This window comes from Sorex araneus, chromosome 5 (assembly GCF_027595985.1).
Source record: "Sorex araneus isolate mSorAra2 chromosome 5, mSorAra2.pri, whole genome shotgun sequence".
Taxonomy (NCBI): Eukaryota; Metazoa; Chordata; class Mammalia; order Eulipotyphla; family Soricidae; genus Sorex; species Sorex araneus.
In genome coordinates this window covers 88,403,383-88,473,450 of record NC_073306.1, presented here as the reverse complement: position 1 = coordinate 88,473,450, position 70,068 = coordinate 88,403,383, and the positions used below count along the sequence as shown (strand labels likewise).

At 44.8% G+C, this 70,068-nt stretch overlaps 5 protein-coding genes across 5 annotated transcripts in view; 4 read left to right on the top strand and 1 right to left on the bottom strand.

The window, feature by feature from the left end:
* Positions 1–7,498: 7,498 nt before the first annotated feature.
* On the top strand, positions 7,499–11,356 carry LOC129404972 (protein S100-A15A). The gene is made up of 3 exons (XM_055139920.1): positions 7,499–7,607; positions 9,096–9,316; positions 11,180–11,356. The coding sequence occupies exons 2-3, from the start codon at positions 9,170–9,172 to the stop codon at positions 11,354–11,356; spliced, it is 324 nt and encodes a 107-aa protein (XP_054995895.1). The 5' UTR covers positions 7,499–7,607; positions 9,096–9,169.
* Positions 11,357–20,354: 8,998 nt separating this feature from the next.
* On the top strand, positions 20,355–21,280 carry S100A8 (S100 calcium binding protein A8). The gene is made up of 3 exons (XM_004620035.2): positions 20,355–20,371; positions 20,816–20,977; positions 21,104–21,280. Exons 2-3 carry the CDS (start codon positions 20,837–20,839, stop codon positions 21,227–21,229), a joined length of 267 nt encoding a protein of 88 aa, XP_004620092.1. The 5' UTR covers positions 20,355–20,371; positions 20,816–20,836; the 3' UTR covers positions 21,230–21,280.
* A 21,028-nt stretch (positions 21,281–42,308) lies between these two features.
* LOC101538848 (protein S100-A12) lies at positions 42,309–43,060 on the top strand. Its single transcript, XM_004620036.1, has 2 exons — positions 42,309–42,446; positions 42,920–43,060. Exons 1-2 carry the CDS (start codon positions 42,309–42,311, stop codon positions 43,058–43,060), a joined length of 279 nt encoding a protein of 92 aa, XP_004620093.1.
* Positions 43,061–50,209: 7,149 nt separating this feature from the next.
* On the bottom strand, positions 50,210–51,531 carry S100A9 (S100 calcium binding protein A9). The gene is made up of 2 exons (XM_004620037.2): positions 51,370–51,531; positions 50,210–50,528 (listed from the first exon to the last, which is right to left on the bottom strand). Exons 1-2 carry the CDS (start codon positions 51,508–51,510, stop codon positions 50,307–50,309), a joined length of 363 nt encoding a protein of 120 aa, XP_004620094.1. The 5' UTR covers positions 51,511–51,531; the 3' UTR covers positions 50,210–50,306.
* Positions 51,532–63,908: 12,377 nt separating this feature from the next.
* Positions 63,909–70,068, top strand: part of LOC101539384 (peptidoglycan recognition protein 4) — an 8,751-nt gene continuing 2,591 nt past the window's right edge. The window contains exons 1-7 of the mRNA XM_055139919.1: positions 63,909–64,010; positions 64,541–64,655; positions 64,768–64,875; positions 65,608–65,809; positions 67,273–67,391; positions 68,648–68,800; positions 68,972–69,170. Of these exons, the coding sequence (XP_054995894.1) occupies positions 63,909–64,010; positions 64,541–64,655; positions 64,768–64,875; positions 65,608–65,809; positions 67,273–67,391; positions 68,648–68,800; positions 68,972–69,170 (998 nt within the window). The remainder of the gene's footprint in view (positions 64,011–64,540; positions 64,656–64,767; positions 64,876–65,607; positions 65,810–67,272; positions 67,392–68,647; positions 68,801–68,971; positions 69,171–70,068) is intronic.

Sequence of the window (70,068 nt, the reverse complement as noted above, 5' to 3'; positions counted from 1 at the left end):
CTAAGTGATTAAGGTTTCATTTGCTCTCTTAGTAAGACATCTTTTGGACCTCACCTAAGGATTGGGGCTGGCTGCCAGAGAAGCAACCACCTGCTTATAGGATTGGGAGTTTTATTCCATCTTCCTGTTCTCAAAGCAGAGAAGAGGTGGAATGAGTCACCAATGACCAAAGAGCTTATTGATCATGCCTATATGTAATGAAGTCTCCAAAACATCCATCAGGGTATGGCTCAGAAAGTTTCTAGGTTGATAAAATAAATATAAGACATTTGGGGTCAATGTTGTGCTTTCCCCATGCATTTTTTTCTGACTGTTCCTGAATTTTGTCCTTTTATAATAAACCAGTGATCTCGTAAATAAAATATTCTCTGCATACTGTGAACTGCTCTGGAAAATTAATTGAACCCAAGAAGAACTCAGTGAAGCCCTTCACTGAAAGTTCGGGTGAAGCTCTCCCCCCAGACTTGAGATTGGCAAGGGAAGATAGAGGGTTAGTCTTGAAAGAGTGAACCCTTCATCTGTGGGGGATGGAAAGAGAAGGGAAGGGAGGGGAGGGGAGGGAAGGGGAGGGAAGGGAAGGGGAAGCCAGAGGACCCATTGGGTGCCTCCCTCCCAACCCCCACCCCTCCTCACAAACAAAGCTTCCAGACCAAGAGGAATAAGCAGGAACTTCAGCCAGTCAAACTTAATGGTCCAAACCAAAGGCACAAGTCACAGGTGTCTGCGGGTGAAAGTTAGGTTTTCCCCATAATTTGGGGTATGGGGAGTGACAGGCATGGCTGTAGGATACCATAAACCCTAGCCTGAAACCTCCCCCAGCAGTCCCACAAGCAAACAGGTCCAACATAAAGGCACAAGCCAAGGAGCTGGAGATGAAATTTGGGTTTTATCCTAACAAAATGGAGGTGGGGGGAGACCAGATAGATAGGGGAGGAAAGGGGAAAGGAGGGGAGATTTGAGAAAGGAAAGGGAGGGGTGGGGACTACTTTGATCAGAACTTCTTTAAAGGACAGGACAAACTTCCCAGCAAGTGGTATTGAGTACAGCACACATTCATGGTGCTTATGGTTGCCCTGTACTAGATTAAGAAAGACATGTTTACTCCTTTCTTAATTATGCCAAGACAATCTTTACTAGTGAATCAGCATCTCCATTATATTGAATGTTCTATGTGTTATCAGTTTTTTTACATCCATAGAGATTTTTTATTGCAATATTTTAATTATTAATGTAGAAAATGTTTTTAAATTTTATTAATGACAGATAAGACATGATAATTACCACAATGAGAATCAAGTACAAAATAAAATTTAATCTAATAATATTTTAGGTGCTGGGGTTGAAAACTTATTTATGTAAATGAAAATAGGCATTATATTAAACTATGTAAATTTCTTTATTTATATAAGTTTTATTTATATACATTTCTTTATTTATATAAGTTAAAATGTTATTTATATAAGTTAAGCTGGAGCGATAGCACAGCGTGTAGGGCACTTGCCTTGCATGCGGCCGACCAGGGTTTGATTCCTCCGCCCCTCTCAGAGAGCCCGGCAAGCTACCGAGAGTTTCTCACCTGCACAGCAGAGCCTGGAAAGCTACACGTGACGTACCCGATATGCCAAAAACAGTAACAACAAGTCTCACAATGGAGGCATTTCCGGTGCTCACTCGAGCAAATTGATGAGCAATGGGATGACAGTGAATATAAGTTAAATCATATAACAATCAATCATCACAAATTGACTTTTATTAATTTATTTTCTGATAATTCCATTTGTCATTCCTTTAAATTTTGTTGGAGTGAGCAACATATAGTAAATTTGTTACACACATGCTTCAGGGGAAACACTTGTGGGGGAGCTGGTGGGAGGGAAACTGGAAACATTGGTGGAGGGAAGGTCACACAAGTAGTGGGATTGGTGTTGGAACACTGTGTGTCTGAAATAACTGTATTATGATCAACTTTGTCAATCACAATGTTTTAATTTAAAAAAATTGTAAAGGATTTCTCTTTTTCTTTTAAAAATGTTTTGTAGAATCTATCTATAAATCCATTAGGGCCTTTTCTTTTTGTTTTCCCAGCAAGTAAAACTAAGAGAGTTTATCAGCACTAGACCTGCCTTACATAAATTGCTTACGAGAGTTCTTCAAACTGAAATTAAAGTTTAGCAAATAATGTGAACGGACAGGAAAGTATAAACCTCACTGGCAAAACTTTTATATAGTGTACATAGCATTGGAAGTTGTTTATTACCTTTCATAGATAGCTAGGGAACTCTTTCTGTCTCTACCATCTGAAGGAAGCTGTGGCTGCAGGAATCCCACTTGTATCTGGTGTCTGGTGTCTCACTGTGGCCATGATGCCTGTGTCCAGGCCCTGGCATGTGTGTGGCTGCTGTGAACCTGGTGTTTCTGGGCATCTCATATGGGTATAGGAAGTGGGTGACATCTCTAGTCTAGCCAGAGAACACAATGGCTATTGGAAGGGTCTGGATATATCAATTCATTTCTGTCCCTCTTCTCCCCAGCACTCTTAGCAAAAATCTAAATATCATTCACTATTAAGAGTATATTAGAATGGATCGACTTAAAGAAATTTACATGTCTACCAAGAATGAGTAGCACTGTAGCACTGCCCTCCCATTGTTCACTGAGTTGCTCGAGCAGGCACCAGTAACATCTCCATTGTGAAACTTGTTGTTACTGTTTTTGGCATACAAAATTTGATATATACAAATGATCACTGTTGTACTTATCAATAAACCAATAAGCAGGCTAGTGTTGACTATTTGTGAGATGTCCACACCACAGCATTAAGTGGAAAAATGCTGGTGAATGGGAGGAAACTGGTGAGTACCAGTATATGTTCAGTACCAGAATGAAAAAAAGGCAGGTGAAGAGGAAAACAGCATGAATCTCTTATTTGTTCCCCAACAATGTGTGGGTCAGGAATGGAATTCTTTAGAAGTGAGAAATCTGGGGGCTAGAGTGATAGAACATCAGGTAGGGCGTTTGCCTTGCACGTGGCCAACCCGGGTTCAATTCCCAGCATCCCATAGGGTCCTCCGAGCACCACCAGGAGTAACCCCTGTGCATTACCGGGTGTGACCCAAAAAGCAAAAAAAAAAAAAAAAGTGAGAAATCTGGTAATTAAAAAAATTTTTTTATTTTTTTTATTTTATTGAATCACCATGTGGAAAGTTACAAAGTTCTCAGGCTTATGTCTCAGCCATACAATATTCAAGCACCCATCCCTTCACCAGTGCCCATATTCCACCACCAAAAACCCCAGTATACCTCCCGCCCCCGCCCCCCCACCCCCAACTGCGTAACTGATGAATTTCACTTCATTTTCTCTTTGCCTTGATTACATTCCATATTTCAACACAAAACTCACTATTGTTGTTGGAGTTTCCCCCCAAGAAAGACAGCCCTACTACCAAGGAAGCATTTGATAATTAGTTTTCCATTGCTTAGAATGAAGAGATATGTAGTCCCACTGCTCCAAGTACATAAATCTTTTTTTTCTTTTCCCTTTTTCTTTTTCTCATCCCCCTTCCCGTATACCTCATAATATGGTGGACGCCACGGTGAGTTTCTCCCCGAAAATGGGAAACAACCAGGAAAGAGGGATATTTCCTCTTCTTGGCTGGCGTGGGGCTATGGCTTACTTCACAGTCTAGAGAAATAGCTGCTACTTTGATTGCCTTCAATATTTCAACAAAAAACTCACTGTTATTGTTTGGAGTTTCCCCCCAAAGTCAGACCTGCTAAAAAAGAACCATTTCACATTGCTGACAATTAAGAGATGTTAAGTTGGATTTCTGTATAAAGTCCAGGGAAAATTCTGCCAGAAATTGCATAGCCTAGCTCACGGTTCCAGTGCATTGCTGTAGGAAGCTGCTCTGAATGCCAAAAATGGGTTAGAAGACCTCTGGAATCAAAGTCTTTAGGCGCAGAGGGTCTGTTTTGCACTCAGCAGCTCCGGATTTATCTGGGCCAAGGGCGTGCCGGTAACATCCACTTCCCATGGTTGCCAGTGAGCCACAAGCTGTAAAAACCGTATACCTCTGGGTTAGGAGTCTTAGAAGGTGGCTCTCACCACGTGGATATTGCTGCCACCGCCATTTTCTGTGCAGAAAAACAGGGTGGAGAGGGAAAAATCCATCCCCAGGCAGCGCGGAGTTGTAGCCCAGCTCACAGTCCCAGTGCATTGCTGTAGGAAGCTGCTCTGGATGCCAAAATGGGTTAGAAGACCTCTGGAATCAAAGTCTTTAGGAGCAGAGGGTCCCAAAATCTGGTAATTTTTTAAGGATATATTGATATACCAGATTTGCTAACTAGGTGATCTGAAGCTTTTACTTTATTTTTTCTTTCTTGGCCATAGATACCGCAGCAGTGAACACTTCTCCATGTATTGCTTTATTCCCCCCCACACACACACACCAAAAACAATGGCACTTAGCCACCTTCAGTACTGCTCAAGAAACCTGAAAGCACTCTCAGAGATGCTCAGTCCAATAGTGCCGACATGAAAAACTCAGTGTTCACCTGGTTGCATGGTGCTCAGGGACTAGCATGGTTACACTCAGCAGTGCCAGAAATTGAACTGAGGGTCTTACATGTGCTAGTCATATGCTCTTCCACTTGAGCTTCTTCCCTGGCTCTCAATGAACTGCTTTGAATCAGTTGCTTTTTTTGTTTGTTCATTTTGGGGCCTCACCTGGTGTGGGGAGCTGCCTGCCTACGCAGGGTCTTAAAGTGGACATAGTCCTGGAGCTGCCTCGAACGAGGGCCAAGAATACTTGGCAGAGCTCTCTGTCCCGCCACCCCAATTAAGTGGAGTGGCCATTGTGTTGAAAAACTAAGCCCATAGAGAAGTTAATAGTTCACTACTCAAAGTCTGCATGGATGTTAACAAGAAATAGATGTACTTTGATTCTACAGAAATTACACCTACTGCAGTTATGGTAAATCACAGAAATAATAATATTGTTTTTCTGTGTGTTATTAATTTAGGAACAAGTTGTTTTTCACTACACTATGTTCCTCACCTTTGTTATGATCATAAGCATGTGCTCTTTGTAACAATCCTGAATAACTATGAATGATGATTTTACCTGCCAAGTTCCTGATAGAGATGTATAAAAGGCTGTCTGAAATAAAGATCAGTGCTGCGGTTCCATCAGAACTCAGCCCTCTCAAGAGTTGTATTGTCTTTTTAATCCTCACCTTCCCTCTCGGTTCGACTGTTTGACTATTGACTATCAACTATTGGCTGGCCCAGCAACCTGGCAATGCTTAGGGCCTAGTCCTGGCTCTGAACTCAGGAATCACTTCTGGCAGTACTCAGGGACCAAATGGGAATAAAACCAGGTCAGCTCTGTGCAGAGCAAGTGCCTTTCCCACTGTATTGCCTGTCAGCCCCAGTGACTTTTTTAAATGATAATTTCCCAAGGGAATCATGGTTGAAAAAAAGGTATTTATTGTGTAGATGTACCAAAGTTTCTTTAACCAGTCTTCTGTTCTCAGGGACTTGAGTTATTTCCAGAATCTGGCCATTATGAACAGTGCTGCAATGAACATATAGGTACAGGTGTTATTTCTAATGTGCTTTTTTTGCACCCTTGGGATATATTCCTAGAAGTGGTATTGCAGCGTCATACTGAAGCTCAATTTCTAGTTTTTGAAGGAATGTCCATACTGTTTTCCAGAAAGGCTGGACCAGTCGGCATTCCCACTAACAGTGAAAGATAGTGCCCAAAAGTAGAGAGAGGGTATGGGGGAAATTGTCTGCCATGGAGGCAGAGAGAGGGTGGGAAAGCGGGGCATGTTGGGGAGATTGGTGGTGGGGAATGTGCACTGGTGGAGGGATGGGTGTTTGATCATTGTATGGATATAACTCAAACATGAAAGCTTGTAACTGTATCTCACTGTGATTCAATCAAATTTTTTTTAAAAAGGTATTTATTAAAATTCATTGCAGCTCCAACTTGGCACTGCCAAGTTGATTTACCTTTAAGAAATTTGAACTCCATTTTTATTTTAGAAACATACAAGGTGTATTTATGAAGCCCTTATTTGCCAAGAAAAACATGTGGGGTAGATGACGGGCCCCCTAGTCAACTAAAGGTTTTAATTGAAGTAGCTCCATAATTTTTTTCTTAATGGTTTCGAGATGATTCTCTGATTCAAAGAACTGACCTTTGTCGCCACCTTCTGGTATATTTACCCAACAGCCTGTGCACTCCTTTCCAGGGAAATGAAGGGGGACAAAGCTGTGAGGTTCAGAGCCTGTTTAAATGGGGTCTTGAGATGAAGGATGATTGGACACCTGTCTTGAGAGGCAGGAGGGCACCTTTGTGGAAGCCAGGCTAGATCTCTGGTCCACCTTAGAGTGGTAGGGTCAGTTTCATTGTAGTTGATTATAACAAAACTTTTGGGGCTGGAGCCATAACATAGCAAGTAGGACACTTGCTTTGCACGCGGCAAAACTGGGTTTAATCCCTGGCATCACATGCAGTCCTTGGAACCCCACCAGGAGTAATTCCTGAGCACAGAACAAGGAGTAACCCTTGAGCACACCAGGTGTGGCCCCAAAACAAACAAAGAAGCTGTTCTACTGCTTTGCTCTCACTTCCTGTTTATCACCCAAACATTTTTAAAGCCTGTACTTGCCTTTTTTTTTTTTTCCTGTGCATTGGACAAAGTCTCTGCTCTGTGCTGGCATACAAGGCCTTCACAGTTGGTCTCCAATCTGCCTCTCCACTATGCTCAAGTCCTGCTTGAACCTGTGAACTTTCATAGCCAGTTCCCAGCCCCACCCTAGCGGACTGCACACTTGTCAGTGCTGGTTTCTCTGTCTGGTCTCTGGGCTTCCCTTTATAATGGACTCTTCGTTCAACTTAAAGGTCATCTTCCTACAGAACACTTCCTCCATCTCCAGGCAAACAGGACTTCTTTCTGGGTGCCCAGGAGATCCTGCCCCATGTCACAGAATTAATAGTATTCACAACACATGGTACTCTTGTGTGAATCTGTCCCCACCACGCATCCCCACTCTTTGAGTTGGCCCCAAGTCTCACTATTGTGCTCAGAGAGGGCCTGGCACACTATCGGTACTCCAGAAGTATTTGTTGGATGAATTTGCAGCAGGGTTATGGAGTTCAGGGGGTTCATTAATTGATGGAGTACACCCTGGAGAGAATGTGTTCAAGTTGTGTGACACCACCCAAACTCGGAGCTGGGGGGAGGGGCTCCATGGCCAGAGATGGAAACCGTGACCATCTGCAGCTCCACATCCTCAGACCAGCTCCTCGGGCCCTGAGGGAAGGTGAGTCCTTCTCTTGAATTAATCATAGGAAGTCAGTGTCCTGTGACATCAGCTCAGGAATGCAATTAAGGCTCCTTTGTGCTGCTGATGAACCCATGAGAAGTCACAACATTGGCTGTGTAGTGGACAGAAACAAAGGACAGCAGCATGTGATGTGTGGTGGCGGGGCCTCTGCTCAATCCACTGCCTCCTGCTTGAGTGTCCAGAGATCTCTAGGACGAGTCACAAGCCAGGGCCGTGGACCCGGAGCAGCCTCATCCAACAGCCGCAGGTCAGCAGAACTCTCAAGAAAACTGTGGTGCTGGGCTGGACTGTGGGACTGGGCTCTGGTGAGGGAGCAGAGACGTCTGCTGGCCAGGCTTTGCACAAGGTAGGTCCAAGTACTAACCGTGTCTCCAAGGAGTCTGAAACCCTCTGCCCTGCCACAGTGGCAGGGTGGGGTGGGGGGAGATGGGATTGGGGAGGGTGGGAGGGATGCTGGGTTTACTGGTGGTGGAGAATGGGCACTGGTGAAGGGATGGGTTCCCGAACTTTGTATGAGGGAAGCATAAGCACAAAAGTGTATAAATCTGTAACTGTGCCCTCATGGTGATTCACTAATTAAAAATAAATAAATAAATTAAAAAAAAAAACCTGTCTTCAGGGTCAGTTGCCCAAGACATTGGTTTGGATCAACTCTAGGTGTGTCTCTGGGATTCTTACTGTACCTCTCTGGATTCCTTTTTCTCCTCAGGAAATGGGGGTGATGATGCCTATGTCTCTGAGGTATCATGTATCAAAGGTTTCACCTAGTGCCTGGGAAAATCCATATTTGTGGGAACCCCCTGTCACTATGACTGGTTCTTATCTGCAGAGAATCTGCAGGTGACCCGAAAGGGTAGTCCTGTCTCCCCAAAATAAGAAGTGAGATTTCCTATCTCCTCTAGAAGGAGTGGGGAGCAGGGGGTGGGGGGTATCAGTCCTTCACCTGTGTGCCCCATACCAGGATAGGTGCCCAGCTTTCCTGCAAAAGTCCACCCAGCACAGAGGCTCTGAGAGCTACAGGGGCTCAGGGCTAAAGGGGACACAGGATGGTGTGCAGACCCCTTCCAAGGCAGTGGTGGGAGCCATTGAAGAGAAGAAGACAAGAACAGCATGTCAAGCAGAGCTGAACGGTCTGGGAAACATCTTTATGTTAATGCTGAAACACATGGTGTTGGTGGGATATAGTGGTTTGTGAGAACCGGGATCTTATCTTCTGCTGGGCTTACCTTCTGATGGGGTTAACAAATGTTTCCATTGTTAATGCTTCTTGCCTTAGATTAAGTTTCTTCTCATTCTTGACTTCAGGCCCTTTTATTTGTATTTTTGGGGGCCACACTGAGTGATTCTCAGGGTTTACTCCTGGCTCTATGCTTAGGGATCACTTTTGGCAGTGCTCCAGGGACTATGGGATGCTGAGGATCAAACCCCATGCAAGGAAAGTACCCTACCTGCTATCCTATTGCTCCAGCCCCTTGACTTAGGGTCTAATCTAAATTGAAGTGGTGTGTGTGTGTGTGTGTGTGTGTGTGCGCGCGCACACACACACACACACACACACACACACAGCAGGGGAAGTAGGGAACAGGTCACAGCTGTGATCCTCGGAAAGAGCCTTGTCTTGAATCCCCAGAGCACAGCTCCGTGCAGGCAGGCACTCAGAGCCGTGCTGGCAGGAGTCACGAGAGGATCATCAAGGGAAGTGCCTGGCTGGCCTGGTGTTTCTCTCTCCTCCTAGACTTTCTGCTGACGCCAACTACCTGCCCACAGTGCCAGTGTCGCCCCCTGTCCTGGGCGGAGCCACCTGCTCTGATGGACACGCCCGTGGAGGAATCCCTCTTCCAAATCATCCATTGCTACCACCATTATGCTGCCCGGGAGGGGGACGTGGAGACGCTGTCCCTGGATGAGCTCAAGGCCCTGCTCCTGGACAACGTGCCCCGCTTCATGGACAGCTTGGTGCGTGGGTCAGGCCAGTGGGGAAAAGGAGGGCCCATGGGACTGGTTTGGGGTACGGTCAATGAGGGGGCGGGTAAGAACTCACCCCTTGTGCATGAGAGGATCTGAAAGTGCACCAGCACCAGGCTCTAGAGCAGAGCGAAGGTGCAGTGGGACTTCCTGCTTTGATGAGAGAACTGTAGCACAGTTCCCTCCGCAGAGCTTCCTCCGGGGAGCGTGAGGGAGAGGAGAGGGTAGGAGTGAGGCCATTGGCAGGGCCTGTTCTTTCCTCTTCAAAGTTCTCTGCCTGGCCTCACTCCAGACCAACCATCGTTAATCCCTGGTGCTTGGCGCTAAACCCCAGAGCGTGGTGTCTCTTGCTTCCTGAGACACCACGACGCCAACCTTTCCTCACCCCTCAGTCCCTCCAGCCATTCACAGAGCCCCACATCTACTCTTTCAACCTGGGGTCCAGCCTACCCTCCCCTCGGGCCCAGCCCCTGGGGAGAATCCCCCCTGCTGGGTGGGAGTGGGATGTGGGTGGGGTAGAAATGCACGTCCTGGGGCTGCTGGAGCCTCTGCATCAGCCTGGAGGCCCAGCCTGCACTTTTTCTCCCCACTCAGGCCTAATCCTGAGTGGGCTTTTTGGGGATCGCAAACGTCACAGCTGGGTCTGTGTGTCACTGTCCTCTGCCCAAATAGGGCCTCTGATATAATCTCTAGTGGACAAGAGCATTGAATTCCAGAATAAAACCCCCTGTGGTCAGTTTGCCCCCTCCCCTGCTCCGCCCCTGCATTGGAAGTCACTATGCCCTCATTTACTGGAATGTTGCTGTGAGGTTACAGGGGGAACTGGGGGGACTGGGAGTCTGTCCTATCTTTAGGGGCTGTGTGGGGCTGCTGCTCAGGGGGCGACCCAGCCCCTGGCAGAAGCTGGCAGCTGTTGTCCAGTCAATGAGCTTTGCAGACTTGCTGGGAACATCTGCAGTAGAAAGGGGGACGTGGAGGGGAGGGTACACAGTCGCCGGGAGGGCTGAGCGGCTCCCAGATGCAGCGACTTCCTGCTCTGATACCTCCACAGGGATTCCCACAGGGGTCGTCGTGTCCCCCAGCCAAACCTCACTGACACCTGCCGCTGCCCCATGCTCCCCATGTCTTACTGATCTCTGATCCCAACTCTTCATGCTGCTCCTACACTTCAGCTGCTGCTTTCCTCCCTGATGCCCTCCCCCACGCTGCATGCCATGGGTCTTGGGGACACCTGCTCCAGGACCCCTGGTGGCTCCAGGGTCCTGGACTTTTCCTTTCCCCAAATCTTGCACTTTCCTTAATGGACACACATGAAGTGTCACAGGCATTCCCAGGTATGTGCCCCAGCTAGCAGACATTTCACCCACTTGCTGCTGGCCCTGCCCTAGGACTAGGGTGTACGCAACAGGCCTTGTGAGGTCTGTCCTGGAGATGCTCTGGTGTGAGGGCAGAAAGTCCAGCCTGCCCTCGGCACGTCCCTGCAGAGAGCCTGGAGACAGGTCTGAGCAGCGAGCTCCTGCAGCGGGGCGTGAAGTGTGTCTGGAAGCACCAGGCTACTTGATTTTTTTTTTCTCTCAGCTGCTGTTGACAGACAAGCAGCAAAGAGTGCCCACTTATATCCCCTGCTGTCCGTACAGCCCCTGGTCTGACGGCTGTGGTGCCCACTGCACTTTTGCTCTTAAGCCTGATGCTATTGCACTCCAGAATCCTTTCATGGCATGAATGATGAGTTTTCACCCACCAGTCCTCTGTCCACAGCATTATGTAGCTTCCTGGTCCTTCTCCCACCAATTCAGTCCTGGCCCAGGGCCGGGGAGAGTGGGTCACTGACCTCTCAGCCTGTCTGCCTTTCAGGGCCGAAAGGAGCCTTACTACATCACGGAGCTGTTCCGGGCAGCAGATAAGAATCAAGATGACCAGATCTGCTTTGAGGAGTTCCTCTACATCCTGGGCAAGCTGGTGAAGGACTACCACCTGCAGTACCATCGCCAACTGTGTGCCCACTACTGTGCCCAGCACAACCTCTACTAGAGGGAGCACAGGCGATATTCTTCCCATGGGAGTCCGATCCCCACAGAAAAGGTGGCCTGACTGCAGACCTGAGAATGGACAGCTCTACCGTGTGCCTGAATGCCCACACACATATGTGTGCAGGTGCCATTTTGCCTGCTGAAAGGGCAGTGCAGAGGGACAAGAATAAAGCTTCTTAGTAAATGTTTCTGGCTTTGGCAATTTATGGTTCTGGACATCTGTTCTGGGTCCAGAGAGGGAGTGGGCACCCCTGGGAGGACAGCTATTTCGGGTGAGAGACAGCTCTTGCCCCCAGAAATCCTCAGACTGAGAGGATAGAAGCATTCCTGCCTGTGTGAATGTGGGGGGTTTCCTCTCTGGGACGATGGCTCCTGACAAGAACACAGGGATCCCCAGTGACATCTGTGTCACTCATTCACTACACAGGAGGGATGTGGCAAGAGCCAGGAGGACCAAACACAGATCATGCTTCTCAAGATTCCCTGCACTGGCAGAGAACCCCACAGAATGAGTGGGTGAAGGCAGAGGTCTACACCTGGGAAGGCACAGGGTGGGGAGGAGCATGGCACTGTCATTGATGAAGGGAAGAGGGCTGGTGGGGCTCATCTGTGAGAGAATTATGAGGTGAGGTGGTGCATGCTCAGTCAGAGACAGAGACAAGGGCAAGCACAACCTGACTTGTCATAGCGAAGAGCGACAAGAGGAATGTGGGTGACAGTCAGTCAGGGAAGGCTTCCTGGAGGAGAGAGGGCTGGGTCCAGTTTTACTAATAAAAAGTGATGATGGGTGTGAGGGTGAGTCTGACTTAGGGCCACTGTGACTCATGATTCAAGTCCTCCCAGCAAAGTCTGCCCTTGCCTTTATCCTGTCTCTATGGTGTTTGCTTTTTTCTCTCTCTCTTCCCCTTTCTTTATCTCTGGCAGCCCAAAATCTTTTGCAAAACCTCTCAGGAGAGTGTCCTCTGCCTTCAGGCCTTGGCATGACCTAGATTATTGGATTTCTTCTCAGAAGCTTGGCCTGAAATTCTTTTTTGTTTGTTGGTTGGTTTGCTTTGTTTTGCTTTGGGGGCCACACTTGGGAGTGCTCAGGGGTTATTCTTGGCTCTACACTCAGGAATCACTCCTGGAAGGCTCAGAGAACCATATGGGGTTCTGGAGATCGAAACTGTGATTCCAAGAACTCTACCCACTGTACAATCACTCCAGCCCCTGGGTCTGAAATTCTTGTTTTGAGCTCATTGTGACAGAAACCATGGATTTGAAAATGATGGGTGCCCTTTTGCATGCTTCCCTGGATAAATGATTTAGGATGAGGTGGGGGCTGGGGGAGAGCCCAATCATTTAAGAGAACCAGTTTGATTTCTTTCTCCAGCTGTATCTGAACACCAGACAAGGCCAGCAGTGCCCTAGGCCCGGGCACTGAGAAATGTTTCTAATTTCTTTTGTTTTTTATTTTTTAATTATTCAATAAAAATAATATTTTAACCATGAGATACACAGTTGCAAAGTGTTCATGATTAGCTTTCACTCATACGATGTTCCAACACTTGATCCTTTACCAGTGTACATTTCCCACCACCAAAGTCCCTATCGCCCATCCCCCACTCCCCCACCCCTGCCTGTCCCTCTGGCAGGTACTTTTCCTGTTTCTCTGTCTCTGTCTCTGTCTCTGTCCCTCTCTCTCTCTCTCTCTCTCTCTCTCTCTCTCTCTCTCTCTCTCTCTGTCCCTGTCTCTCTCTGTGTCTCTATCTCTGTCTGTCTCTCTTTCTTTCCTTCCGGGCTTTATGGTTTTCAATACAGTACTAATAGGTTATCATGTATAACCCTTCACCTACTCCCAGCACTCAATACTTGTCCAGAGTGGTCATTTACAATTTCTTTTTTTTTTTTTTTTTTTTTTTTTGCTTTTTGGGTCACACCTGGCGATGCACAGGGGTTACTCCTGGCTCTGCACTCAGGAATTAGCCCTGGCCGTGCTCAGGGGACCATATGGGATGCTGGGATTTGAACCCGGGTCGGCCGCGTGTAAGGCAAACGCCCTACCCGCTGTGCTATCTCTCCAGCCCCCTTACAATTTCTTAAGTAGAATTTTGTGTCCACACTCTATGCACCTTGCCTGCTATCAAATCCCGCCCCCCTTCACCCCACACATGGTTAGAAGACCCTGCTATCACCTTCCCGTTCCCTCTGGATCTTCTACGTGATGTGAGGTTGGACTGTACTCGGAGAGGTGCATTCCTGCCACTCCAAGCTTGTTCTTTGCTGCGTGTGTCCCCACCAATCCACAGGCCATACCTGGTCATCTCTGTGTCCCCACACAGGGCTTACTGTCAGCACACAGCACCTACACAGAGAGAAGTCAGGATGCAGGACTGGGCACCTGTGAGTCAGAATCCAGTGAGCCAGGTTTGTACTGCTTCCTGTGGGCTGTCGGTCCCATCCAGACACAGAGGCAGCTGACAGATAACACAGGTCATGCTTCACCTGGAACATGGTCAATAGGTCAACAGGTCTTTGAGAACTGAGGGGGGAAGGTCAGCCAAATCCTCCTGGTGCCACCTGTCCCTTTCAGGAGAATGTCTTCTCAGTTCTTCCTAGCCAGGACATTGGGACATGCCTTGGGCAGAGCTCCTTACATAGTAAGCTGGACCACTGTTCAGGTTCCCGGATGTTGCACCATGTCTGTTTTTCTGATGACAGACTCTGCCTTCCCCAACACGCTTACTTAATTCCTGAACGCTATTCTGCAAGGACAACTCAGCCTGCTTCCCTGAAACCCGAGAGGCCGTGTACATTTGGGGGGAGCATTTCCGAGGGGGGATTGCTGCCTGGCCTCCCTGTACTATGCTTCTGTACTTAGCCCCATGCAATGTGGAAGGAGATCCTAACCCATGTTTAACTTAAGTTTCCCTTGTGGGAACTGGGGTGTACTTTTCTTAACTTTCTGAATAAAGAAAGCTGTTCCTCCCCCACCCACCCAGAACTGTTCTTGAAGGAGTGGATTGGATTCGAGGTGAAATCTCCTGACAGACCAAGGGTCAGAGAGAACATAGTCTCCATCACTCTTTTTGTCCTGCCACCTTGACAGGTCACTATGTGATTCATCCAGGGCTACTGAATGAATCCTAAAAAAGAGTCACGGAAAAGGCACCTTCTTGTTTTGTGTGGGGTTTTTTTTTTTTTGGTTTGTTTTTAAGCACTGAGGCATAAAAACAAAGCAGAATACAAACCTTCAGGAAAAATTCTGAGTGGGTCTTCTTGTCTCAGTTATCTCATCTGCCACATGGGGGAATTGTACCTGTGGTATCCACTTAACAGCGTTATTAAGTGAGTTAATGGATATAAAAACACCTTTAAAATATGATGTGTTGTTTGGAGTAAGGTATTATTATGATATGTCATGTGAATGAGGGTGTGGCAAATAATAGTTACACAGTAAGCACTTGATCACTGGTTGAAAACTTGTCTCATCATTTGTCAGAAACAGAGAAATAGTCTGATTTCCCTATCAAGAGGTTTAGTAACCTCTTTTTAAGGAAGTTCAATTCTGTTTGGTCTATGGATTTATCCCTGCTTTATTTAAACATGAATTAGGTGTGTGAAGGGGAATTTGCACATTGGCTAAGGGATAGATGAAAAATTCATATTCATATTCATTTCACTCCATTCTCCCAGCAAGTATTAATTGAGCACCTACTGTGTTCCAGGCCATAAGAATATGATGTGGTTTCTGCTTTTTAAAAGGATCTGGACCCAATACCAACCTGAATGTGCTCAGAAACCTCCCCATACCATAAGCAGTTTGGCAACAGCAGGATATTGGGAAGAGCATATCAATTTTGATGACTTGGAGACAATTTTCTTTTTTTTTAATTTATTTTATTGAATCACCATGTGGAAAGTTACAAAGTTCTCAGGCTTATGTCTCAGTTATACAATGCTCAAACACCTGTCCCTTCACCAGTGCCCATATTCCACCACCAATAAAAAAAAAAAAAACAGTATATATCCCACCCCTCACCTCCCAAACCCGCCCTGTGTAACTGATAAATTTCACTTCCTTTTCTCTTTACCTTGATTACATTTGGAGACAATTTTCATTTTCATAGATTAAGGGCTCTGTCTCTCAAAACAGAACTCCATTTCAAATTCAAATTGGTGCCATTTACAAACCAAGAGTGTTCCCTGTGCTTCTGAGGAACCAGCATAAACTGTTGGTCAGACATAAACTGAAGGTTCTGAGGGTCTAAGGACCCTCTCTCCTGGTTTGATTAAGTTGCTACAGCAGGTCACAGAACCTAGGAAACCCACTTACTCACTAGATTACTGATTTATTACAGAAGGATATAAGGCAGGAAGAAAAAATAGAAGAGGTGCATGGGGCAAGGTGCAGGGTTTTGCTCTCCAGGCCTACCCGCCTCTCTCCCAGGACCTCCATAGGTTCACCAGCCTCAGACTCTGCACTCTTGGGATTTTGAGAGGGATTTATTACATGAGCAAAACTGAGGAAGTCATTGGTCAGTGATGATGAGTGAATCTTCTACCTCTCTCCTACCGAAAGGTCTAGAGGTGTAGGGCTGACCACCAATTCCCATCCTTAGTTTCTTCCAAAAGTTGCTTTATGAATGTAGCAAGAGACACCTTAGTCTTCTACTGTGGATGGAAGTCAAGTATTTATGAAAAGTATATTTGGGTCACTTGAATTGTCAAATAAAATTTCTTATGCATCACAACTTTATACTTCAGGTCCTAATGGAAAGGACTGATAAATATATAGATATTAGGGTAAGTACTGTGAGGCATAGGGGAATTAATACAATACCTGAGTAAATACAGTAACTTAGTATTGATCAGTGTGGGGGAAGGAGGATTGAGATGGACATGAAGTAGAAGGTGCCTAGGCAGGATCAAGAGGGATGAAGAAGACATTAGCCATAAAGAGGCTTTTCAGGAAGGGCAGGAAATGGATGATGTCACATCAACTAACTCATTTCATGCATAAAATATGCTTGTGGGCCTCAGTTTCCTCATCTGTAGAGCAGGAAATAGACAACACATATCTCATAAGACTATTGTGAGAATTAAATAAATAAAAGTAAGTAAGTAAAGCATTTGTAACTGTTCCTGTTAAAGCCAACCAAACCGAACTGCTATTTTTTTTTCATTTTGGCTTTGGTTGTTACTCCTATTACTGTGCATGCCAGGCATTCCACTGGATCCTGTGAGGCAAAGATGGGTGATCTAGTCTAGATCCTGGGGGTTCCAAAGTCACATTTACAGGATGGAGGTCGTGACCTACACTCACACAATATGTGCTTAGTGGGCACTATTCTCAACACATTACACTTTTTTGGTGCAGACTTTTCCAAGGGTTGTAGAGCTTTCTTTATTTGCAGAAGCCCCACATTAAATCCCCAGCACCCACGTGGTTCTTTAAGTGGCACCAATACTACCAGATGTGGCAGAAAGAAAAAACACATTAATAGAAATATGCCAATCATAATATTTTGAAACTTTTATTAATCAGACAAAACTATAAGGTAATTACTATTTTTAGGTAAAAAATTTTAAAATAACTGTGGCAAAATTCATAGAATGAAAAATTGATCTCTTAAACTTTTTATTAATGTATATAGTTCATTTGTGTTAAGTGCTTTGCAAAGTTATATAACCAATCTTTATAAATTTTTCAGCCTGAAATTTGAAATTATACCCACTGAGCAGAATTCCCCATTCCCTATTCACTTCGTTCCTAGAAATCATTATTCTAAATTCCGTGCCTATGTCTATCAAGACCTATCACGCACCTGCTGTAAATAACTCATGCAAATGGAGTTGTGCTGTATTTGTCTTGTGGTGACAGTGACATAATGTACTCAAGTTTCATCCACACTGAAGCATGTGTCAGAATTTCCTTCTGTTAAAAGGGCTGAATCATATTCTCCATCGTATGTTTATATCTCATTTATTTATTTAGTCATTAGTGGATAGATTCTTGGGCTATATTCATATTTTGGCAATTGTGAATAATAATGCTGTGGATATTGGTGTACTAGAATCTTTCTGATTCCCTGCTTTCTGTTATATTGGATATATTGGATATTACATTGGATATATGTTGGATAATATGGTAATTCCATTTTAATATTTTAAGGAAATACCATTTTGTTTTCAATAGTTGGGGCATTGTTTCTATTCCCATTAGCAGTGTATAATGATTTCATTCTTTTCCACTTTCTTCTCAACATTTTTTATATTCTTTTTTTTATATTAGTCATCCTAGTGGTTGTGAGGTGATATATCCCTAACGATTAGTGATGTGAAACTTCCATGCATTTACTTAGTTGACTATTTGTATATCTTAAGAGATAAGTATGCAAGACCTTTGCTCACTTTTCCAATTAATTTTTTGGTTGAGTTGTGGCTCTTTGATACTCTGGATTATTAAACCGTTATCAAATAAAATATGACTTATCAAATAAAATAGTATGTATAGTTTATATATCCATTATGTTGCTTTGGGGTAAGGCTGGAGCAATAGCACAGCGGGTAGGTCCGGGTTCGATTCTTCTGCCCTCTAGGAGAGCCTGGCAAGCTACTGAGAACATCTCACCCCCACGGCAGAGCCTGGCAAGCCACCCCTGGTTTATTCAATATGCCAAAAATTGTGACAACAAGTCTCACAATGGAGACATTACCAGTGCCTGCTCGAGCAAATAGATGAGCAACTGGATGATAGTGACAGTGACAGTGACAGTTGCTTTGGGGTAGACTCTAATTTCAATCATAACCAAGGAACAGAGAGAGCTTGAGCCCAAGGTTACCTAAGTGGGCTGTGGAGAGATGGCGACAAGCTACTTCCTTCTCATCTACATCCTCTAGGTGGCGATAATGACATATGAATACCTGGCATATGACTTATGAGTGACATATGAATGATGGCAGAAAGCAAAGCATCTTCCTGGGAGAGTCATATTCCTGCCAGAACTTGTCTACATTATGCCGTGGAACCTGATGCTCTGACACTGGGGCTGGACTCTTAAACACCCCTCCTGGGAAACTCTAGGTGAACTATTTCATCTCCGTGTCTCTCTTCAAGCTCTGTAGACTGGGGAGTTTCATACTCGCCTTCCTGATAGTTATGTTCTGAGCTTCTAATAGAGTGTAAGGATGAGAACTGCTCTTTAGCTGGGGTACACAACAAAAATCATTAGCGTTAGAAACTAGTTCATCTGAGTGACATGGTGGTGCTCAGGACAGGATGGAATTTCTCCTAATCCAAATCAAGACAACAATGAGATACCATCTCATACTGCTGAGAATGGCACATAGTAGGAACAATCTGTGTTGGCAGGTGTATGGTGAAAAAGGACTGTTATCCATACCATTATTTGTCACTGCACTCAGTACAATAGCTAAGCTATGGAATCAACTTAAGTGTCTGACAACAGATGAATGGATTATGAAGATGTGATATATATATATAACCATATTAGAGAAAATTGCATGATTTCATTGCTATGCAGCTTCAAGGAACGATTAAATCATGTAATTTGCTGTAATATGGTTGAAACTGGAAAGTACCATGTTGAGTGAAGTAAGCCATAAGCCGGAGGAAGAAAGACAAACTCAGGATGATCTCACTTATCTGTGGAATACAGATTATTGGATGAGGAAATGTAAAGGGGATGTTTAGATCATCCTTGACCCCAGTGCTTGGAGAAGAGACAGAGAAAGAAAGAAATCAAGTGGGAAGAAGAGAACAAACATTAATGGGTTAACAGGCAGCAGAGCTGCAGTTATACCAGTGATATAAGTGAGGGGTATAGCCATATACCCAAAACACAGATTCAGCAGAACTGAAAAATATGAGATCTAAGCAGCAACCACTGAAATTTTTTAATGTTCCTGTCAAATTGACAGGAGGGGATGGAGTGGGGTTTGGGATGGGGAGGGAACCTAGGAATACTGGAGGAGGGAAGTTGACACAGATGGAGGAACTGGTGTTGAATCATTGTATGCCTAAAACCCAATTACCAGTAACTGTAAATCATGGCTCTTTAATTAAAAAAAATTTTTTAAAAGAAGGAAGAAATTTCTTTTTCTGAAAACTCAGGGGAATTGGACAGCTCCCCTTATCTTCTGGGTTCTGACTTCTGGATTCTTCAGAAAACAGCTTCCTCCACATCCTCCCTACACCTCCAGAGATCTGGGACTTCCTCTTGAACCCAGACTTTGGGAGTCAGACAACATAATCATTTTTGAGAGAGTTGAGGAGCTCCTCTTGTGTTTATACAAGCTCAGGCCTTATGCATGTACAGTGAACCCCAGTCAACCCCCTCATCTCCTGGGGTATATATGAGCCTCACCTCCACAGAGCAGAAGAGTTGTACAGGGGTTTGAACCTTGGGATGGATTCATGATTAGCCCTGCAATTCCTGCAGAGGTGTCCAACCACCACACAAAGTATTAACAGTAATAGGACCCTACACTTTCATTAAAATCCTATAACCCGGACAAATATCTTAAACTTTTAAGAGCCTTTGAGAGTCTGAGAATAATTCAGGAAGAGTATTAATAATTCCATGTCCATTTTATATCAGAGATGCACTGACAGATCATAGCACATAGAAGTAGCAATAGCAATGGTGAGGAGGACTCAGGAATGAGTTTCCTGGTCAGGTAAACCTAAACGAGTGGGTGCCAGAAGTCCCCCCAGAGGAACCCTCACCACACCTCTCTTCTTGGTTTTTCCCTCTGGTCTCTACTGCCTGGAAAATATCTTCCTCATTTTGCATTTCCTTCCTCACTGCCACCCTGTCAGAAATTTTCATTCTGTGCAGTGATTGCTCCATTCACATGGTTGGGAAACTAGAGGCTGTAGCAACCCTAGAAGAGAGTGGCTGTCTCTGGATGGCCAGAGGCACCAAGTAACTGGCCAAGCCCAGTTCCTATAAAAGAGAGCTGCCTCTCAGCCTGGCATCCTTTGTCAACTCCTCTGCTTCAGGGAGAACTGGTAAGTGGAATTTGCCTGGGTCTGATGGTCCCCTTGGGTTTCCCCTGAGGAGGGTGGTGAGTAGAGTATCCTTGTCCAGGCAAGAAAATATTGAGGGAAATCTAGACAAAGGTTCAGAATACCCACAAAAGGAAAGCAATAATGGGATAAGAAAGGAGCTAGATCTCCAGTAAGAGTGGGAGTGATGGAAGATTTATTTCCCAATCTAGACCCTTCCCGGGCAGAAGGTGGGGGGCGACAAGCAATGACTGCAAATGCTATGAGCCACCTATTTAGCCATTACTGATTCTTTCCAGTCACAGACAGTTAGCTACTGGGTTTAGTTATTTGCACAGTAGAAGCTAGAATTTAGAGTGCGAGCCTTATAATGCCCCACCAATCTTTATTATGTTGTGGGCTGAGGTACGCTCTCTAACTCCAAGTTCCACTTGCTTTTTCTTTCAGGTGGAGAAACCACTGAGAACCATGTTGACAGATCTGGAGAACTCCTTGAACACCTTGATTGATGTCTTCCACAAGTATTCCCTGCTGAAAGGGAATAATCATGCTGTTGACAAGAATGACTTCAAGAAATTGATAGATACTGAGTGTCCTAAGTACACCAAGGTGAGGAGGGCTGGATGTGGCTGAGTTTCTCTGCCTGCGTATTATGGTGTCTTGAATCACTGATGAGTGCTGTCCTGTGTAAACAGTCATGTCTTAGTCTGATTTATTTCTCCTTCATCTTGACAGGGCAAGGACTCCAACACCTGGTTTAAAGAGTTGGATATCAATAGTGATGGCGCAGTTAACTTTGAGGAGTACCTCATACTGCTGGTAAAGATCGGCGTGATTGCCCACAAACAATCCCACGAGTAGCAGAGGGACTATGCCTTAGGGATGGACTCCCATATAAACCTCTGTAAAATAAAAAAGTAATTGATACCTCAGATCTCTCTTGGTCTCCTTTTTTCTTGTGAAATGAGATTCCTGGTAGATAGAGGGTGAGGAAACTAATGGGAAGAAAGAGAAATCTCTCTTGTTCTCCATTCCCCTTTTTCAGGAACCAGCAATGCTTACTGCTTGTTTGTTTTCTTCCCAAGTTTTCCAACTATTCCTGAATCTTTTTCAGTTCCAAAATTATTCCTGACTTTTGGATTTAAGAATTCTAAAATGTCCTCGACACTATAGCTGATCAATTTCCTACTTCTTGAATGGATGATATGGAGAATGGTGATGTAGGGAATAATATATTCTAAGCTAAATTTTAATTTTCAGCTAAATGGCTTTAGGTGTGATTTTGGGGATTAGGGAGTATGTGGGAGAGAAAGAGAAAAGAAAGTATGAGGGGTCACAGAGCTGACAGACACCTTTGCTGGTTCCACACTTACTTTTTTCTAGAGATTTTAGGAGTTTTTCCTTTCCCCACTCCTACCCTTTCAAATCAATTAAAATAGAGGCATGGGTGGATATACCAATATGCAAATAAAACTCAGTTCAAAGTAAGGGACACTGAATATGCCCTGTCAGGAATGCTCAGCAAATAGTGAACAGCAAATTTTCCAAAAATCACCTCATCGCCAGGTGTGACCCCAAAAGGCAATAAATAAATAAATAAATAAATAAATAAGTTTTTAAATAAAAAATAAATAAATTTTTAAAAGCACAGTATAGATGAGCTGGAGCACAGCAGTTAGGGTTTGATTCCTCTGCCCTCTAGGAGATCCTGGTAAACTACTGAGAGTATCCCGCCTGCACAACAGAGCCTGGCAGGCTACCCATGGCATATTCAATATGCCAAAAACAGTAACAACAAGTCTCACAATGGAGACGTTATTGGTGCCTGCTCAAGCAAATCGATGAGCAATGGGATGACAGTGATGAGAGTGATACAGTGATACAGTGATACACCTCCATATCATTATCCTGTAGTTTTGCCAAGTGTCTCATAAAATGTGAATTCTGAAAGACAAAGGAGAACTTCTCACCAGAACCTGCCCCCAAGCAGAGATTCTTTGCTGTACCCGGGAGATCTTCCTTTTCCCCCATCTGAGTAACAGGGTAAGAAGTAGGCAAGATGCTGAAAATGAAATCTCTCAGCCATAGTCCTAACTTGGTTGATTATGTGTCTTTAAAGTGAATTAATATCAAATACATTGCTTTAAGTGTAGAGAAAAGCATACTCCTCCTGAATTTTCACTAGACCAACAAAAGTCAAAAAGATTTGAATACCCCTATTAGCTTAAGAATACTTGTTCTTAGTTGTAGGATTTTAGTAATGAAAGGTGAAAGGGTTCTGTTATTGTCACCACTCTCTGTAGTGGTTGGACTCTGTGGAGACTGTATTTTAAAGGATAAGTATCTTTCTGTTCTGTGTTCATAGCCCTACATTACACTTCCACATTTTGAGTCTTGGGGTGCCCTGTCTCCTAGGAGACGGAGGATGTATTGGGTTCTTTCTACATGCACGAAGCCCTGAGACTCTGCATAGTGCAGCAGGAATTCTTCAGCCCTTTCTAGGATGGTTACACACCCTCGCCCCAAGGCTTGGACTCAGAGGAACTCAGCCCTACTAGGGAGGTGTTGCGAAGGAGGATGTTCTCTGAAGAAGAAAGACATGTTTTGTACCTAAGAAGAGAAGGCGCACTGCCCTCGGGTTTAAGAAAGAAAAACTCCTCCTGTCCCCACCAAAACATCACTCAAATTAATAAACTTCCTGTGCTAATAATTGTCCACTTATATCACGGGAATTTGATCTATTATATTTTGTTTTGTTTTGTTTTTTGGGTCACACCTGGTGATGCACAGGGGTTACTTTTGGCTCTGCACTCAGGAATTACTTCTGGCAGTGCTTGGGGGATCATATGGGATGCTGGGAATCGAACCCGGGTCAGCCGTATGCAAGGCAAGGTCAGCCGTGTGCAAGGCTGTGCTATCACTCCAGCCCCTATATTTGATTTTTTATCATATTACAAAAACAAACAGGAAAGGGTAAAGAGAAGTCAGTGGGATGTGTGCCCTGGAAGATCAAGACTGGAAAGTCTGTGATGAGCAAATTCATGAACTCCTACAGGGCATATACATTAAAGTCCAGAAGCCTGACTAATGTAGGTGCCAAGGAGCACGGAAGTCCCTCTTCATCTTCATCACACTTTGACTGGTTCTTACCACCTGAGTTTTTAGGGAGCCGTGTTTTTCAGCTTAAGGTTAGTTATGCTCTTTGCAGGAAAAAAAGGTCAGCCTCAGTCTCTATCTGGGGTCCAGATTTTTTGTGTTTTATCATTTATAGAGTCTCTTGCCCTCACAACTGGATGTCTTAACCGGGGCCCCTCGGAGGGGATGGTTTCAGTTTCCCTCCCCACTCCGAGCAGAGCCCCAGCAGCTGAAGACCTCCGGAACCCAGCCATAGCCATGCTCCAGGCCCCTCTCCACACGTTCAGACAAGCCTCACACATGAAGGAAACAGCAGAGGAATTCAGGTGTGTGGGACCCGGGGGCTGAGACCCCCAAGACTGCTCGGATAGGGACTAGGCCTCTTCTGCCCAGATCCCCCATTTTCCAGTAGCTAGGCTGTCACACCTACAAACTGCCCCTGGCACTGTGTAATCCCATTAATGGCCAACATCCAGAGACTATAAAACCAAGCTCCTGGAAGTGTGAGGTCACTTCACAGCCGTGAGACATCTTATAGTCTTAGTTCTCCCTCTTGGAGAACCTGGCAAGCTACTGAGAGTTTTCTGCCCGCATGGGAGAGGCTCGAAAACTCCCTGTGACGTATTCATATGCCAAAACCAGTAACAATGACGGGTCTCATTCCCCTGACCCTGAAAGAGCCTCCAATGTGGCACCATTGGGAAGGATGTGTAAAGAGAGGCTTCTAAAATCTCAGGGCTAGGACGAATGGACCTACTGAGACTGTTGATTGATGATCAACGGGATGATGATGATGATGATGATGATGATGATGATGATGATGATGATGATAATTTATAGAGAAAACAGTGAAGTTAAATGGTTTTATTTAGAAAGCGTGAGAGAGAACATCATAGAGGAAAGAAAATAACCACTCCCACCAAGAAGTTAGGGTTTGTGGGTGACTCCAGATAGAGAGTTCGAGGGAGTGCTTTTACAAAGGTGAGTGTGTAGGATTTATTTTTTTAAGCTTAGGTTGAAGGTAGGTTTCTAGAGAGTTGCCATGAAGTAAGACTTTTAATCTTGAGATTTCTTTGTAGAAACTTTGTAGATTTCTTCTACCCAAGGGTCTGTTTTTGCATCCTGAGCTGACTAGTAGCAGGAAGCTACTTGCTCCAGTATCTGTCTTGTCTCTTTATTTGCTTCTTGATTTGTTTTGGGCTTTTTATCACTCCAAACATTCCATTTTTATTTGCTTTTTGTTCCTAATGACTCTCTGACCTTCATTAGCAAGGGGTCCCTTAACTGACTGTCTAGCACAGTTTTAATCCTTATTCATCAATTGATAGTTTAGTAACCAGCCAATATAATTATCATGTTAGTCAAAATGACTAATAGCCAATAATTAAGACTGGAAGTAGAGAAAAGCTGAAGGAGACTTGTCATCAAACATGTAGATAGGTTTCTGCAGAGCAAGTGTGAAAACTTGGAAACAAAGTTACTGCCTTCTCAGTCCTCCTGAAGGATAACTTTAAGCAATCTTTCAAAACAAGTGCTTTGATATAATTCAGGAATGTGGGGTGCACTCTGCATTGAAGAAATAGGGCTTGTGCAATTCTGAGAGACACAGGTGGTCTATACTATATTTTAAATGTTAACTTCTGTCCAAATATGGCCCAGGTCATAAATGAAAGACTTAGGGGTTCACTGAGTAGCCTCTAAGCCTCACTCACCATTTAGGAATATAATAAGAGAAACAAAAGTAGAGAACAGCCAGAATCTACTTCCAATTAGCTGCATTGATGGCAGTACTGTGTCCATTTATGTATGTGTGTGTGTGACTGAAGTGGATATCCATATGCTTTGATGCCTTCAGTTCTTGGAAATGTTCTCTTGAACTTACTGTTAAAGAATTCTTACTGTTTTATTTAGTCGACCATCCAGTAAGTCTACTTTCTCTGAGCTTGCAAGAAGGGAAGGACCACAGGGAAGGTGGCAAGATGGCCCAGTGGAATTAATCCTAAGAGAGTGAGGTTTACAACACTATTGGTTGTGAAGTTACATTGACTGACCCTAAAAATTAGCTCATGGCTGGGCTGATGAGGTGGTCCAGCTGCCACTGGTAAAAGTAGAGAGACTCAGTTCTTTGAAACTTCATGCATAAAGCAAGCCATAAGTTATAATTTACCAAGATTGTAAACAGAATCTTTCCTTTACAGAAACCACAAGACTGAGTCAGAGGGGTTATAGCCCAGAGCAAGGTGATTTGTTTTTTGCTTCCTCAGTTGAGCGGGAAATTGAGAAATAAGTAGTTTAGCAGGAAAACTCATGCAACATTTGAACCCACAAAAGAAACCTGGTTTACCAACTGAGGCAGATCTGCCACTGAGATTTCCAGGACCAAAAGCATGAGCTGTCTGAAATTCTGTTTCTATACCCAGGCCCTCCACCAAGATTCCCAACATTAGTGGAATTCATCTCAGTGAGACAAAAATTCTAATATTCAGGGAGATGATATTGGCTTGGGAAGTTACTGTCTAACAAGTGGACAAAAGGCTTACTCCAACGGAAGAATTTTCCTCAGATCTCTCCTTGGGATCCTGAATCATTGCAGTTAGGTTCAGACGACCAGTTTGTCTCCTGGCCTCCTGACTGGGAGGATTCTGTCAAAATTTAAATCAACTGCAGAAAGGGAAAGAAAGATACCGACACTTTTGGTTCTTTTCTGGGCATTAGTGTAAAAGAGGAAAAGGAAAAACTATGGTTGCTTAAATCTTTGTTCTTATGCTAGACTCTGTTGGAAATGAAGTACATCCTTGCTATTTGATCACCTCACAGCTTTGAGAAATGTAACATGGTTGGCAGTTTATTTGACAAACAAGTTACAATAGATAATGAAAGAGAAAATGTGTATCTGCTTAGTAGGGTAATAATGATTTTATAGCCTGATAGAAATAAGCTCTTAACTATTCATCCTGTTAAACACTCAAAGAGTGATAAATTAAGATTTTTACTTATGTATTTCTTTCTTGATTGTCTTTATATGTGTTTGAATATTCTTCAAACTAACTTTTAAAAAGGCTTCCTGACTGGTCCTTTATTTTGCTGAAAACTTTATTATTATTATTTTTTTTTTGCTTTTTGGGTCACACCCGGCAATGCACAGGGGTCATTCCTGGCTCATGCACTCAGGAATTACTCCTGGCGGTGCTCAGGGGACCATATGGGATGCTGGGATTTGAACCCGGGTCGGCCGCGTGCAAGGCAAACACCCTACCCGCTGTGCTATCACTCCAGCCCCTGAAAACTTTATTTTTAAGCATGAGATATTGAGGTCAGTTATCTCACTTACTTCTTGTAACAACATAGTAAAAGAGATGATTGCCATTTATATTTTGCTTGTGAGAACACTCAGAAACCTGACAAAGTTTACTCATCTGGCAAGAGGTAGAGCTAGTATTGGATTCCTACGTGTCCCCAGACATAAAAGTTAGTTAAACCATAAAAACATCCTCTTCTAAGTGACTTCCATGCATTGGTTGCTGAGAATTAGCCTTGCCTTTCTGTGCTTCTTGTCTTTACCCAGAGAGTGTCTCTGTCACCCAGGTATAGGATGCAAGATAGTAGTTGCCAGAAGAATTTCCCTTCTGTCTTTTTCCATTGTCCAGGATTTTAGCAGATCTGCCCTAGGGTTGAGTTCCTGGGTGTTTTTTTTACCTAGGGTGAGCAATCCTTTAGACAATGATAATAGACAGAGAATTTGCATATTGATTTTTTAAAGCTCTTTAACGTTGTTCCAGCAACAACTCTTCCTTCTTCCTGGGTTGAGGATCCTTCCTTCCAGTATGAGGCACTAAGAAATTTCCCAAGTGAGTAATTCTCTGGTTTGTAAAATCACTGTCTGAATGGATTATTAAAGCCAGGGCATAGATCTCATATATACGTTATATAAAAATTTTTTAATTGAATCACCGTGAGATACAAAGCTTTCATGTTTGAGTTTCAGTCATACAATGATCGAGCACCCATACCTCCAACTACATTTTCCACCACCGATGTCCCCAGTATCCCTCCCCCCACCCCAGCCCACCACTACCCCTTCTTCTATGGCAGACAATTTACCTCTTACTCGCTCTCTACTTTGGGGCATTTTTGTTTGCCATACAGATACTGAGAGGCCATCATGTTTGGTCTTTTATCTACTTATATCACACATCTCCCATCCCGAGCGATCCTTTCAACCATCATTGACTTAGTGGTTCCTTCTCTACACCAGCTGCCTTCTTCCCCAGCCCATGAGACAGGCTTCCAGCCGTGGAGCAATCTTCCTGGCCCTTGTCTCTACTGTCTTTGGGTGTTCGCCTGATATTATATTATTTTATATTCTACAAATGAGTGCAGTCATTCTATGTCTGTCCCTTTCTTTCTGACTCATTTCACTTAGCATGATACTCTCCACAACCACCCACTTAGAAGCAAATTTCATGACTTCATCTTTCCTAATACCTGTATAGTATTCCATTGTGTAGATGTACCAAAGTTTCTTTAACAAGCTGTCTGTTCTCAGGTATTCGGGTTGTTTCCAGATTCTGGCTATTGTAAACAGTGCTGCAATAAACATACAAGTGCGGATATCATTTCTACTATACTTTTTTGCACCCTAGGGATATATTTCCAGAAGTTGTATTTCTGGGTCATATGGAAGCTCAATTTCTAGTTTTTTAAGAATGGTCCATATTGTTTTCCAAAAAGGCTGGCCCAGTCAGCAATCCTACCAACAATGAAAGGGAGTCCCTTTCTCCCCACATTCGTGCCAGCACTGGTTGTTTTTGTTCTTTCTGATGTGTGCCAGTCTCTGTAGTGTGATGCGATATCTTATTGCTGTTTTGATTTGCATCTCCCTGATGATTAGTGATGTAGAACATTTTTTTCATGTGCCTTTTGGCCATTTGTATTTCTTTTTTGAGGAAGTTTCTGTTCATTTCTTGTTCCTGTTTTTTGATGGGGTTGGAGGTTTTTTCTTGTACTATTCTACTAATGTCTTGCATATCCTGGATATTAACCCCTTACCTGATGGGTATTGGGTAAATAATTTTTCCCATTCTGTCGGTTCTGTCTGTATTTTGGTCACTGTTTCTTTTTAGGTACAGAAGCTTCTTAGTTTAATGTAGTCCCATTTGTTTATGTTTCCTCTTGCTTGGTAGGGGAGTTTCAGCAACATTTTCAAACAATCTGCAGACACAGACGCTCAGCCTTTTCCTTGGATTAAGAGCATCATCCCTTTTCTCCTGAATGAGATTTATTTCTTTTTTTGTGTGTTTGAAATTCATTTATGTATGGTGTATTATTATTATTATTATTGTTATTATTTTAATGAATCACCATGAGGTCCAGTTACAGATCTACAAACTTTTGTGCTTATGTTTCAGTCATACAGTGATCAAGTACCCATCCTTCTACCAGTGCCCTTTCTCCACCACCAATGATCCCAGTATCCCTTCCACCATCCTCACCCTAACCCCACTATTCCACCTCACCTCTGTGGCGGGGCATTCCCTTTTGCTGCCTCTATCCTTTGGGGTGTTGTGGTTTGCAATAGAGGTATTAAGTGGCCATCATGTTCGGTCTATAGTCTTCTTTCAGCATGCATGAGACTTATTTCTTACAGAAAATATAGAGTTATCCCCTAGTCAAAGCTCATAGAAGAGCTGAACATGGACCTGGTCTATCAACAGATCTATCCAGGTCAGTATATTCAGTATCTCATTTTGTAATGTCACATTTTTCTGCCCCTGTACTTTTTAGAGCAAATTATTAAACCTAAACAAGATACACTGAATCTCTTTTCTGCTTAGGTGCCTCTGTGAATAAAAAACAATGAAAATTTCACTATCATACCTAATGGACAAAATTTTACATGTATTTTTAATTATAGAACAAAGACAGGAATGTCCATTACCACTTTCCTTTACAATCTGTATTAAAGACCTCATACAGTGTAATTAGACAAAAAAATAAAGGCTAAGAAGTGGGAGACTTAGACCATGTGGAGTGGCCAAGTACCTTGCAAGATACTTACTGTTTATACATTTCATTGTCTTGTTTCTTCACCTGAATAGTTGCTACTCTTGCACCTATTTTGCAATGCTTTTCTACCATTTCGGATGCAGTTCCTCCCCTGCTGTTCCCACTGCCCTTTCTAGAAGACATACTTTTCTGTAGTTATCTCTTAGAACACTCTTTTCCATAGCTTGCATCTGGAGCTCCAGACTTGGAACAAGAAAAAGATATTCAAGGATTCGGAAATATTGACTATTTTGAGTTCCCTCCTTTGAAAAGAGATTCAAAAACTATGAAATTTACTCTCTGAAGTAAGCATGTCAAAACTCATTCGGATACACTTCCCCTTTCTGTTACCTGCTCACAGAAATTAAATTTCTGCTCACAGAAATTAAATTTAAAAAAAATTACTATGGTGTATTTTGCCTTCTTTTTTCTCCAGAATAGTGACTTTGACAATCACTGTGATGTTCAAGGGTGTGACAGTATCCTGTTAGGCTTAGCTCATCTAGCACTGACTTTTAGAACCAATCTCAAACTTCCAACAAAACCACAGCTACTGTCTCGAAAAAAGTAGCAAACAGTTGAATTCGAGGAATATCAATTAATTCGAGAGACAGATAAAAATCTTCCCAATAAGCCCAAATGCAATAGGTACCTTTGGTCAATCAGATATAATTGCATGTACTTAATTTTCAAACTGGTGCTCATTCTCTCAACACCCCACCTAGGAGTATGTTTGGTATCTCCTTTCTCAGCCAAGGGCTCTTTCCGTTATTGGGGCCAATGTACTCACAAATCATGAGAAAGATAGCAGCAGCCTCCTCTGATTACTTCTATTTGCTATATATACTGTTGTCAAAGGAACTAGTTTACACAATTCTGTAGATAATGTTTCTCCGTTAGGCCTCTGGGAAGTCCCTATAAAGCTCAGACCCAGTGGTTATTCTGTGATGGGAAACAGATTGTGCTCCTTTTATCTCATATTCTGATGCTCAAGTATCACTACCCAATGGACATAGGAAAGCTGGATTTGGAGGAGTTTCCCATCAGCAGCTATTACTGTCTCCATGTCTTCCTGGTCACTGTCATAATCTCCCTTTTTCCTCATAATAATTTGACTTCATGAGACATTTCCTGCTTATGCCTCCACCTGGGTGAGAAAAATAAGTCACTCTTACCTAATATCTTCATATTTCCTTCCTACATATTGGTCAACATAATTGTTGACAAACTGCATAGAGGAGAAGAAGGCTTGCATCTTGACCTGTTGCCCAGCAGAACAAAACAGAACTGTTTCCGGAGAACTCACTGCATTGCCTGCCTGAAAAACTTGCTGCAATTTTTCCATCAAGAAAATCATTCCTGGGTGCTCAAGCACGTTTATATCTACAATAGAGAGTCTATATTAGTGATCCCTTCTCTATTCCATCTCTAATAAAATCACTAAGAAAATGAAGTCTGGAGGAACCAGTTGGGATGGGAAATGTATGCCAAAAGAAGTAGATAATGGACCAAACATGATGACCTCTTAGTGTCTGTGTTGCAAGCTATAAAGCCCAAAAGTAGAGAGAGAGTAAGGGGAATATTGTCTGCCATGGAGTCAGGGGGAGAGTGGGAAAGGGGGGGTATACCTGCGATATTGGTGGTGGGGAACGTGCACTGGTGGAGGGATGGGTGTTTGATCATTGTGAGATTGTAACCCAAACACAAACTCTTGTAACTATCTCACGTGATTCAATAATTTAAAAAAAATTTTAAAAAGAGACTATATTATACCATTCTCCATTTTGAAAAGTGTTTTATGCAGTTCTCTTTTTTTAATTTTTTTATTGAATCACCATGAGAAAAGTTACAAAGCTTTCAGGTTTAAGTCTCAGTCATACAATGATCAAACACCCATCCCTTCACCAGTGCACATGTTCCACTACCAAAAACCCCAGTATACATCCCATCCCACACCATCTCCCCCGCCTGTGTGGCTGATGATTTTCACTTTACTTTCTCTTTACTTTGATTACATTCAGTATTTCAACAGAAAACTCACTATTATTATTTGGAATTTTCTCCCAAAAATCAGACCTGTTGAAAAGGCATCATTTGATAATTTGTTTTCCATTACTGAGAATGAAAAGCATATGATGTTGTATTACTGATATTTTAGTAATTAAGTCCAGAGAAATTTATGCTAGAAGTCACGTCACTGCAAGCTCGTACCTCCAGCTAGTGGGTTCCATAAGATGGCAGTCTCCACGCCACCAGGAAAGGGAAGGCCAAGAGGGAAAAACCTTTTTCCTCCTGGGACGGCAATGGGACCATAGCTTAGTTCATAGTCTAGAGGCATTTCTGCAAGAAAGTGCTGGGTGCCAAAAGTAGTCATTGGGCCTCGGGATCATGGTCTTTTAGGAGCAGAGGAGCCATTCTGTGTGGCTGCTCTTGGGGTCTCGGTCTGGGCAGAGAGTGTGCAGGTAACACCCCCCCATCGAGAGATATCCATGTGGTTCTCTTTTTAATCAGCTTTATAGATTTCTACTTTACACATTACACAATTTACTCATTAATGTACCATGCAGACTTTTTAAGAAGTTGTTCAACTTGCTCCAAAATCTGTCTGTAAGAACCAGTTACTGCACTTCCGCAAAATCGCAGGTCAAGTTTATTAGAGCTATGCTTAATTTGTTAACTCTTAAGTATTTGGTAGAATAGGATATTTGGTAGTGAGCATGCGAAGTAAAATGTTTTTCTCTCATACTTACATTGATTGAGAAGTGAGACTTCCTTTCCAAAGAACTTGTAAACCAGAAACAGAGACCCTGATGTATTGCAGAAATTACATTGCTTACACTTGTACAAAACATGGGTTACTTGTCTGAGTATATGCTGACACTACTATCCAGGAGAACCTGCTATCCAAATATGCTCACCAACACCCAAGAGTCATTTTTTTATGGACAGTTCCAGAACTCCCAAAGGGATTTTTTGCTTACTTCCATTTTATTATTTCTTATTTTTGACTGAAAACAATCAAATTTTGTTGTTGTTTTATTTGAATTTAGACCATATCCTGGTGAAGATGCACAGATAAATTGCTCTATTTTTAGAATCATCTCTGCAGTTATGTTACAAATACAGTACACAGATAGATATTTTTATTCCATCTGCTTTCTGTTTTTGAACATTGCTTTTCATGACTAATTCCAAAGACAAAGATACAAAACAAAGTTTTTTAGATCAAGCTTCTGTTTCTATCCCTCTGCTCTATCCCCTCTCTTCTTTAGCTACTACATTTTGGTTCCTATCATACTATAATCTACTTTAATCTATATTACCCCCATGCACTTAACTGTATCCTAAAATCACTCCATACCGAGTTAGTTCTCATTCCTTTCTTCTTGATGCTTAGTGTTCTATTCTGAATCAGTTCATTCAACACATACCCTGTCACAGATGTACAGGGTGTCTGCAATGGTTTTTAAATTAATTGCTAAAACTTAAGAATTGGAACTGATTTTACCATGGTGGTGAAAGGGTGATATTTGATGGTGGGGACTCTGAGACAATGGTGGAGGGATGCAGACACTGTTTTGGTGGCTGTGGTGTTGGAACATAAAATGCATGAAACCCTATCATCAACAATGTTATCAATCACAGTGTCTAAAATTTAAAAATTGAAATGTTAAAAAATAAAGTTACTTTATAAAGCTATTTATATATAATGAAATGTATTTTTTCTTTTTTGCCTTTTGGGTCACACCCGGCGGTGCACAGGGGTTACTCCTGGCTCATGCACCCAGGAATTACTCCTGGCGGTGCTCAGGGGACCATATGGGATGCTGGGTATCAAACCCGGGTCGGCCGCGTGCAAGGCAAATGCCCTACCCGCTGTGCTATCGCTTCAGCCTCAAAATGTATTGTTTTTAAAGCTTATGCTTTAGTATTTCAGTTTTGAGAAGTAATTTATATAGCTTAAGCTTTCATAGTTTTATTTTTTGTAGTTAATGCTGGCTTTTGGGGGAGGAGGCACTTTTGGTGGTACTCAGGGAATTGATGATGTAATTTTTTTTATTTTTTATCATCACTGAGTAGATTTATTCCACTCTACCAATTTGTGTCATTCTGCCAATCTGGAACTATTTGTATAAACTATCTATACTCTAATTTAGTTGTAACAGCTGTATCAAAGGATAGGAGATTGAGTAATTTTCCTCTTGATAAATCCTTATGTTACTTCTCAACCTCCTCATCATTTTCCCACCAAATCTCCTCCCCACCCAGCTTTGTCAGCTCATTAATCCGGGACCAAAGGTTTCTAATTATTTGATACTATCTTTCTTTGTTCTATATATACTTCAGGTGAGTGATATAATCTAATATTTATTTCTTACCTTCTGGTTTATTTTACTTAACATGCTGCCCTCCGGTTCCATACAAGTTTCAGTGACTAAATGATTTCACCTTTCTTTTCTTAATAGCATCTTAGTACTCCTTTGCAAATTTATTTACCACAACTTTATACCCATTTATTTGTTGCTGAGCATCTGAGCTGTTTCTATATCCTGGCTACTGTACTAAACATTACAATAAACATAGCTTTGTCTGTATTTATCTTTTTGATGTTTTTGTGTTCTATGGAGAGATGTCAAGAAGTGGAATCCCTGGGTCATATGGGAGATCTATTTTCTCTTTTTATTTGTTTGTTTTGGGGCCACACTGGTGGTACTCAGGACTTACTCCTGGCTCTGTACTCAGGGATCACTCCTTATCCATTGGACTATCTCTCCAGTCCATATTCTTACTTTCTTTGCACATTTAAAAAAATTGTGGTTAAAATTTTATCTTTGAAAAATCTCCATACTTTTCCCCTTGGGACCTGAACCAGACAGCATTAATACCAACAATGAATGAGGGTTCCTTTTTCATCATATCCTTGAAAACACGGATTGCTTCTGTTTTTGTTTTGTTTTGTTTCGTTTTGATATATGCCATCCTCACTCGTGTGAGATATCTAATTGATGATTGATTTTCATTTACCTAATAATAAATGATAATAAACTTTTTCACAGGACAATTGGCAGTCTTCTTTTAGAGTTCTTCCCTTTCTAGAATTAGCATCAGTAACTCTAGAGAAGTTGGAGGCCCTCAATGCCAGGCCTTTTGTGAAGGAAGTGCCACCACTTTTGGCCTGGTCAGCTGGCCTAGAGCACCACTGGCTCTGTTTCATTTCCAGGAAGTTTCCCCAGCACAGACCTGGCAGTACTAATCATCTCCCTGAGTTTCTAAGAAATCCCACAGAACTCATTGAAGGCTTTGGAGTTGCAGGAACACATTATTTAGCTCTTAAGCCATCACAAATCATGTGGAGGTTCTTTCTATACAAAGTCTTGTGGGAACCTTTCATCTCTCTTTTTCCTGTATATCTACCACTGTTAACAATTTGTGGATAAACTCCTAATCCCATACGAAATGTCTACTTTCTCTATACCATAACTTCCTCAAGTCACGTCAAACACATTACCTCCTGGCCCCTCTTGTCCTGATTGTTGACTCAACTGCCAGAGACTTATTCCTAGCACCTGGATTTTCCTTCTCCCGGAAGATGTTTAATTTCATAAGAAATTCAGACTCTGAGGTAATCATTCTTGAAGCACTCATACAGCTACTCATGTAGAGTGACTGGATCTCACAGAAAGTTACTTTAGTTAATAAAACTTTACTTCCTTTTACAGTCTCTGTAACATTTTGCCAACAATATTATCTTTCCAGACTACTAAAAGCATCCTGTGGTTCTTGATTGCTTTTTGTTTTATTTTGTCTTATGATGAATTTTCATGATATATTCTATAGTCTTTTGTATATTTCAATGTACTGTAGAAAGAAAGACCAAGGCAGGGAAAGAAAATGAAACTCAAGGCAAATATTTAGCCTCCATTATTTAAACACAGGAATCCTCCAAGGGACCAGTGACCATTCTTGCTTGGTGGGTACAAAGTTATTTATTTAGGATGATTAAGTGCTAGTAATATGCTGTCACCATAGAGCCATAGTTAATATTCAATTGGAGACTTGAATATTTGTTAGGAGAGAAGACCTATGGTGCATGTCCTTACCACAAAAATCAAACGAACAAGTAAACAGAATACTATCAAAACAAAGAACTCAGGAGAATTTGGAAATAATAGGTATGTTTATTGCCTTAAATGTGGAGATGGTATCATGGAAATATGTATGCATATGTCCAAACTCACTCAATTGCATGCAATAAATATGTGCAGTCTTAGTGAATCAATTGTTCAACTATAAAACTGTCAAAAAACACAGAAAATTTCACCTGAAATTTTTAAAAGATCTTGAACAGTGATCTTGAATAGTCTCTACCACCCTGAACAGGATTACTGTCTTGTCTCAAAGTCAATACTCTGTGACTGGAGAAAACAAATGCTGGCAATGGAATAAAGGGATGAGATTCTAAGTGTAATTTGATTTAACTCATCAATTCGGAACAAAAATAACATGCTACAAAAACATACCACATTGTACCCTACATAGAATTCCCCTGTTATGTTTATTTATATCCCCCATCACAGTGAGATAATTCTGTATTTCTGTCCCTCTCCAGATCAATCTATGCAGCAGCAAATTTAAAAATTTCATCTTTTCTTAAAGTCAAGTAGTTCTCCATCACGTACATGTACCACAAGTCTGGTAAAACATAAGTTTCCAAGAGCATATGACTTAAGGATATCTTGAAATTGACTAGAGGGAGCAGAAGAATCCATATTACAGGCAGGAGGCCACAGTCCCAGTCATACCTTGGGAGCACCAAGGCCAACAGCAAGACATTCTCCCATTGGATAGGAGGAAATAACTACATGCTTGGCCTTTCCTGGAAATGACTTGTGGCCAGGGGCAGGGTGGATGCTCTCATCCTGGCTTTAAAACTGCAGTTCTGGGCTCTGAGGGGTAGAAGGAGAAAAAAACATATTTGTTATTCTAGAGTCTAACAAGTTAGCCAGGGAGTCTAGCACTTCCTGTGAGTTTATTCCCAGGAAGGCTGGGGTGGGAGATGGGTGCTATAGATGCTGGGCTTGTGCTCAGGGGGGTAGGGGAAGCTTCCCAAAGGGAAGTCTGGGTGTAGGAGCCACCCCACATGGCTCCTGCAGGACAGTGGAGGATAACTCTGTCCCTTTAGGAGACTATTAGTGTCCAGAGCACCTAAAGGTGGGATCTCAGCTCTTATGCTAGCTGACGAAAATAATCCACTCCCATACAGGGCAGGGAGGGAAAAGAGAAAAAAAATTATTGTATACTTTTTTCCAAGCACTTTCTCACTTATTCTCTCAGTTGAGATTTATTACATCTCTAAACTAAAGGAGGTGGCGACTTGATCATACAGGGAAACAAAAATCTCACAAAGTTAGGTAACAGTTTGCCCTGAGCACAGGCCAGTCCTAGGCATGATTCCTCAATCCTCAACACAGCAATGCAATTATCTAGTATGACATCTCCCCTATGTGCTCACATCCTCAAATTCCTATCCCATAGGTGAGGTGATTGACTGATATTTTTTTATCTTGTTTGTTTGTTTTATGAGGGCACAGTGATTTACAAAGTGTTTGTAGTAGAGTTTCAGATATACACTATTCCATGATCCCAGATTTCCTTCTACACTCTAGTCTGTTTCTTTAACAGGCACATTTTAAAGTGCATTACAATGTGAATTTTTTGCCTGCAATATTGTCGCTCTATGTTGCTCTATGATTTAAATATACACATGTGCCATACCTCTACATTACCTGTGTGCCAGAGGCCCTCTGTCTCAGTACCAGAAACACATCGGAGACCATTTGGTTCCTAATTCTGGGAGGGTTGACACAATTCATGTTTCTCTGTCCCTCATCCTCACACTAAAGGGGTGGGGTACATCAAGAAAATAATATTTTTTAGAGACTAAAAAAAATTTACTGTTTTAGAGCTAGAGAGATAGGTGAGAAGTACATGCTTTGCATGCTAAAGGATCCGGGTTTAAACCCTGGCATTTCATAACCTCAAGCACTGCCAGAAGTGGTGCTGGTAACCTCAAGCACTGCCAGGCCTATGTATTGCACCCTCTGGCCCAGTGGGATGAATATTGCCAGGACACTGGCCCCCATACTGCATAACAAAGCATAACAAATTTGGTAAAGTGCTTTTGCATTGTTGGGGGAGTGTCATGCCCAGCAGTGCCCCAGTGCTCAAGAGTGACCCTTGAATGTGCTCATATGTGGTGCCAGCAATTTGAACCAAGTAACTGCCATTGCAGTTGCATGTGAGACAAGTCCCTTCCCTCCAGGGAGGTGTACTCCAGAGAGGGAGTAGACCTCTTTGGCCCTGACAAAAATTTTAAGCACATCACAAAGTTGCTTTAGTAGTTAGGAAAAAGTCATCTACATGTTCTGATTCATTTCTGCATTTACCACTTACTCCAGGGACTATACATAGAGCTGAGTGAGGACTTGTATAAAAAAATGAGTGGCATGTTCTAAGTGCCCAAGAGATGACTTTTTTTTTTATGTGGGCTTTCCTAGAAGTGCTAGACAGAAGGGAACAGAAGGCAGACCTGATGGTTCTGAGATTGGATTCTCTGATAAAAGTGATAAAGGTGTGGCTAAGCCTGGTGTTGCTTTGGGCGAAAAGGCTGCACCTGGAGGTGCTAAGAGAACCAGGTGGCATCCTTAGAACCTTTAGGCTTAGTCCAAGAGACTTTGAAAAATGTACAGACAATTTGAAGGAAAGCTTGAGCTACCCTTAGAAGTGCTCAGGGCTTACTCCTGGCTCTGCACTCAGGGATCACTCCTAATGGGACTCGGGACCGATGGGGTCTCAGGGATAAAATCTGAGTCAGTTGCATCAAGATAGGTGCCCTTCATATAGATAGGAAAGGAAGAGGTCAAGTTATCACTATTTGCAGACGACATGATACTGTACTTAGAAAACCCTAAGACTACAGAAAAGCTCCTAGAAACAATAGGTCGATATAGTAAAGTGGCAGGCTACAAAATCAACACCCAAAAGTCCATGGCTTTCTTACATACAAATAATGAAAGAGAAGAAAGAGACATTAAAAAAACAATCCCTTTGACAATAGTACCTCAGAAAATCAAGTACCTTGGAATCAGCTTAACCAAAGAGGCGGAGGACCTATACAAAGAAAATTACAAAACACTACTTCAAGAAATAAAAGAGGACACTAGGAAATGGAAACATATCCCCTGCTCATGGATAGAAAGAATTAACATGATCAAAATGGCAATTCTGCCCAAAGCACTATACAAATTTAATGCGGTCCCTATCAGAATACCCATGACATTTTTCAAAGAAATAGACAAAACACTCCTGAAATTCATATGGAACAATAAACCCCCATGAATAGCTAAAGCAATCCTTGGAAAAAGATGGGTGGCGTCACCTTCTCCAACTTCAAACTCTACTACAAAGCAGTAGTAATTAAAACAGCATGGTATTGGGCTAAAAACAGACCTGCAAACCTATGGAACAGTTGAACATCCTGTCACAGACCTCCAAATATATGGCCACTTAATCTTTGACAAAGGAGCAAGAAATGCAAAGTGGAACAAGGAAAGCCTCTTCAACAAATGGTGCTGGGAAAACTGGATAGCTACCTGCAAAAAAATGAACTCTGACCTCTGTCTAAATGCCAGGCACAAAAGTCAGATCAAAGTGGATTGAAGACCTCAATATCAGACATGAATCTATAAGGTTCATAGAAGAAAATGTAGGCAGAACTCTCCATGACATTGAAGCTAAAAGCATCTTTAAGGATGAAACAGCTCTGACCATGCAAGTGGAAGCAAACATACACAAATGGGACTACATCAAACTAAGAAGTTTCTGCACATCAAAAGAAACAGTGACCAAAATACAGAAAGAGCCCACAGAATGGGAAAGAATATTTACCCAATACTCATCTGATAAGGGATTAAAATCCAGGATATACAAGACACTAGTAGAATTTTATAAGAAAAAAACCTCCAACCCCATCAAAAAATGGGGAGAAAAAATGAACAGAAGTGTCTTAAAAAAATACAAATGGCCAAAAGGCACATGAAAAAATGCTCCACATCGCTAGTCATCAGGGAGATGCAAATCAAAACAACAACAATATCATCTCACACCACAGAGACTGGCACACATTCAAAAGAACAAAAGCAACCAGTGCTGGCGTGGATGTAGGGGAAAAGGGAAGCTCCTTCACCGTTGGTGGGAATGCCGACTGGTCCAGCCTTTCTGGAAAACAATATGGACAGTCCTTCAAAAACTAGAAATTGAGCTTCCATATGACCCTGCAATACCACTTCTGGGAATATATCCCGAGGATGCAAAAAAGCACAATAGAAATGACATCTGTATATATTTATTGCAGCACTGTTCACAATAGCCAAAATCTGAAAACAACCCAAGTGCCATAGAACAGATGACTGGTTAAAGAAACTTTGGTACATCTACACAATGGAATACTATGCAGCTGTTAGGAGAGATGAAGTCATGAAATTTGCTTATAAATGGATAGACATGGAGAGTATCATGCTAAATGAAATGAGTCAGAAAGGGAGGAAAAAACACAGAAGGACTGCACTCATTTATGGATTACAGAAGAACATCAGATGATGAGGCTGACACCCAAGGACAGTAGATACAAGTGCCAGGAGGATTGCCCCATAGCTGGAAGACTGCTTCACGAGCAGAGGGGAGAAGGCAGATGGAATAGAGAAGGGATCACTAAGAAAATGATGGCTGGAGGATCAGTCGGGATGGAAGATCCGTGATGAAAGTAGATAATTGACCAAACATGATGACCTCTTAGTGTCTGTGTTGCAATCCATAATGCCTAAAAGTAGAGAGTATGAGGAATATTGGCTGCCATGGAGGCAGGAGGAGGTTGGGAAAGGGGGGATAATACCGGGAATATTGGTGGTGGGGAATGTGTACTGATCATTCAAACACTGGGTGTGTTTGATCATTGTGTGGCTGTAACCCAAATATGAAAGCTTGTAACTATATCACAGTGATTCAATAAATTTTTTTAAAAAGATAGGTGCCCTACTCACTGTATACTCCAGCCCCAGTTTAGACAATTTCTAGAGCAGTTTAAATCTTATGAAAAAAATAGATAGTATGGATCATTTCCAAATATTTGCACTCAGTTTCCCCTACAATTAACTTTTCTTTTTGGCTTTTTTGGTCACAACTTGCAATAATTCTCAGGGAATACTCCTGGCTCTGCACTCAGGAATTACTTCTGGTAGTGCTCAGGGGACTATATGGTATGCCAGGGATCCAACTCCAGTCATCTGTATGCAAGGCAAATGCCCCATCTGCTATACTATCGCTATGGCCCCTATCTTCTTACTTCATACTTTTTACAAGTATGACACACTTGTTCATTTTTGTGTTTTCCTTTATGATCCACATTCAGTAGTGCTCGGGGACTATGCCTGATGCTGTCCTTGAGGAACGATGCCATGCAGGGGTCAAAACGGGGCCTCCCTCATGAAGATTGTGCACTCAGTCCATTGACCTATCTCTCTGGCCCCATATTTGTGAAAATTAATGAACCTCTCTTTATATTTAATTATGAACAAAAAGCTCATACTTTATTCATATTTCACTTATTTTGAAACATACCCAAGACTGTCCCAAGACTACATATTCACTTTGATTTTTTTAAAAAAACAGTCATTATATTTTCCGTTGAAGTAGATAGTCAGAAAATAACTCCTCACAATCTTCTTTGTCAGGTGGGAGCCATGCGACAGAAGAAACTATTATCTTGGCCTTTCTTTGAGGAAGCAGGATACAGAGCTAAGCCTGAAGCCTGAGCTTCACCTCACCTTGGGCAGGTGAATAAGGGTAAGATTCTGTTAGTCCTGAGCAGTGGCAATATATTTGAATACAGTCTTACCTGCTGAATCACAAAGCCATAGGTTTAAAGCTTCTCTTGAGCAACAGAGTACTGTCCAAGAGTGACCTCAAGATGAATCAGAGATGACTCTTTACTCATGGTTGAAAGTGAAGCCAAGGATGTCTTATAAATACCTCCCTAGCTCAATGTCCTGCACAAGCGCTAGCTTCTCACCATTTTCCGTGCTCCTGTGCATTGACAGGTATTGTATCCTTTCTTTAGCTGGGCTGTCAGGTGCTCCAGAGGGTCGTGATGGCAGATAACCACTGTGTAGGTTGCTGGGAACCATGTCCTTCTTTCTGGAGCACTTCTGAGCAGAATTTACTTTGGGCTTAAGAAGAGTAGCTCTCACTATGCTAATAGATTCAGTATTAAGCCAAAGGCTGTGTGTGGGGGGGGGTGGTGAGGGGAGGTGATGCAGAAACCTGCAAAGGATCAAAATTATCATTACTTGGGACAAGGAAACAGTTCTTTTTAGGTGAGCCTGTGTGAGTGGTACTCTCTGAATTATAATCTGACGACATAGGGGTAGAATGTAAAATGCCATAGAAACTGACGTTGTGGGTATTTTTTATTTTTTAGACTTTAGGTGATATTGTATTCTCTTCTCTCCCATCCTGTGCATGAAATGAAAATTTTACCAGGGATCAGACATGGGGTAGAGAGAATAAAAAACAGACACAGAGAAGAGAGAGTCATCTCTTGTCTAAATTTTGGATGTAGAAAGAGATGATAATGGAGTAGATGATGGACAAGAGCTTCCCTAGACCTCCCTTGTCTTCTGCAGGTTAAGGTGAAGTTGGAAAGATGACAAAGTTGGAAGACTACCTGGAGGGAATCGTCAACATCTTCCACCAATACTCAGTCCGAGAGGGGCATGCTGACACTCTCACCAAGGGTGATCTGAGGAAGCTGATCAACAAGGAAATGGCAAACATCCTCAGCGTAAGTGATGCCCCTTCCATCTCAGACTTGATTGCTCTCCTGCCTTGTGAGTGTCAGGGGGCCTGAGAGTAGCAGTTTAACAAGGACTGAGGAAGAGTGGAACCCCATTAGCTCCCAAGGCTATTCTCCCAACCTTCCCCCATGGTACAGGGACTCCTATTCTCAGTAATTCACTTTGTCACCTCCTGCCCAACTCAACTCCACTCTGAACTAAGTTCCTCATCTGTAAAGAGGGTAGAGGATATAGTGGATCAGTGAGCTGCAGCCATGTTTCCAGGCCCAGACACATGTGAGTTCATGTCTAAGATGACTCACAATAGTGGTTGCTTCCATTTTTTGATTTGTCATGTTAATGTATCCACCACAGTTTTGGTTAATGGGTGAGCAGTCCCTAAGCAGAACTCTGAGAGATGCAAGTCATGGAGAAGGTAGAGAGGGAGATTGAGTTTCCCATCTCTGCTCTTTCCTCCTAGCAATCCAAAGATCCAGATTCTATTGACAAGATATTCCAAGATCTGGATGCGGATCAAGATGGGCAGGTCAACTTTGAAGAATTTGCAAACCTGGTGATCACCGTGCTACAGACAGCCCATGAGAATATACACAAACCATAGAAAGCTCGGAAAGGCCTTTTCCAGCAGTGTCCTCAAGACCTTCCCTTCTTTTCAACCAAACCCAAACTGGCATTTGGAAAGTTAAAATTAATAAATGCATATTCTTGAAAAGTTTTTAAGTCTCCTTGCATATTGTTTGTCTATGCCAATGATTCTAAAACAGTACCAGACACCATCTCTACTCTTCTATCAAGAGCCATTTATATTGGGAGTCTGGTATTTGTTGGTTCTTTTGCTGACCCAATATTTATTTAATGTCTAACATTTGTTCGTTTTGTATTCATTCAAAAAATACTCACTGAGAGACTTTGAAATCAGAAGCAAAGTCTCTGTCCTCTTGAGCATCAGAAAAGATTAGAAAGGAAACACATAGATAATAACATAAAAACTAATGATATGTCATAAGATTTTGACATGCCATTAAAGATTTTGTTTATAGAGTAAGCTTATATTTGGGGTACTTGGGGCACTGGTGGAGGAAACTGGGCTCGGTGTTGGAATGATGTACCATTGAAAAGTAAGAGTAACAGTATTATAAATCCACGTACCTAAATAAAAATTGTTTTAAAAATAATTACATAGCACAATGATAGGTAGTGATAAATAACATTAAGAAAGCTAAAATAGCGGGACAAGGAGAAATAAAGGTATACTGGTTTCGATATAATGATCAAGGGAGACTGGAGCTGGAGCGACAGCATAGCAGGTAGGGTATTTGCCTTGCACGTGGCCAATCCAGGTTCAATTCCTCTGTCCCTCTCGGAGAGTCCGGCAAGCTACCGAGAGTATCTCGCCTGCATGGCAGAGCCTGGTAAGCTACCCATGGCATATTCGATATGCCAAAAACAGTAACAAGTCTCACAATGGAGACATTACTGGTGCCCACTCGAGCAAATTGATGAACAATGGGATGACAGTGATACAGTGATACAGTGGTCAAGGGAGACACTTGAACAGAAATGCAACCCAGCTGGCTGGATTCTTGGGTCCAGTCAGGCAAGGGTCCTCTAGAACTACACTCAGCAGTCTTGAGGGGGGTGGGAGGAATGATTTGCTATGGAACGCAGGACCAATAAGGCAAGCATCCCAGCTGTTTGAGCTACCCCTTTAGCCCCCAGTGACTCATTTCTTAGCTGAATATGGCCTAGAGGCAAACTCTGAGCACTGAAATCCCTATGTCACCCTTGCTGAAACCCAGAGCACAGCATTTCTCAGGGACCCTTTGGTGACTGCCTGGAAACCTGGTCATTATTGGTTTGTTGGAACTAAGTTGCTGTTTTCTCAGATTCTGATAGAGCAGATGATGTAAGCCATACATGAAACACTGGTAGTGTTGGTGGCTGTGGGAAGTATACAGGGCGGGATCCACTGGGCTCTGTCCAGTGTCACAGGGGCAGAGGGTTCTGCTGAGGAGGCAACACTTTTTCCCAGGCCCTGTCAATGCTGGAAGGCAAAGCTGGAAGGAATTAACTCTCAAGACCCTTAGTTATTCCACTCTTTCCCTCTGTGATGCTCTCCATCCATAGCTATGAGCCTTGACAGGTGATCAACTTCTGTTTTTGAAAGGGTCAGATTCCTGCCTAGAGCGACCCTGAGTTATTTCTCAAAAAGCAAAGCAACTCCTCCCTGGAAACCCCCCAACTACCAGGACTGCATCTCACCACAGTGTCCAGAAGAGTTGAAGACAATGCATGAGGAAATGCAGAGAGAGAAAATGCAAGAAGGGGAAAGACAGAGGGCATGGAAAGAAGGGTGGGCAGGCTAGGGAAGGAAGTAAAGGAGGATTGACTTGAATTGAAGCCACAGTTGCCCATACCTGCCATGCCTGCCAGGGGGTATGGCAAAAAGTACTCCCTCACCGCACAACTCACAGGTGACAACTCTGTGAAAAAATGGGAATGAATGCCCAGAGAAAAGGAAGAGCCAGGACCCCTCTCAGGAAGGAGCTCCACTCTTTAACCCCCACCTTTTGGTGGGAGAGGGCCTCTGAAGACTCCAAGTAGAGGACTATCTGAATTTTTGAGGTAGAGAAATTATTTCAAAGGCAACAGGGTTTGAGCAACCAGATGTTTCTGCCTTTCCGTCCCTTTGGTAACTGGAATGTCCAAACCCTTGACTTGGGTCTTTCCAAATTATGAGCTTTTAGTCACTGAGGAGAGGGGGCTGGTCTTGAGGTAACGTTGACCTGAAGCTGGGCTTGTGACAGGGTTGTGTCATATTGCCTCATCGGGCTGGTGAAAGCTGAGGCTTTTCTTCCCTGCAAGGTCTTGGGAAACAGCACATGAATATCATCTTTATCCTCAGGGTGGGTCGCACCTACCTGGCACAGATAGGGGTGGGGAAGTTTAAATGATCCTCTCATCAGCACTAGCCTGGCAGCTTCCTTGAAAGCCTCACATCTGTGGTCTCATTCCTGGTAGTTCCCAAACCCATCCCAAATACCACAGACTAGCTCTTCTATAATACAATTACAAATGGTCCTTGAACAATGTGGAGGTTAGGAATGCCAACTGGTATGCAGTGGAAACACAAGTTTAGCTTTTGACTCAACAGAAACTAAGCTACTAATACTTGCTGTGAACTAGAAACCTCCTGGTGATAAAATAGGTATTGACACATTTTGTGTGATACAGGCAATATCTACTGTATTATTATAACAGCAAATTTGAGGAAAGAAAATAAGAAAAATAAGGAAGATAAAATATATTTGGAGTTTTTGCTGTACTGATTGCTACTGTCTGGGTATATGGTCTTTTGACAAAGTGAATCTTGTCTGCCAGTGCCTACATCTATGTTGTCTTCTAGGATACAAACATTAGAGAAATGCAAAGATGATGTGAAAACTCGAGGGTATGAAGATCTGTGTGTTGATGGTATTTATTGGAAAGCATCTATGTACATGTGCGCCAGATCTCAGCAGCCTGCTGTTGGAAGGGCTGCTGTGGAAATCAGATGCTCTTCCCTCTGCATAAAGTGTTAGTGATATGGCCCAGCAGACTGGGCCTGGGCCATATCACTGAGCTTTATGCAGAGGGATTTCTTTCTTCTGGCTATTCAGAGAGTTTTATGTCATATACATATGCTCTTCCCTGCACCTCCCCTTCTCTGTCTCACACATGCTCCATCCTCATTCCTCCTCAAACTTCGTTCTGCCAACTTCCTGGCCTTACCTGGCACAATACTCTCCTCCTTCAGAAGTGTCTGCATGAGGTTATGATATTGATACACAAAAATCCATTATACTCTTGTGTGCAAATAATGAACTAGATGGAAAAGAAATTAAAAAGAGTATTTGTTTCAATATTAGTGCCCAAATTTTAAGTGCCTACGAATCAGTTTAACAAGGGAGGTAAAAGACTTAAGCAGTGGAAACTATAAATCACTGCTAAGAGAAATACAAGAGAACACCAGGAAATGAAAAGGCATTTCCTATAATATTGTCAAAATAACCATCCTACTCATGTTATATAGATATAGATACATGGTTATACTTATACAGATTCAGTGCAATAAGTCCAATGACTTCAAAATTCCAGTGACTTCTTTTCAAAGAATGAACAAACTGTATTAAAATTTGTATATGACATAAAACTCTCTGAATAGCCAGAAGAAAGAAAAGGAGATGGGAGGCATAACATTTCCTAATTTTGAACTATTCTACAAAGCCATAATAATCAAAAACTCCATGGCACTGAAGTAAAGATAAACCTAAACACCAGTGAGACATAATTGAGAATCCTGAGTTAAACCCCCAGATTTATAGAGAGCTAATCTATGACAAAGGAGCTAAGTATGTAAAGTGGAGTAAAGAAAATCTCTTCAACGAATATTGGTGGGAAAACAGGATAGCCACACATGAAAGAAGGAAAGAAAGAAAGAAAGAAAGAAAGAAAGAAAGAAAGAAAGAAAGAAAGAAAGAAAGAAAGAAAGAAAGAAAGAAAGAAAGAAAGAAAGAAAGAAAGAAAGAAAGAAAGAAAGAAAGAAAAAGAGAGAAAGAAAGAGAGAGAAAGAAAGAAATAAATAAAGAAAGAAAGAAAGAAAGAGAGAGAGAAAGAGAGAGAAAGAAAGAGAGAAAGAGAGAGAGAAAGAAAGAAAGAGAGAAAGAGAGAAAGAAAGAAAGAAAGAAAGAAAGAAAGAAAGAAAGAAAGAAAGAAAGAAAGAAAGAAAGAAAGAAAGAAAGAAAGAAAGAAAGAAAGAAAGAAAGAAAGAAAGAGAGAGAAAGGGAGAGAGAGAAAGGGAGAGAGAGAAAGGAAGGAAGGAAGGAAGGAAGGAAGGAAGGAAGGAAGGAAGGAAGGAAGGAAGGAAGGAAGGAAGGAAGGAAGGAAGGAAGGAAGGAAGGAAATCGGATATCAGAACCCTACCTCACAACTGTAAATTTAAACTAGATTCAAATTGTCCTTGAGATTAGACCAGAGTCCTTAAAATACAATGAAGTAAACGTTGACAGAACTCTCCAGAAAATTGACCACAGAGGTGTCTTCAAAGAGAGGACCACAGAAGCAATGACAAAAACAAAAATAAACAGAGGTACAAAGGGAACTACATCAAATTAAAAAGCTTCCACACAACAAAAGAAACTCAAGCTATAATTAAAAGAAGATACCCTTCTGAGTGGGAGAAAATATTTGCATATAGTACATCAGAAAGGACTGATATCTGGAATCTATAAAGCACTTGCAAAAATCAACAACAACAGTGACAACAGGCCCATCCAAAAACCTGAAGAGAAAATGAACAGATACTTGCCCAAGGAAAGCCTACAGATGTAAAAATGTGTTCATCACTCATGATTAGGAAAATGTAAGTCAAAAAGCATTTATATAATCCACGTGTGGGTGAGAATACCATATATCAGAAGTCTGAAAACAGTGAGTGTTGGTGGAGTTGTGGTGAGAAAGGAACATTCACCCACTGTTGACCTCTTCTATGGAAAGTTGAACATCCACTGTTCAACTTCTATGGAAAGCAATGTATAGATCTCTCAAGAAATAGGAGTAGAACTCCCATACAACCCAGTAATACCAGTTCTTGGCATCTATCCCAAAATCAAACCAAAAAAACCCTTTTAATTTGAAAGAATATATGCACACTTAGGTTTATCGCAGCTCTAAGCACAAAAGCCAAGATATGGAAACAACCCAAATCGATCAATAAATGAGTCATATACACAAATGGGATACTATGTAGCTCTAAAAAAGAACAAAATCATGCACTTTGCTGCAACATAGTTGGAACTAGAGGAAGTTGTGCTGAGTGAAGTCAGTCATAAGGAAAGGGATAAATAAAAACCTCTCTCTTATGTGGGGCTGAAAGATAGACAGCAAAGTACTAACAAAGGGCCAAAGACAACACAAGAGACCTGATCCACAGAACTGAGCTGGGGGTGAGCGCGAGAGCTGAAAGGAAGGGGCACTGGGGAGCAGGGGGAAGGACAGACTACTGATGGGTTTGGTCTTGGAAAGGTATGCATGGGAAACTATCGTTAACATCTTTGGAAGTTACAGATCCTCAATCAATTTTTTTAAATGAGAAAAAATTAAGAATTTCCTGTATGTTTGTCTGAATCCAGACCCCCAATGCCCACCCTGCTCCTCCTTCCTCTGTGCCAAGTTGCATTTAGAAAGTTGACCCCTTTCAAGTCTGAGGGTGGAGCATCTTGGATTCTTAGGTCCACAAGTCAACTGGAGCCTTTGAACTTCGCACCAGAAACTTCTCAGCTTGGAGATGGACACAACTTTACTCCCTTACCTGAGATTCCCCAAATCTCTGTGCTACTGTAGACCCTTAGCTCTGGGGTCAGCAAGGTTAGGTACAGTAGGACTAGCATTATGGGGAGCACCCACATGCAAACACCTGCTTCCTTCTTCTTGCTCAGTGCTCAGCAGGGAGTAGACATCTGTCAGTGTGGAGGAGGCAGTGCCTCATCTCTGAACAGTCTTTTTTTTTTTTTCTATTTTCTTTTACTGGCATGACCCACAGTAAGGAGCATTTTATTTTTTTCTTTATAATTTTTCTTTTTTATTTATATTGAATCACTGTGAGTAGAGCATTATAAAATTATTCATTATTAGGTTTCAGTCATACAATGATCTCTGAACAATCTTGATCAACTATACCACCGCAAGACTTAGAATTAGTCTCTTTTCACTCTGCATCTTATTTTCTTCATTAGTAACTGGGGGAAGAAGTTAGGGCTCTTTTTCCCCCGCTCTTGCAAATCCCCATGAAGACAGATCCTCTGTCTGCTGGAAATATTGGGCAGTGCCAATGCATCTACCCTGGGCTGCGGCTTGAGAAGACCTCCGTCTGGTATAACCTTGGAAAGGGATTTGATGGTGACACCCTCAGACTGGACGGAGGGACAGATGCACAGAAATCACTATGGTGTGTCTGTTGCAAGCAAGGGGCACTAGACACCTCTGTGAGTGGGAAGCAGGCATTCCTAGGAGGCCGGCTGGACAGTGGGTTCTGCAGAGCCTGGCAGCAGTGCCGGGGTCTGGAAGAACCTCAGAACCCCCAGAAAGCTTAGTTTGGCCCCAAAGGAGGCTCAGTCTCAAGCACTTCCTCTTCAGAGACCCTCTGCAGTCCAGCCTCAGCGTCTGAGCTGAAGGGGAGCTGCCCCCACTTGCAGCAAAGGTACCTGCCTCAGGCGCCCTGCAGGCAGTGGGGCCTGGGCTGCGCTCCCAGCTTTGCCCATATGCACCCTTCCTCAGGGCCCATGGGAGAATCTCAGGTCTGTTCAGACTCGCCCCTGCTCTCATGGGCCCAGATGAAGTTGGTGGGTACTTAACCCCCAAGCTGTCCTTGTTTCCACTGTCCAAACCCTGTGCCTCCTCCCACACTCCCTATCTTTCTAGGTCCTCTAAAGGAATAAGATTTGACTGAGGCAGAGCTGGGCACACCCAGGAGAAGGAATCACCTCCCTACTTGCATAATATGGTGACAAGGGCTGATATGACAGGCTCAAGGAAAGTACTCGAGCCCTGAATCAGAGGCAGAGGACAGGTCATGGACAGGGAGGGAGCCATGGTTTCTCACTGTGTGGTTTCTGAATGAAGGGGCACAGCCAAGGGTTGTCCAGGCCCCAGAGAGGACAAGCTGGGAAGGAGATGAAGAAGGACACAGGGAACTGACTTGGAGGAGATTTTATTTTGGCCCCCATCACTTGACCCCTCAGCCCGTAACTCAGGCACGTGGTAGGTGGTCCTGGAGCCTCAGTTGAGCAGGGCCGTGGGCTGGTTCCTGATTAGTGGCAATGGCCACGTCCATGGCCTTGACGCGCCTCCCCGAGCCCCGGCCCATGGCTGTGGCCAGGCCCTTTGGGAGTGTTCTTGTGCATCTCCTCATGGGAGGCGACAACCAACTTTGCCACCAACATGGTGAACTCCTCGAAGCTCAGCTGCTTGTCTGCATTCGTATCCAGGTCCTCCATGATGTCTTTGAGGGCGGCCTCGTCCCTGTTCTTTTGCTGCAGGCAGGGGACAGAAGACAGTCAGGGCGCGCTGCAGCCCAAGCCCAGCCAGCAAGGGCAGAAGAGCCCTGACCTCTGAACCTCAATTCAAAGATAGAAATGACCCTGGACTGCATGTGCAGCCCGCGGCAGGCACTGAGCGCGTGTCCCTCAGCCCCGTCTCACCTTCTGCCTGATTCCAAGTGCAGCTCAGAGCTCTGGCTCTCTCCACTTTACAGGAAAGAACCGAGGCCAGAGCCTTGCACGAGGTCATGCAACTAGGAAGGGGCAGGAGTCCTGCCCCCTGAGTGCTCGGCCTCTTCCTGGGAGACGGGAGGCAGGTGGGAGGGGAAAGCTCTTAGAAAGGGCACCGAGTTTTTACAGGTGATGAAACTTGGGAGCTCAAGAGAGGAAACACTAATTCCCAGTGGAGCCCTTCCCTGACCCTGCCTCTCCCTTCCTGGAAGGTTGCTGAAGAGTGACACTCGGAGCATGGGGGGGGCCCTCTGGAACACAGGGTGGTGGTGATCCAGAGAGAAGACCATGTAGTGTGCCCGCCCTAGGGACCACAGAATCTTGGAGGAGGGGTCTGAGGAAGCCAGGAAAGCTGTGAGGGGCTGGAAGACCCAGGAGAGGGAGAAGGGGACCCCACCCTACTCAAGTTTCAGCTGCCTGGCTCACCACCCACCCCCATGCTTTCCTCTCTCCTGCATTTTCCATGACAGAAAGAGGGATTGGGTGGGACCCCCAGGGCCAGGTCAGAGCATCTAGAGTCTTCTCCTTGACCGTTGTAAGCTGCAGCCCCTCTTCAAATAGAGCGAACTGCACGGCTGGGTCTGTGTAAGAAACTGTGCCTCACCTTGAGGAAGTTCGGCAGCTCCTTTTTGACCAGGTCTTTGAACTCAGCGTAGTTCAGGGTGTCCGGGTGCTTCAGCCTGGTGGAGTACTGATGGAAGGTGTTGATAATGTTCTCTATGCTGGCCTCCATCCGCGATGCCATGCCGACTGCTCTCTCCGTGCACCTGTCTGAGCAGCAGAGAAGCTGGGGTCAGTCTCATGGCACAAGGAAAGACCCTCACACAGCCACGGCCCCTTCTCAGGGATGCCAGCTGCCATGCAGGGGAGGTGTGGAATAAAAGGCCAGTGCCTGATGCACCACACGCAAGTCAGAAACAGTTTTTGAAATATTTGGAGAGTGACAACAGGCAGAAGAACGTCTGAGACGGGAGACCCCAGTAGGACCTGAGGTGGGAAGTGGAACGTGTGGATGAGTCAGGATGAGTTATGAAAGGATGCTGAGTTAGGCGAGGAAAGTGAGGGAGAGAAGAAAGAGGCGCAGGCCGGCTCCAGCCTGGGCAAGGTAGCAGCTCACTTACCCAAACCAAGGAGCTACACAGAGGGATGGCCATGGTGCTGCAGGCCCAGCATTTATAGACAGCCCATCTGAATATTGCCTCACAGAGAGCAGTGTGGCAATGGGAGCTGGGCTGGCGCTGCCAGGAAGGGGGTGGGAGTGGGACAGGAAGTGTTCACAGAGCACTTCTGGCTCTTTTATGAAATGCCCAGCCCAGGCCCTGCAGCTAGTTCTTGAGGAAGCTGGTAGGTTAGTTCCCTTCCCCTCTCCCTGCCCTCCAAGACAGGTCCACTTCCTGCTCCCCCCACACCCAACCCTGCCTTTGAGGGTGGGGGGAGAGGGTGAAGGCACCCCTGGAGCAGGGCCTGAGGACCCTGATGCCCAGGAGATGTGTCAGGCCTGTTGGTGCCAGCGATGGCCAGAGTCTGCTGGGGCTAGGATTTGAGTCCAGGTGACACGGACCCTCCCAGGAGATCACCCCTAGGTGCCCGTGAGCACTGAGGCCCAGAGAGGCATGAGGTCCTCAGAGGCCTGTCTGCAGGCACCCAGCTTCTCCCTGGGGCAGCCTGCTCCCCGCCAAGTCACAGCTCACACAGGCTGGAGGAAGCTCTTTGCTGCAGCTCTCTGCGGAGTGACCTACTCGGCCTCACTCCCTCACCTCCTCAGGAAGACTCCTGAACACAGCACATCCTGGAAGTGACTCCCAAAAGCCAGACCTGTTCCGTGTATCCCCAAAACTGTGTTTTTGGTGCTCTTACCCCATGAGTACCCTGGCAACCTCCTGGCTCCATCAGAGGCCAGCTTCTCTAGGAAGCCCACTCTACTTTCTCACTTGGAATTCCTCTCTTCCTTCCCACAATTGCTCCATCCCTTCCTCCACTGCTTTCAGCTTATTTGCATGCTTTATTTTCAAGGATACTTGATGTTAGACTTTGCAGGCATCCCTGACTCCTGCTCACATGCTCCCTAGCACAGAACCCAGGACAAGCCCAGGAGACACCCTCACCTTCAAGAACAAGCCGTGTGATGTCCCTGCAGACTCCTGCTCCTTGACCCAGAAGCCCCAAGTGAAGTCCTGCGGAGGTCACCTTACCGTGACCTGTTCAGCCTCTTCTCACCTTCAAGGAGGATGCTTCTCTTCCACCCCACAGTCCTGTGGCCCAGTCTCTCCCTGAAGGTTTCCCCCACTGCCCGGCCTCTTCCGAGTCATGATAGTCCCTCTCAGATCTCTTACAGCTCCCAAGTCACCCACAGCTTGGAACTGAAAATATCAGATGTGAAACTGGTTAAAACTTCAGGCCTGGGTTAATAATCTGGAGTACATCGGAGGGTGGCAGGTTAGCCCAGCGCACACCATAATGCAAACCATAATGCACAAAAGGGGGAGCACTACCTGCACAGAGTCAGAATGCAGAGGGAGAGGAGGGCAAAGAAAATGGTAGGAGGTGGCCTACCATTTGGTAGGGAAACTGGATCATTGGTGGTGGGAAATGTACACTGGTGGAGGGAATAGGTGTTGGAACACTGAATGGCTGAATCCCAATCATGAACGGTTTTGTAATGGTCTATCACAGTGATTCAATTTTAAAAAAGAAATGTTCAGGCCTGCATCTAGAGAGATAGTATAGCAGATAGGGCATTTGTCTTGCATATGGCTAACCTGGTTTTGATTCATGTCACCCCTTTTAGTCCCCTGCACCACCAGGAGTGATTCCCTCCCACCACCTGAGCAGCGCCAGGAGTAAGCACTGAGCACCACCAGGTGTGAATCCAAAACAAAACAAACAAACAAAACAACCTTACACCAGGAGGCCAGGGAGGTAGCTCAGTGGCACAGCACTTTCCTCACGTGCCAGAAGTACAAGGTTTGATCCCCAGCACCAAAAAATAAAAATAGTTTAGACCAGCTGGGGATCTTATGCAAATTATTTAACCTCCCTGTACCTTACTTTCTGTTTTAGTGAAAAAAGATTAATAACAAAACCTAAGTTTGCAGACAGAGAGTGTACACATCAAGCTGGAAGAGTAAATAAGGCGTGTGATCATTCTCCTTCATCTCACTTACACAGTGTCAGCTCAGCACCTACTGTGTTTAGGTGGTAATGCTCCATGGCAGAGTGACTTGGTGCATTTGTCGTCATTAGTGGGGACCATGTCATTCCCCCACTCATTTCCCTAATCACACTTTAGACTTCTGGGTGTTAAGGAAGGTGCTCGACACTGTGCCAGGGACAAAGGCATGTGAAGGCAGAACGCATGCTCGAATCAATGAGCAAACTCTCTCCCAGTGAGTGACGGCACCAGACATAGCCTAGGAGGACATGACCAGAAATTTCAGGTGCAGTCCCTCACCAGGTGTTCCCTCCACTGCATGGAAATCACCAGCTTCCAGGTGCAGATAGGGGCAAGCAGAGGATGCCCCACACCTGTGCTCTACAGGCCCTCAGCCTCAGTTCTAGGCAATGGAAGCGCCAGCTCTGTGTGTGCACCCACAGCGCCCTCTGCTGCCTTGCCCCCAGCACACTTCACCTGAAGAGCTGAGACCAGCCCTGTGGCAATTGACTCCCCCTTTCTGAGCCTCACTGGATTAATCACTTTAGTAAAGTAGGTTAAATTAATTAAAGTACATTAACAGACTTGCAGACTGAGACAGTTACAAGTAGATTGAAGATTTTGGTAAATAGGGGTTCCAAATCTTCTGCACCCAGGAACTCATGCACCCAGGAACTCAGGCATGTGAGCTAAAAACTATCATCCCCACCTGCAGGGGAGCCTGTGTCCGCTGAAGTGGTTTCATCGGAGTTGGGGACACGGGAGACAGGTGGAGACTATGGCAAATGAGAATATACAAAGAAGCCTACTCAGGGACAAAGCTGCAGGCTCCGGCTGCCAGGTAGGAGAAGGGAAGAGAGGGCTGAGTCATCTGACAGTCCAGGTAATCAGAATTTTTGTGTGACAATTCCTGATCGTTTGGCTGTTCGGGTCATTTCAAGCAAATCTAAGAGCATGAGCATCGAGGTTTGGTGTGTGTTGGACAGTCTCCAGGTGTAGACAGGCAGGGTGTAACCTCAGCTCTGCCTCCAGGATCTTGACTGTCATCCTGTCACCCTGCTGGGCTTCCCCCCACCGGTAGGAACACTGCACAGGATGGAGCAAGAAGCTGGCTCAGGATCTCTGATGAACGCAGGCCGAGTGACTGCACATAGCTGCCACACAGCAAGGAAATGAACAATGAGACATGAGTGCTGGTCTGTAATGGTGACTCTAAGTTAATCATGGACTGTGACCATGTGATTTCAGATCAGACAGGAGCCTGCAACAGGGCAGCCCACACAAACTTCCTGGCACATGTCTCCATATTCCCCAGCTGCCAGTTCCCTCTGCCCCTGAGGGAGTCCAGGAAGTGCCCAGGCTTTGTGTTCCAATCACGACCTTCGTGTCTTACTCTCTCGGGAGAGTAACTCCTGGAGAGAGGGCTTCTTGCTTACTCCTCCCCAGGTGGAAACTTTTGATAGGAGAGCTGTCTGCTACACGTTTGCAATAAAAATATAGGCCTGGCTTGATTTTGATGGAACATATGCTTAGAATATTTTTATTTCCTCTAATTAAGATGTTTGCAGCACATGAGAATGTGCATAGCAGAGACCAACAGAAGTAGGTGTGATGGGTGGGGACCTGGGTAGCTTCTGGCCGGGGATTTTAAGGGAACACTGCTGCCCCATTGTGGGCAACCTTCCTCTTAGTCAAAAAGCTGAGAAGCGATGGTTCTGGGATTTTTTTTTTTTTTTTTTTTTTTTTTTTGCTTTTTGGGTCACACCTGGCGATGCACAGGGGTTGCTCCTGGCTCTGCACTCAGGAATCACTCCTGGCAGTGCTCAGGGGACCATATGGGATGCTGGGAATCGAACGCGGGTCAGCCGCATGCAAGGCAAACGCCCTACCCGTTGGGTTCTGAGATTTTTAAGGAGCGCCTTTGCCCCCTTGTGGACAATCTTCCTCAGCACAGCCTGTGGCATTTCTTTGATCTGTGCCTCAACATTTTTTGTTCTCAATACTCTTTCATACTTGGAAAAGTTAGCTCACAGAACTTTTGAAGATGTGTATCATAATTGATAATATTTGCTATAATATTATTTTAAATGTATAAAATATTTATTAATTCATACTTAAAATAGCATGAACAAACCCATCATATATGACCACATTTGAAAATAAAATAATTTTTATTCTTCAGAAAAAGTGGAGTGAAATAATTTTTGCATCTTTAATACGTGTTAAGAGAATATATCTGAATTATTATATATATCTTCATTCAGTGTACTCTTAATAAGCTTTTTGTGAACAACATTAAAAATGCCAGCTTATGCACGCGGCCGACCCGGGTTCGAATCCCAGCATCCCATATGGTCCCCTGAGCACCGCCAGGGGTGATTCCTGAGTGCATGAGCCAGGAGTGACCCCTGTGCATCGCCGGGTGTGACCCAAAAAGTAAAAAAAAAAATGCCAGCTTAGACCGATAAATAGTTGTGCATGTATTTTTGAAAGGCTATAAATATACACCATAGATAGGTGTATCTATTTCAAAAGTACGGTGGTAAATATAAACATATATCTATCTATTGTGTATATTTTTAGCTTTACAAAAGTATAGTGGCAAATATTCTTCATGGCTACAATGCCAAAACTCCCTGTGCAGATTTCCTAAACGTTAACTGCCATGTAAAGTCTGAAACCATTCCACTGAATCCTTTGTACTTGTTACAATAGAATCCCAGGGTCTGTAAGGATATTTGGGGGAATATTTTTATCCAAGCATGAATTTGTAATGTTGCATACTGTTGCATACATATTTTTTATTTGAAAATATTAATTGTTTTACATACATCTTCTGAGTGCTGATAACGTTGTTTCAAATCACGTGTATTTTATCACCAGTGATCACATTTAAGTTTTGACTGTCTGGAAACAAACTCAGAAGAGCAGACAGAGAGAGAGTTTCCTTTTTCCTTTTTTGCTTGGAACCTGAAGAATTATTTTTCTATGTTTTTGAAGGGCATCTCAAAAGTGGTGCTCAGAGGCCACTCCTGATGATTCTTGATGCTCTGGGACAGTGGACAAAGTGGATGATTCTCCAGAGGCCACATAGTTCCTGGGTCATGTGCACACTAAACAGGAAACCTAACCACTGTGTGATCTTCCAGGCCCCATAAATGTCCAGTTCTATTATGCAAATTAATTCCTTTAGCTGTGTGTGGTGACTCCCTAAAATAAGGCTGATAGAAAGGGCACCTTTGACCTCTGCCCAGCAAGGTGGGTTACAAAGAATGAGAGACAATTCAGGTGACAAGGTAGCCTTGACAACCCCATTCATTAAACACAATTTCTGCTCCCTGGATCCAGACACGTGAGCCACTGTCCTGTCAGCAGGTCATTAAGAATTTGGACTGGAGGCTGGAGCACTAGTACATCAAGTAGGTGCTGGTTCCATCCCACAGACAACTGGTCCCATCCCCAGCACCTTACATGGTCTCCAAGCCCCACCAGGAGTGATTCCTGAGCACTCCCAGGGATGGCCAAAATCAACAAGAGTTCAGACTGGATGGCCAGGACATAGCTAAGCAGGGGTGTAGTATCAGTGAGATCCCAGTGCCGATTCTTGGAACCTCTAAAAATAATAAATAAATACCTTGGAGTTCAAACCTACTGTGTGATCTTGCATGATTTATTTGATGGCATTGTGCCTCACTTTCTGTATCAGTAAAATAAGTTAAATACAGGATCTATGTCACAGACAGAGACAGTACACATCAGTTGGGGGGGGGGAAATCAGTAATGCTCTGAACCCAGAATCTCAACCCCGAGCTTGCAGGCACACAAGGACTGTGACACTGATGCTCTGACACTGACGAGAACCACTGTGTGCAGAAGGGCACGGAAGGAAAAATGCACAGTGTGACACAAGCACTTGACTACTGACTGTCACCACATTTCAGGGCAGAGACAAGCCAGCACTGGGGCAGCTGCATTTGAACAATTTCTTCCCTTGGCTCAGAAGGCTATTGGGGGGGTGGGGGGCGCCAGGGGAGGAAGGGCAGGGGGAGCTTGAGTCCAGGCTGTCAGGCCAGGGCTGTATTGTGAGATCTGAGCCAGACAGGCTATTCTGCACCCCAGAAAACAAGCACCCAAACCCCACCAGACTCCAGACTGTTTGCCAAGGCCAGACATAGAAACAAGGGAGGGAGAAAGGTGTTCTTGGGGAGACCCAGAGCTCTGAGTCCAAATCAGGGACAATTTTCCATTTTCCTCGTTCTGGATAGTGGCTCTGGATTTTTCCTCTGCTGTGTTGTAAAGACACAAACAAACCCACAAGAAGGTGGAGGCACCCCCAGCAGGACCCCCTGGCTTCCTCTTCCCCCAAGGCCAGGCTCAGGATGGGCTGTGTCTGTCCCTTCATGGTCCTCCTACATTGGGCTGTTGCTTTGATGCCAGGGCTGAGCTTAGGTGCAGTAATAGACCCTCACTCGTCCTCAGGCTCTGTGTCATTCCCCCTAAGGGGCCCTGAGAGTTTGCCACAGTCCAGGGTCTGACACCCAGGCCCTAGCAGGAGGTTTTCAGACTTTAGGGTGGCTTTGGGGGATTGTTTCCACGCCAGAGTTTCCGTCTCTCAAGTGAGAAGGTTGGATCAATCAGTTCTGAAGTCATGGCTCCTATTGGATTCTTGCTGGTTCCACAGTGACCAAGTCGTGCTGATGCCTTTCCCTGCTACCCTACCCCCACCCCAGCGATGCAGTGAGGCCCCTGCCCGCAGAGAGGCAAGACCCCTGGGTCCAGGCGGCTGTCTCTCCTTCCCTGCAGCCCTTCTTCCTGGACACAGCCTTTGCCTATGTCATCAGATCCCTGGGTTCTCTTCCATGAAGGTTTCTGAAGTCAGTCTCCTGCCACAGAGCCCCTGACATGCCCTGCCCCACCCCATTATCCCCCCACACACACACCCTAGACTCACCCTGTGTGTCTGTGAAGCAGAATGACTGGTCAAGACAGGTAACAGGCACAGTAACCTTAGACTATTGTTTCACCCGCTGGGCACAGCCTTACCACACTCTTGCCTCCCGTGGCCACCCAGAGGCCTCAGGGTGATAAGTCCTGTGACAGCAGCACACTCCCTGCCCCTGCTGTGCTGCTCAGACCCCGCTGTTCACAGCTGGTCCCTCGGTCCATGGCAGGTCCCTCAGCCCACAATGGGTCCCTCAGCCCACAATGGGTCTGAGACCACCTGTTCTGGCACTTCCTCACCCTCTGCCTTTCTGGGAATTCACCTGCAAAAAGGCAAACCTGCAGCTCAGGGTGGCATTCCCTGACATCTGGGTTCCAGGCCTTCTCCTCTCCTGTATATTTCAACCCCCCTTTCCATCTTCATTATGTCCCTAAGATTCCAGATCCTTCCAGAACTTTCTGGCATACGTCTTCATATCCCCCAGCTACCAACTCCTTCTACCCCAGAGGGAGCCCAGGAAGCATCCAGGGCTTCCCAGCCAGGGCCAGTTTTGTGTTCCAGTCACAACCTTTGTGTCTGACTCTCTCTGGATGAGTAACTCCTTGAGAGAGGGCTTCTTGCTTACTCCTCCCCAGATGAGAACCTGAGATAAGAGAGCTGTCTGATAAACATTTGCAACAATAACATAGCCTGGCTTGGTTTTGATGGAACCTATGCTTAGAATATTTTTATTTCCTGTAATTAAGATGTTTGTAGCACAAGAGAATGTGCATAGCAGAGACCAACAGGAGTGCAAGGGTGTGATGGGCGGGGACCTGGGTAGCTTCCTGGCCAGGAGAGGGCTCTGGGATCTTAAGGGAACACTTCTGCCCCCTTGTGGACACCCTTCCTCACCACAGCTGGTGGCATTTCTTTGCTCTCAATACCCTTTTAAGCTGTAAAATAATCAGACTGCTTGCTTATGTGAGTTAGAACTGAAAATGTTTACCATGTTAGAAATCTAAAGCATTTAAAATAATTATAAATTAATTTGAAATAGCATCAAAATCCCATTATATATGAACACACTTTAAAAGATAAGTAATTTACACTTTTCAAATAGAAATCTATGGGTTTAACAGAGAGGCAGAAGGTAGGGTAGGTGGCAAGAGGGAAGCTGGGGACATTGGTGGTGGGAAATGTACACTAGTGAAAAAATTAAAGCATTGTATGACTAAACCCCAATCATGAACAACTTTGTAACTGTGTGTCTCACTTTGATTTCTTAATAATTTTATTATTTTATAAAGTAGTTCACAATATTTCTTTACATTTAATACTTAAACACCAATCCCACCACCGTTACACCTTCACACCATCGTATTTTGGGTGTTTCCATCCCAAACCCCAATCCCTGCCCTAAAGCAGAACCAAAATAATATGTTTTGTATTGTTTGTTATGAAAAACCACTGAAAACGTTACAAAAAGTATCCTTAGAGGAAAGAGGGTGCGGATTGTTGTATTCCACCCAGGGACCAGTAAGCCCTTGTATAAGAGATCACTAACATGTTGTTCAGAAGTTGAGCCTTGTGTGCGTTTATATATTTATCTGTAAAAAAAAAAATTTCCCTCTAAGATTGATTGCATCCTACTTTGAACTCCATCAAATATGGTGCAGTACTCTTGAAGTATGGGTAGGGTGTGTGGTATGAAGCGACATGAAGCTGCAAATGCAGCCTCATGGTCCAGCAATGGGTTCAGTCAGGGTGAGGCTCGTCCCGAGCATTTGGAAAGCACCTGTGAGCATGGTGGCAGTTGAATTCTGGATGTTTTCGGCAGTCAGAGCTGGGTCCCCAAGTCGGAGCTGGGTCCCTTGCGGCGGGGAGTGCTCTCCCCCATCCCCTTCTGGGGCACCCTGAGTGAAACAGCCTGGCTTGAAGCCCAGAAGCATGATTGTGGCGAGTGTCATGTTATACTCCCTCACAGGAGAGAAGGACTGTGATTTAATTTTTTTTAAAAATTATGTGCTGGAGCAATGGTACAGAGGGTAGTGCATTTGCCCTGTCCACAGCCAACCCTTGGCAATCCCCTGGTTCCCAGCATCCCTCACAAGTTGTAACTGTGTATCTCACTGTGATTAATTTTTTTCATCTATAGGCTGGAGCGTAGGGCACTTGCACAGAGCCAACCCTTGCTTCCCAGGACCCCTCGTAGGAAGCACTGCTTAAGCTAAGACACCATGGAAGCAAACCATGTTCCCCCTGCTTTTCTCCATCCTCCCATCTCTCTGCTCCTTTTCTAAGCGTGCCCTTCTATGCCAAGCACTGACGAAGAGACAGAACCAGAAGCTGTCCTCCTGAGATGAGGAAGTCCTCGGGACAACTTAGGATGGTTCTTGGAGAGGAAGAGGGGCTCTGAGGCTCCATTCTAATCTTGGAGAGTCTTTGAAGAAGCCAGGCTGGAAGAAAGTCTCGAAGACAAGCTCAGAAGAGAAACATCAGGCTGAGGGATGGAGGGTTGGGGGGTGACTGGTGGTGAGGAATTCAGAGTGTTCTGTTCAGACCTGGGACCAGGGAGCAGTGCCCCTCACAGCCTCCTCTTCCTCTCTCCTACTGCTCTTCAACAATACAGACATCCACCTCAGCATGTGACTGTGAGGACAAGTAAGTTTCCCCTATGTGAGAAGGTAGGTCCAGGCAATGGAAGCGTATGGGACATGTAAAGAGGATTGGCGACACAGGGAGTCTTGGCATGGATGTTGGTAAACAGTTCTTTGGTCTGGGAGAAGATTCATATCCACCCACCTTGCAGTAGTTTCAGACACCTCCTGAGAGAATTTCTGCATTGTGTGTCTAAATCTCAGTAGTTTGTGTTAAATGCTATTGCTAAGACCTCAGAAACATGCCTTGTGCTTCTTTATCCCATAAATAATAGTGATGGGGGGGTTCATGCATATAGATGTGTCTCGGTAATAATCACACTATATCCTGCCTCCATTCCTGAAATAATTACACTAGAAATGAGCTTTGGTGGTGCTAATTTTTTTTAATAGAAGGTCTATAGGAATCCTACAGGGATTAAAGCTTGTGCCTTGCACGTGCCAACCCTGGTTTGATCTCTGGCACCACATGGTCTCCTGAGCATCACTAGCATGGCCTGGGTAGTCCCCGGCACTACAGGGTCTCAGCAAAGCTGTATTCTCAGGGGCCAGCACTGACTGTGGGCTGGGTGGCGGAGGATCATGGCCATCGGCCCACGCCTCCCTGCACATCATCTGGGAGGCCCTCCTGCTCCCCAAACAGAACCGTGTCACTGCTGCACACCCTGACTTGCCAGACCTCGGGGATGGTGGTCTCTGGAGAAGCCTGGATCTGTGTATTCCCTCTGCTCTCCTGGGCAGCCACCACAGAGCCCACCTTGGTCCCTCAAGTCCCTGCCAATGCCCAGAAGCTAGCCCCCTCTTCCTGTCACTGTGGAGGGGAGAGCAGAGCATGCAAACACAGGCAAGTCTGGATTGGCTGCAGCTCTTCTTCAGCTCTGCCCCCAGGCCTGTCCCCCCACAAGTTTGTCCTATAATAGGCTCAGTGACCCCCAGTCTCTATATGCTTCCTGGGTCCCCTCTTCACAGCCTGCATCCCAGGGGCTCTATGGGGGCAGGTGGAGGGTGGTAGAAGCTATGCACAGGCATGGGGCCCTTGGGAGGGGATTTTTCTGGGGATCCAGTGTGGGAGGGTGATTCTGAGGACTGAGTTTCTTGACTGAGGGTTTGTCCTGCAGTCACAGGAAACCATCAAGTCCCACTGGGACTTGCAGTTCCCCAGAGAGACAGCATCTGCACACACCTTGCAGTGTCCCCTGGTGAAGAGTCAAGAGTTGCTGGCTGTGTGTGCGATAGGTACTGGCTGCCACGTGGCCTTGTACTGGCGTGGCCAGGCTGGCTTCCTGCTGCAGTGGCTATCTGCACCAAATGGACAGGGGAGGCGTGGAAGCAGGGAAGAAGATGGGTGGGTTGACTACAGGGTCAGACTTAGGAATTTGGCATAGCCAGCTGCCTTCTTGAAGATTCCTTGATACTACTCTGCCTCCATATATGCTGTTGGTGACCATGTAAAAGGGACCCAGGAGGGTAGGGTGTTGGTGAATGACCTTGATCCACATAGCCTATACACTCCTGCAACAGATGACCCACACTCCCACCAGAACTCCCCAGGATGAGGAGGCTCTGGAAGCATGGGGATAAGGAAGGACCTGAGGGAACATTGAGCAATTGTGCACTTTCCTGGGGCGGAGACGTCTAGATTATTTATTGGGCGGATCTCTGCTCTCAGTCGGAGTCTGGTTTCACCCAGATCCTCTGGTGGCTACAGAAACCAGAAACTGCTGGTGCCTGGTGTCTCGGATCTCTGTCTGTCTCCTCCTCTCTGTTATTGAACTGTACTTTCTTTCCTCCTCTGTGAGTCAGGGATCAGCTCCCCTGTTCCTGGGGAGGGAGAGCCCTGCCTTTTCAGCAAGAGCAGGAGCACAGCTGGAAGAGGAGGTGGGGCCAGAGTGCAGCCAGTGAGCTGTGGGCTGGGACAGCACAGAACCAGCAGGAAGCTCTGCACATGCGTGTGAGTTTTTCTTCTCTCCCTCCCCGGTGGGTGACTGCCTTACCTGAGTGTTATGATCAGGAGGTTTCCTCTGCCCGGGGACTGGGGCTCTCTCCCTCCCTTATTCCCCTAGCCCAACACAGAGCCTAACTGGGAAAGCATCCGCTGCATGAGGGCCCTTCATATGTTTGGATTTCTTGATCCTGCTGTGGCTGAATCTTAAGGTCATCTTGTAGCAGAAAAAGGGACAGTTGTGCCAGCAATCCTGTACCACAGGGATAATAACCATCTTATTAGGGCCAAGATGGTTCTGAGTCTGTATACAATAAAACTGAGTTGTTCATGGTAGCAGAATAAGGTGTTTGCCAATTCAATGTGCACTTGCTGTAGGTGGTGTAGGTGGAGACCTCCAGTTTGCCTGGCAGGTACACAGGGGGCAGCTGCAGGGTGAGTGCCCTTCGGAAGGGCTTAGTTGGGCTCAATGTCTGGTGTCTCTCCTAGGGTCGTGCTGCAGCTCCCCTTGTCCTCCGGAAAATGCTGCTGTGGTTTCCGGTCTTCCTTGTGCCAGCTCTCTCAGCCTGGGGTGAGTTTTCCTTTGCTAGGTCAGAGAGTAACTGAGAAGGTTCATCCTAAAGTCTCATTCTAGGAATTCTTTAGGTGCTGACTCTCCCTTAGGGGGAACAAAAACTTCATGTTTAAGAGCTCAAACCTGGCCTTTAAATCCTTGTACTTCTAGCGATAGCTTTAAGAAGGTTATGTAGCTGTTTGACCTTTTCATCTGAAAATTGAGTTAAGGTGATAACTTCCTAAACTGATGGTGAAGAGTTCATGAGTTAACATCTGTGAAGAAATAAACACATGAGTTTTGATGTCAGTCACAGCTTCACCTCTGACTTGCCAGAGAAAGAAACTTTCTTTTTTTATTAAAAAAGGGAAAGGAAGTCAGTTGGCACAAGGGCCCACCCCTGACTCCCTCACTGGCCATAGCCAACCACTTCCAAAGGAACTGCTAAGATCTGCGCAGATGCTCCAGCTTCCCACACAGAGGTATTGTGGTTGTTAAGTGCCACTATAAGTTTCCAGGTTGTTTTTCTTGGTTGGTTGTATGTTCAGAGGAAAGGAAACCGCCTTCCTCTTCCTGCCTTCTGGTCCATACGCAGAGCTGGTGTGGAGAAACCATGCCACACGCTGCTCTCGAAGGTGGTGCCAGTTGCCATAGAGATGTCCTGTATGTGCACAAGCGTTGAGAAGGGGGTGAGGGGTGCTTTCTGGCCTGAATCTGTGTCACTGTGCTGACTGGCACTAGGGCTCCAGACACTCACTGTGATGTTTCCTTGCAGGTGCTTCCTCCTGGGCTGAATCACAAGCTAAACACAGGTCAGAGGAGATTCAGGACCTGCTTGGCAACGTCTCTGAGTTCAGGGAAAATGTCAAACATCTTCTCAATGGTGAGGAGCTCATGGACTGCCAGAGATTCTCCAGAATTGTGTCCAAAATGTTCTGAGTCAGATGGGTGGGACTGAGATGCAGAGAATAATGCCAGCACATCAACACAGATTGTTTCAGACTTTGTGTTCGTAGGCAATGGGGGGAGAAGCTGGGAGTCTGCAGCAGGGAATAGAAACAGGCAGGGGAGAGGCACCCTTGGCTCCATGGGACCCTCTGGCCAGAGGCTAGGTCCAGTCCTTGTCCTCAGACTGTAAGGGAAGTTGCAAAGCCCACCTAGAGGGGGGTACCAAACTGAGATGGTCTGGGTGGGAGCAGGGAGAGAGCAAGAGGAAGCAGCTGGTGAGCACAGCAGAGCAGAACTGGGTGGGGATCCAGTCTCACTTCAGAGTGCTGAGGTGAGCAGGTAGCTTGGCGCTTCCCTAGATTGGCAGTAATAGGTGAGAAAGACGTTTAGCATGGCAGCAGAGCAAGGAAGAAGCTTCAAGGTGGGAACTCCACGGCCACAGTGATGCTGGCATGAGAAACCAGGCATCGAGGCTTCTCTGGAGAAGGACCTCTGTGGAGGTGGAAACTGCTGTCTACTACCTGGGGTCTCCTCCCAGGGCTCCTCCATGCCACCAGGATGGAGCAGACACAGCCCAAAAGGAAGGACCAGTGTCAGGTCAGGGTTCTGTGACAGTGATGTGACAAGGAATGACCCTCACCCACCCCCATGGCCCACTGCCCCACAGACATCTCCAACATGGTATATCGCGAGAACTGGGCTGAGGATGCCCTGAACTGCAGCACCCCGCTGGCCACACCTGTGCGTTTTCTTGTCACGCACCACATCCCCGGGCTGGAGTGCGACACCCAGGCCTCGTGCAGTCAGAGGCTGCGGGAGCTGCAGGTTTACCACGTGCGCAACAACAGCCGATGTGGCGTGGCCTACAAGTGAGCAAGGGCCAGGCGAGGAAGGAGGGGGGGTGGGGGGAACCCCCAGGGTTCCAGGGCATGATACCCACCTCTTCTCTCTCTCTCCTCCTGAACTGTAGGTGTATCGTGTTCAGCATGAATAAACTCTGTAAAAGACTCCATGAGCCAGATACAGGAGACAGTGGGTAGGGTTTTTTGCCTTGTACACAGAGGACCCAGGTTCAATCCCTGGTACCACATATGGTCCTCCAAGCCCTGTCAGGAGTGATTCCTAGAATAAGCCCTGAGCACCAGTGGGCATGGCCCAAAATCGAAATAAATAAAAGACCTTATGAATCCCCAAATCTTCAGGAGTTTTCTGTGAGGCCCTTGAGCCTGAGGTCTCCTGAAAGGAAGCAGGGAGATGGGGTCATACCTAGACGGCCTCTCCCACCCCCAGGCCACCTCACACAGGGCCGGGCAGGTGACCAAGGACTCACACACCCCCAGTGCATCTGCTCTCCACAGAGGGGTGGTTAGTGGGCAGGTGTGACCTGTGTGGTAGCTGGGGGAGGTAGGTGGCTCCATTCACTCAAAGCCACAAGGCCTGCGACAGCTCACACTCTCTAGTCCTTGTGTATCCCACCAAGCTGTGGGTGGGGGGGAGGCTTTTGCCTTGGTGAGGCAACCAACATGCCCTAACCTAGCGGTCACTCTCCTGTGCCTAATGGGTGCCAGGTCCTCATGCCCTTGGCCCACCTCTGATTTTCATCCATTTAGGACAGTTCCTGGGTAGGACGTTTACAATGATGTTGCTTCTTCCTGCTTTTCTGCTTCAGGTTTTTACCCACATCTCTGTGACCAAGTGGGGGAGAGTGATGGCCCCTCAGGGCAGGAGTTTTTGGTTAATTTCCTCAGCACCTAGTCCTTCCCAAGGGCAATTCTTTGATCCAAGTACACAGCTTTGCTGGAGTGAGGGGGCTGAATCCCAATGCGATCCCACATAATATGTTTGGTTTTTTCCTTTTATCTCACTCCTTCCTCTGGCATCTGGGATCCCTTCATAAACCATCATGCCTGCATCCATGGCCTTGTCTGAGCTGCCCCTTCCTGGGAAGTCTCTGTAAGACAGTTTCCCTGGCAGAGAGCCCGCAGGCTCAGCTCATTGGAGCTGACACATGCATCCTGCGTTTGGGAGGAAGGAGGAGAGCCATGTCTAAGGAGAAGGCTGTTGAGTGTCTGAGTCTGTGTCAGGGTCACTTCTTCTCAGTTTACAGGGTCATTTTTATATCAAGCCAAGTATCTGAACAGGGATGGAGAGAACGGACCTATACCAAGGATATGTATAAATGACCCGCTGTATCCAGTGTCTGAGATGAGTCTGAGAAAATTTCAGTGAGTGGACACGTCTTATCCTATGTCCTGCTGGAAACTGACCAGGGGTCCTCACACAGGGCTGAGCTGCAGTGCTGCCCCTGAGACCCGATTTCCCTGCTCCACAGCTTCCTGGTTGGAAATGACGGCAGGGTGTATGAAGGTGTCGGCTGGAACATCCAAGGCACACACACCCAGAGCTACAACAACATCTCCCTGGGCTTTGCTTTCTTCGGCACCAAGGAAGGTAATTACGGCCACGTCAACTGCTGCTCAGCAGCGTTCTCTCGTCCCTCACATCTTGCTGTCTTCTCTCTTCTCATTCTTCCCTGTTGCTCTACCATTTCCTAGATTCCTTCTTTCCCTTGGCTCCCTAACATCATTCTGCCACCCTTTCTGCAGCACCCTTGCTTTCTTCTTCAGCCTTCCTAGCAAGCACCTCTTGTGGCCTCATCACAGTGTCCAGAAGTGGCTGTCCAGTCCTGTACCTAAAGGTTTGTTCTCGACTTCTCATTTTGGAAGGAACTGGGCATCAGTTTTTCTGTGTCAATGACTCTACCTAGGCCTACCTCTGAGCTCCGAGCTTTGGGTTCCAAATTCCATGCCAGGCACCTCCTCCTTCCATCTCTCTTACTCAGAGATTTTGTAGACAGGTGTTTGAAGCCACTCTGAGACTTCTAACCCCGGAGTCCCTTCCCTCTACTCTAACATTTAATTATGCCCCATTACTCTTTATCACTGTTCACTCCAATAACCTTTGCAACAGTCCTGCTATTCTACTCAGGTGCAGCCTGAGTTTCTGAGAGGTAAGTGACGTGTGTGACAGAGGTCTCTGGAATAGAGTCAAACCACCAAGTCACACTCTCCCTTTCCAGCACCAGAGGATTTCCTGCCCATGGGAGGAATTCCTGTTCTGCCTGGCAGCTTGTTCTCTTCCATGACCACTCACAAATGGGGTCACTTGTAGGCTGTGGGACTTTGTGCGCCTTATCTCTTAGCCTTTCCAATCCCTCTGTGAAGAATAATCCCTTTGTGACTGTGTTAGTCAGTCTGAGAATCTCTCTCAAGGTTGGTGGTGAATATTAAGGAACCAATCATATGACTTTTAGTCAGGTCTTCAGGGAAAGTCCTCACCCTGGTCTACTAGAAACTTTTCAGGTAGATCCTTTACTTTTAGGCTTTCTGACATGGGGGAATCAGCCTATTTCCTGCCCTCCACCCCCAACCCAGCAACTGTACAGGGGCTGACAGACATCTCCCTCTTTCCTGCAGAATAGCTAGAAACAGCACACAATTGCTTGGGCAGAATGAAACAGGTGACAAGGCCGAGGCAAGACAGGACCTGGGGGGACCCAGGATTGACAGACCCACAGGGAGAAAGGAGACCCTCTGTCCTTCTCTGTTCATGCTCCCTACCCATGTCCCTGCAGCATGCACTCTGCAAGTGTAGACACCCCCTAGAACTCAACCAGATTAAATCTCATACAGACTTCCCTCCTCCAGGCCACAGTCCCAGCCCTGCAGCCCTGCTGGCCATGGAGGGCCTAATCTCCCGGGCTATTCTGAAAGGTTACCTGTCACCCTTATTCCATCAGCCACTTCTTGTGAAAGGCGAGAACTGCCTGGCTCCAAAGCAGGAGATGAGTCCCAAAAAAGGTAAGATCATCAGTCCAATGGGTTCTTCTTCCAGAATCACCCTTTACCTGTAACTTCCAAGTATCACAGAGAGTTTGGCTTTTCTGATCAAGGATCACTAGATTCCTCTCAAAGGGAACCAGAAGGGAAAAAATGAATCCTCAGGTCCTTGTTTTTCTGCCCTCACCGTAGTGTGCCCCAACATCATTCCTCGATCTGCTTGGGGGGCCAGAGAGACCGACTGCCCCAAGTTGGTGCTCCCGGCCAAGTATGCCATCATCATCCAAACTGCCGGGAGAACCTGCAACATGTCCGATGAGTGCTGCCGGCTGGCTCAGGATATCCAGTCCCTCTTAATGGACAGATACGGGACCTGTGACACTTCCTATAAGTAAGTGGACCTGAGACAAGCAGGCTGCTTAATCCCTAGGAGCAAAAGCTAAAGCTTTGAAAGGGAGGGCAGAGGGACTGATACTACTTAACCCTATGGGTAGCATCTTTGTGAGATCACACTGATTTCTCACAAAGTCCCAAATGGATCTCAGCCAGAATGCTGTACTGGGCTGTCATTCCTCTGGAGAATGTTCTAAAAATGCATATGCTTCTGAACGGTCATCTCTTGACTGTGATGTAGCCAAGAGTCAGAAGTAGATATTAGAGGAAGAGGGTGTAGGCAAATTAGTGAAATGGGTAACAGACATAGTTGAAAGTTTTGCTTTCCTCGTGTCATGGTCTCCCCCATCCAGGGATCAGGCTGTACCTCTCAGTTCAACCAACACTTGATGCTTATTCTCCCTTTGCTACCCTGATCTCTACATCTTCAAACTGTCAGTCTCCTTGAAGAGATTATCTTTCCTGTATGAAGGCAGAGAAAGGCCAGATAGTGCTCTGGGCCATCTTTAATGCCAAGAATTCTGAAATTATTTAATAATAAATATTTTGACCTAATAAAGGAGGAGACATTTTTGGAGATGCTTTCAAGGTCTCAGGAACATGTTTGGAGTTAGACACTGCCTAACATCTCATCAGAATCAGAATCAGAATCTTGTAGTCTAGTCTAGAAATCAGGGGTTTGATGCCAAGGGGTGAAAAGAAGAATTTGATGTAAAATTAATATTAGTGACCTTTCTCTGCCTTTGCTTATGAAATGGACTGGGGAAAGGACAAACTAAGGCAGTGAGGTCAACCTGAGATCTGTGCAATAGTCCAGAGGAGGTGGGTGGCGATGTTGGGAATGGCTGCATCCCAGAGGAAAATGGAAGAACTCCAGATGCCATTGGGGTTAGTGG

What these genes read in the sequence shown, in the direction of transcription:
- S100A9 (XM_004620037.2), bottom strand. Translation starts at nt 51,510, where the DNA reads ATGGCATCGCGGATGGAGGCCAGCATAGAGAACATTATCAACACCTTC. An exon ending in AGCTGCCGAACTTCCTCAAG is followed by an intron (nt 50,529 to 51,369) that starts GTGAGGCACAGT and finishes CCCTGCCTGCAG; the next exon opens with CAAAAGAACAGGGACGAGGC.
- LOC101538848 (XM_004620036.1), top strand. Translation starts at nt 42,309, where the DNA reads ATGACAAAGTTGGAAGACTACCTGGAGGGAATCGTCAACATCTTCCAC. An exon ending in AAATGGCAAACATCCTCAGC is followed by an intron (nt 42,447 to 42,919) that starts GTAAGTGATGCC and finishes CTTTCCTCCTAG; the next exon opens with CAATCCAAAGATCCAGATTC.
- LOC129404972 (XM_055139920.1), top strand. Translation starts at nt 9,170, where the DNA reads ATGGACACGCCCGTGGAGGAATCCCTCTTCCAAATCATCCATTGCTAC. An exon ending in CCCGCTTCATGGACAGCTTG is followed by an intron (nt 9,317 to 11,179) that starts GTGCGTGGGTCA and finishes TCTGCCTTTCAG; the next exon opens with GGCCGAAAGGAGCCTTACTA.
- S100A8 (XM_004620035.2), top strand. Translation starts at nt 20,837, where the DNA reads ATGTTGACAGATCTGGAGAACTCCTTGAACACCTTGATTGATGTCTTC. An exon ending in AGTGTCCTAAGTACACCAAG is followed by an intron (nt 20,978 to 21,103) that starts GTGAGGAGGGCT and finishes TCATCTTGACAG; the next exon opens with GGCAAGGACTCCAACACCTG.